Source organism: Monodon monoceros, unplaced genomic scaffold (genome assembly GCF_005190385.1).
Source record: "Monodon monoceros isolate NGI ecotype Baffin Bay Population unplaced genomic scaffold, NGI_Narwhal_1 Contig5769_ctg1, whole genome shotgun sequence".
Taxonomy (NCBI): Eukaryota; Metazoa; Chordata; class Mammalia; order Artiodactyla; family Monodontidae; genus Monodon; species Monodon monoceros.
The window spans coordinates 1,918-64,634 of record NW_021701559.1 but is presented as its reverse complement, the minus strand read 5'-3'; the positions used below and the strand labels follow the sequence as shown (position 1 = coordinate 64,634).

General features: G+C 41.4%; 1 protein-coding gene across 1 annotated transcript; it reads left to right on the top strand.

Annotated features, from left to right (window-relative positions):
* The first annotated feature begins 2,057 nt into the window (after nucleotides 1-2,057).
* LOC114890474 (immunoglobulin-binding protein 1-like) lies at nucleotides 2,058-37,945 on the top strand. The gene is given in 7 exon segments (XM_029213964.1): nucleotides 2,058-2,124; nucleotides 2,127-2,340; nucleotides 2,729-3,022; nucleotides 11,821-12,016; nucleotides 13,582-13,661; nucleotides 14,350-14,462; nucleotides 37,662-37,945. Coding segments are annotated over 7 exon segments (1,104 nt in total). The 3' UTR covers nucleotides 37,802-37,945.
* Nucleotides 37,946-62,717: the final 24,772 nt, after the last annotated feature.

Below are 62,717 nucleotides of genomic sequence, written 5' to 3'. Positions count from 1 at the left end.
GGCAGACAAGGGAGAGAAGGACATTGCAGGCAGAAGGCACGACCCGTGTAAATGCATGAAGGCCTAAGAGGACATGATAGTTTGGAGAACTAGGAGAGTCAGCTACAGGTGGAACTTAGGATCCATGGGTGAACAGAATGAAAAGGATGTCAGCAGCAGGTCAAAAGGATCAGAAAGTCAGGTATGGAGTTTGACCTTTAACAGAATGCCCCCCTCAGGGCTAAAGTTATTCCCTCCATTCTTACCAAATTCCTATTTGATTATTTGTTTACTGGTCTTTCCCATTGAACTATGGGCCCCTTAAGGTCTCAAACCCAGTGTCCTGTTCTTTAAATTTCCAGTGCCTAGGATTTAGGTAGCACATAACTAATGTGGAAAGGAAGGAACTTCTGTAAGGTCACACAGCTACTCAGTAGCAGACATAGGACTCAAATATCAGTCTCCAGAGTGTAACTGTTTTACCACATTCCTCAGAGTTGGATATAAAAGGAATTTAAATCTTTCATTTAATTCAGTCTTCATTGTACTGGAGTTTTTCCTTTCATGGCTTAATGAACTTCTTCATTCTGAAACAGGCTACTAGGGAGGCAAATTCAAATCTCAGAAATACTTAGTGAAGATAGTTTGAACACTAGGGATTAAGTCATTATTCCATATATAATTTTTGGCAAGTTACAGCCTGCTCTTGGCTCTACACTGTGCACAGTATGACCTCATCTAGTGTTATTGCTGGCATTACAGGTACAAATATCAGTACAACATTACTCGCTCAAGACAAAACAGCAGTAGACCAAAGAAGGTCTAAATTGCCAAGTGCCTCAATTCAGACAGGCAAGAAAAGGTCTACTATACCATTTCTCTCATGACTCACAAAATTAATCTAAGAGAACAAATCTATGTTGGTCCAAACATGACAAATGAACATCATTTCGATCAGAGAAGCACAACAGGAAATACTTGAAAGGTCATCTCATTTCTGTAGTTATGCATAGATTACTTAAAATTCTTTCTACTATTTTCCTGGACTTTAGTTTCTCCCCATTTCGACTCACTCTATATACTGTTGACCAGTTAGTCATCCTAGCTCTGCAACTTTGGGCAAGTTACCTAACTTCTCAGGGTCTCAGTTTCTTCATCTGCTAAATGAGGGGGCTGTGCTAGATTAGTGCTTTTTATACTGTGTTACTTAGAGCCCTCGAGTGCTTAGAGCCCTCAGAAGTGCTTTGGTGCCTTGTGTGCCACTGCACAAGTTGGGGAAAAGATGGGCTGAGTTGGCAGGCTTCTGTGTATCTACTTCAAACACAGCAGCCCTTTTAAAAACTATGGGTCTGTCTAAAATTTGGTTTGGAAAAAGAGTTCTGCTACTACAAAAAGTTTAAGTGACATTATACTTACAAGATTTCTAAGGGCCCTTCCGGTTCCCCTAAACTAGGATTTTTTTTAAAATGTCTCATACACAACAGGGATTTAATGTGATAAAGTGTTTACACACAGAAACACAATAAATGACTCATTGTTATTATTACCTTTTTTCTAACCACTTTTTAGTCTTCGTATTATCTCAATAAGATGCAATGTAATACTTAAAATGTTGATGTGAATATACGATATGCACTGTGAAAGTAACTGGCGATTCTCATGAAGACTGTCATTTTGAAAGCCATAGAAAAATGGCTTACAAAGTTCAAGACCAAATTCAAATTCTGCATATTTTTTTTTCTCTTAGGCAACAGTAAAACTATGTCTTAATCCAAGAAAATATGCAGGAACAAATTATCTTTAGTCTCACAAATACTGTTTTAGAAACAGCAGCCTCGTCACACCCGCGCCTCAGAGCGTACGGCACTGCCCAGACCCGGATCGGCAACGAGTAGACACGCGAAAAGCAGCACCTAGGGTTTGCTTGTTTGTTCGCGCGTTGTGTGTCTGTAACAGATGCCTAATACTGGTAATAGACATCCTGGTAAAATGAGTCTACGGAAACGGTTGCTAGGTTTATCTAATAGCCGCTTCTAGCTGTTGTCCGACGCTTAGGTAACAATGGAGCCACTGGACCAATGCTGCGCCCCGTCCGGTTTCGTTGCTGGCAGCCCCGCCCGTTTGTCCCAGGGCCGGAAGTGAGGTCTTTGCTGTTCTTCCCTGCCCCAAGATGGCAACGGCCGAAGACGAGCTACTGCCGCCGCGGCTCCCCGAGCTGTTCGAAACCAGCAAGCAGCTTCTGGACGAAGTGGAAGTCGCGACTGAACCCACCGGCTCCCGCGTCATCCAAGATAAGGTGCTCAAGGGATTGGACCTCCTGAAGAAGGCTGCCGAAATGTTATCAGAGCTCGACTTGTTCAGGTATGGGGAGAGGGAGGGTAGTATGACTGAGAACGTAGGTAATAATAGTTACCAAGGGCGGAACCATTGATCATGGGTGCAGGAGACCTTTAAATCCCGGAGCCTTTCTTTCCTACCTCCCACTGCGACCTTGTGTACATTGTTTACTTTCTCCACCTCTCTTCCGAGATCAGTATCACACGACTCTGCTCCCTAGTGTTGGGTATTTGCATAGGCATTGTGTGTGAGCGCACAGCCACTGCCAGTGAAGAAAACTGGCAGCTGTTCCCGGTGCTTCCTCCCTTTGTCCCACCCCCACCCACACCCCAGCCCTTCCCTCCCCCAGGAAGACAGGGCCACAGTTTTAATGCCCAGCCAGACTTCACAGCCTTCTCTTTGCTCTTTCCAGCCGAAATGAAGATTTGGAAGAGATTGTCTCCAGCGATCTGAAGTACCTGATGGTGCCAGCATTTCAAGGAGCATTCGCCATGAAACAAGTCAACCCCAGCAAGCGTCTAGATAATTTGCAGTGGGCTCGAGAACACTTTTTAAACTACTTAACTCAGTGCCAGTACTATCATGTGGCAGAGTTTGAGCTGCCCAAAACCAAGACCAACTTCACTGAAAATAACACTGCTAATTCCTCCATGGCCTATCCTAGCCTCGTTGCTATGGCATCTCAGAGACAGGCTAAAATAGAGAGGTGGGTCATTTGAGGACTGCCCAATGGCAGTGCTGTTGGCGGGGAGGGGTGCATGTTTGGTTTTTTTTTCTGGGGGTGGGGTGGGAAACAATGGTGTGTGTCACTCTTTGGATTCTTATTTAGCATAGGCCCTGGTGAGAGCAAACTCCTGAGTTTCTCAAGAAGCCACTGCCTTGGTTGAAATGATCATACCTAACTGTCAGATCCCTAGCACCTTATGGTTGCCAACAACAGCAATGTAGTTTAGCAGAGTGTCTCCCAGTCTCTCCCACATCACAGCACAGCAATACTCACATGGTACAGTAAGGTAAGTATCTCTGAAGGGCACAAATATCTTGTACCTATAGTCCATTTATGGTCAGTTGATTGAGAAGCTCTGTTCTAACAATACTGGATGAGGTGTGTAACATCCTGAACTAATATTAGTACTGGCATAGCTTTATTACGTGACCTTGAACACCTTGCTTACTTTCTTAGTTTAGTTTTTTAAAAAGAGTGCTCACAGTGTTTAGGAGCTATGCTAGGCACTGGGGATTCAAACTAAGTATGGGCGTTTGTATGAATATGGGTGGTCTCTGCCTTGGAGGAGCATGCAGTGTGGTGAGGAAAGGAGGCATAGAAACAGTATAAATTATAAAATGATGTGATAGGGAAATGCACAACTTATCGGGAGAGCGGACAGGAGGGGCACCTAACCAAAGAGGGAGCAGGAGAGAGGAGAAGGCTCCCTGGATGAGGTGACTCCTGTGATGAGTTGTTTAAGGATGCATAGGAGTATCATCAAGAGGAAGAAAAAAGGAGGGCTTTAGCCAGCAGAGATAATAGCATTAGTAAAGCTAGAGGGACATTAAAGACCACAGTGCTGGGGTGGGGAACAACCGTAAGCAATTAGGTGTTGCTAGGACACAAAGTGGGTGCTGAAGAAGGGGAAAGAATGATGCTGAAGAATTTGTAGGGTTCACACCAAGGAGAGCTTGGGGTGCGAGGAAGGTGAAAGAACGACCTTGTTCCTGAGAACTTGGGAAGGGGGTTTGAATCCCAGCTCCAAAATTTAATCATTCTGATTTTGGGTAGGTTGCTTAATCCCTCAGTGCCTTAATTTCCCCAGATGTCAATTGGATAATAATAGGTCCTATAAAATAGAAGAGAAAAAGCTCTTACCACATTGTCTGATACGGTAAGCACTCAAAAGTCAGCTATTGTCGTATCTTTGTAACTGAGTACCGGTCGCGGAATGAGAGACCTGGGTTTGAGACCAGCTTTACTTATAAGACATTGAACTTTGGGTAACTTATGTAACCTGTCTGAGCCTCAGGTTTCCTCATATGTGAAGTCTAAGTAACAGTGGTACCTATCTCATAGGGTTAAGAGGCATTAATAAGCCACATAAAACAGCTAGCATAGCATGTGTTACATAGTAAATATTCTATAAATCTTACCTATTATTAGGCTATGCTAAAGAGCTTGAGATTTGTTTGTGACTAGGGATCCACTGGAGGTGTTTTGTTTTTTTTTCTTAAAGAGTAGCAAGGTCATATTTGCATTTTAACTAGCATACTCTGGCAGCAGTTAGGAAGCATTCTGAGGGAGAAGATTAGATTCAGTTAGGTCACAGAGGTGATGAGACCTTACTACTGCAATGGCAGAAGGGATGGAGGGGATATATTTATAGGGTTGAATCTGCAGAAAATGATCAATTGGTTGTGACAGGTAGGGTAGAAGGAAGCAGCAAGGAAGATGTCCATGTTTCTGATGTAGGTGGGTGGCTGTGGAACTCGTTGAGATGGGGGAATAGAAGAGGAAGAACAGATAGGGGAGAGTATGAATTGTATATTGAGACATGTTGCATTTAAGGTGCCTAGGAAACATCCAAGTCAAGGTGTCTGTAGCATGAAGCTCAGAGGAGAGGCCTGGTCTAGAGACTTGAAAATTGATTGATTCAGTTAACATATTTATTGAGGCTTTACTGTGTGCTAAGTAATAGAGACCCAGACAAAGTCCGTGCCCTCATGGAGCTCTTGTTTTGGTGGAGGAGACAGACAGTAAGCTAGTAAATAAAAATGTGATTTTAGGTGGTAAGGGCTTTAAAGAATAATAAAGTGTGGTTAAGAGCTAGTGAGTGACAGAATGATTTTTGAGGAAATGGGATAGACTGATATGAAGTGGAATTCAGTATCATGTCCTTTGTAAGAAGGTAGGAAGCCCATTGGCATATAACAGTAGTTTAAACAGTGAGTTTGGTATCCAAATAATCATAATATAACCCAAAAAAAGACTGTAAATGCACTAGAGAGATACAAATGGTGTTGTGGACAAAGACCAGGGAGTGATCACATCTGGTTGGAGGGTTAAGGGAAAAGTTTCCGAATGTAGGTGCATTTGAGGTGAGACTAGAAGGATGGTTAAAAATGCAAATTACAGGTTAGCCTGAATGTAAAAATAATACTCATTGTAGAAATTTGGAAAACAACATTTTTTTAAATTAAAAATAAATCTTTATCCTAGCATTCAGAGATGATCTTTGTTAACTATCTGATGTATTTCCTTCCAGATATATAGTTATTTTAGTTATTTTAGTTTATTTAAATTTGGAAGAATACCATAAATATAGATTTTTTAATCCTTTTGTTTTTAAACCTAACATCCTGTTTTGGTTTCCCAATGTCTTTTGACGCCGTGGTATTTAATAGTTAAATAGTATTCCAGCTTAACAGTCATATCATAATTATTTAAACTAATCTTTTATTGTCATGCTTAGCCTGTTTATGGGTTGATTTTTTATTTGCTATTCTAAGTAATGTTATGAGGAAACATAACTGCATCTGTCACTGTTCCTGTAGGACAGATTTCTAGAAGGACCAGTGGCTAAATCAAAAGGTTTGAATATTTTGGCTCTTGATGGTAATTATATTGCTTTCCACAATAACAAAGTTTCAAAGTATGTCCCACTGCAACAGTATTGAATGGCAACACTTAGAAAATCCAGATGGGCAAGCAGGAAAGATACCACATTGTTTTGGTTTGCATTTCTTTGGTTAGAAAGCTTGATCTTTGAATTTTTTTTTTTTAATGCCTGACAGACGAGATACCAACACTATCTTTTCGCTAATGGCTCCCATATTTATATCACTAACCCAGACCTCTCCTGACTTTGAACACCATACCATATGTGGATGTTTCACAGACATCTTAAACTTAACATGCCCTAAATTGAACTGCTGGCTTTTTAATCCCCACATGTGCCCTCACACTCATGTCTTTACCATCTCAATAAACAGACCACCACTCACCCAGGTTTTAAGCCAGAAACGTGGGAGTTAGCTTCAGTTCCTCCCTTCTGAATTGCCACATCCTGTCCATCAACAAGGCCTGCAAGTTCTAGCTACAAAATGTACCTTATGTCCTTCTGTTTCTCTCTTTCTCCACTATCATACCTTCATCTAGGCCACCAGCATCTCTCACTTGAAATATCCAAAAAGACCTGGATGATCTGGCACCTGCCTCTCTCCAATCTCGTCATATATCATACTCCCCTTGTTCACTAGACTGCTGCCGTAATAGCCTTCTTTCATTTCCGAACAGATCCATTTCTTTCCTTCTACAGAGTCTTTGTACATGTTGTTCTCTTTGCATGGAATGCTCTTTATTTATCTGTCTTTCTGGGCTTTGTCTTTCTCCCCTACTGGAATGTATACTCCACGAGAGCAGTAGCCATTTCTCTCCTGTTCTCTGTGGTATGTCTAGCACAGGGCTTGGTATATAGAAGGTGCTCAAAATATATTTATTCTTGACAAGCAGAGGGGAACAACATGAGCAAAAGCCCAAGGCAGGGTGGTTGGAGGTATGTACAGGAAATGGAGAATAGTCTGATTTGGCAGAAGCTAAGAGTAGTATGGTTGGAGGACTATAAGGAAGTGATGTGTATGGAACATTGAAGGGGAAGAGAGGGGCAGAAAGACAAGTTAACGTGTTATAATAGTATGTCAACTGGGAAGAAGTGATAAAAATGAAGTTACAACTATCAGAGATGTTACTTTTTTTCTTACATCTTTGTTAGAGTATGATTGCTTTACAATGGTGTGTTAGTTTCTACTTCATAACAAAGTGAATCAGTTATACATATACATATGTTCCCATATCTCTTCCCTCTTGCATCTTCCTCCCTCCCACCCTCCCTATCCCACCCCTCTAGGTGGTCACAAAGCACTGAGCTGATCTCCCTGTGCTATGCGGCTGCTTCCCACAAGCTATCTATTTTATGTTTAGTAGTGTATATATGTCCATGCCACTCTCTTACTTTGTCACAGCTCACCCTTCCCCCTCCCTGTGTCCTCAAGTCCATTCTCTAGTAGGTCTGTGTCTTTATTCCTGCCCTACCCCTAGGTTCTTCATGACATTTTTTTTCTTAAATTCCATATATATGTGTTAACATACGGTATTTGTCTTTCTCTTTCTGACTTACTTCACTCTGTATGACAGATGGATAAAGAAGATGTGGCACATATATACAATGGAATATTACTCAGCCATAAAAAGAAACGAAATTGAGCTATTTGTAATGAGGTGGATAGACCTAGAGATATTACTTTTGCAAGAAGCATTTATATGATTAGAAAACAAATTGTTCAAATCCTTATTTAATTTCTGTAAGTCCTCTATCCCCCACCTCATGACTTTACACACTGAGGCCATCCTACATAAAACACCTGAATGGTATGTCCTCTCTCTCCCTCAAAACCTGTTTCTTCACATATCTTCTCTACTCTAATTCCCATCTTTGAGGCATAAGTCTTGATTAACTCTACCTACATTCTTTCAACAGAACTGGAGAAGTAGAAGCTGGGTAAGTAATGAGTTTAGTTTTAGGTTTACTGAATTTAGGTCCTGAAGTGACAACTGGACAGCCATGTCCATAGACAGATGGAAACGTGTAACTAAAACTTATCAGACTGTTTTGCTACTAGTGCTAAAAATTCAGGAGTGTCACTGGGTGTGGATAGTTTGCCAAGAAAAAACATGTAGAGAGAGAAAAAAGTCAAGGATAAAACCTTGGGGCAAATTAAGGGAGAAGGAAGAGGAAAGAAAGAGCAGAGGTAAGAGACTCAACAAGGTACAGGTAAAAGTACTTACAGAAGCATGGGGAAGAGAGAGGACAAATGTCATATCCTCTTTGAAGCTTCTCTCTACCTGTCTCCCCTCCCAAATACTGTAGCACTTAGTTTATGTTACTTACCAGGCCATAACAATCTGTTATTTTCTAGACTTGGAAGTTCTAAAGGTCAGAGACCTTGACTAATTTTATCCTTAGTATCCTAATTATATCATTATATCCTTGGTACTCAACCAGTAGTTGGATCATAGTAGGTATTTGAGGTATCTTTGGGAAGGACAGAGTGGTCATCAGAAAGATGGAAACAATAGAGTATAGCAGAAAAAGCCTGGGCTTTGGAGTCAGGCCTGGGGTGACCAGTCCAATTTCTGTCACCTAGTAGATGGGCATCATCTAGCCTCGCTTAACGTCAGTTTTTCCCATCAGATAACAATATATTGCTGCTTACAAAGCACTTTCATGAATATTGTTCATTTGACCCTCTTAGCAGCCCCATGAAGCAGATATTATCCCATTTTAGAAATAAGGAAATGGGCTCTGAGTACTGACTTGTCCAAAGTTACATGGCTGGTAAGTGACCAGGCTTTTTTTTGTTTTTTTTGTTTTTTTGTGGTACGCGGGCCTCTCACTGTTGTGGCCTCTCCCGTTGCGGAGCACAGGCTCCGGACGCGCAGGCTCAGCGGCCATGGCTCACGGGCCCAGCCGCTCCGCGGCATGTGGGATCTTCCCAGACTGGGGCACGAACCCACGTCCCCTGCATCAGCAGGCGGACTCTCAACCACTGCGCCACCAGGGAAGCCCCGCAGGCTTTAAACTCAGGTCTTCAAATTCCCAGTTCTAGTGCTGTTTAGAAAAGAGAGAAAAGTGGTCATTTGAAAAGGCAGAACATGGATTGAGGGAAGGTGTTTCTAGGATAGGGGAAAGGCACTAGTAGAGTAAATAATTGGAACTGCTAATGACAGGGAGGATGATTGAGTGAGGCTTGGAAGAATGTGGGTGGGGACAGGATTGATAGCCAAAGTGGAATGGTAAAGACATTAGCTGCTTAAAGGCAAGAGGAGAGGAGGAAAGGTGAAGCTATAGAGATTTTAAGGTAAAAAGGGAAATTGAATTTGTACATTGGCTGGCCATCTGATGAGCATGATGGTGGCATGGAATCCACAAAAAAATGAGCAAAAAGATAGCTGAACAAGAGTGACCGTTCCACTGAGGTTTGATCATATGAATTTGTAGTTGACTCATTTGACACAAATTTGTAATTCGTTACCCCTCTTCAGCACCTTGGGAACAGAAAAGGGGTATGAATGATGAAAGTTGCCCAGAGTCAGAAGGGTGACATGCAGTGTGGAATTCTAGGGTGATAGGGAGTGTTTGCATGCAGTGGCTCACCATAGGAAATCTAGAACAGTGACAAAGGTCTAGGACAATGGTTTGCAATCTGTTCCTTCGAGCCCTAAGATTCCACCACAGTGCCTGGGTAGGGGGCATGTTGGGAGCCCTCCTCTGATTTAACCAAGGTGGATTTTATCTTTTATTACTTTTTGGAGGTCCAAATAAGCTCTTATAAGAAGAAAGCGTTCTTCTGCTAAGACAGAAAGGTTTAAAAAACACTGGCCCCAAAGAATAGGAGTTCAGGAGTCCCAAAGATGACTAGGAGCAAAGTCATAGAAGCAAAGGAAGTAAAGAAGGAAAGACCAGAGAATGTGACTAGACCACATGCATGCAGAGGATAGGAAAGGAAGCACAGGAACCTTATTCAAAGGCCCAGTAGACTAACCAAGAATATACCCTGGATTACATACATTCTAAGGCCCTGATATATATGTGTGTGTGTGTGTGTGTGTGTGTATTTTTTTTCCTGACTTAGGTACATCCAGGAAAGAGGATGGGGATAGGAGTGGCACCAGAGTTAAATGTTCTCAAGTGATATCTGTAATAGAATTCATGAACTAGGAACTGACCTGTGTAGTGTTTGACTCAGAAGGCCACCTATGATGGTGCTGTGACAGTTATTTGTAACATTACATAAAGTGCCCACTTGTTGATTAAAAGGAGCAGAAGAGCCTAAAATTTTTTGTAATAAAGAATGTTTCCAGAGGGGAGGTTCTTGACTTTTTGTGGGTCGTGGACCTCCTTAACCTCTTCCCAGGAAAAAAAAAAAAAAAGCATACACGTAGAATTCTATACAAAATTTCGGGGAGTTCAAGAACATCCCTCCCTCCAAACTGTCCGTGGACCTCAAGTTAAGAACTCCAGATATGGGTGAACACCCACAGAGGAGTGTCTTGATTCTGGAGGTCTAAGAGTGGGGTTCCAGACATAGATATTTCAAGATACTTCTCTTGGAAGTCGTGGAGTTTTCCCTTGACTCCTGTCTTTGCCTCAAGACCTTACATCCAATAAATCAACAAATACTGTTATATTTTAATTACGTCCACATCTCACCACCTCCCTATTTCAAGTCACTGTCTCTCACCTGGATTGTGGCAATATCCTCTTATAGATTTTCCTGCTCCACCCTTGCCTCCCCCCATTGCCCACAGTCTACACACAACAGAGTAGTCCATTAAAAAAAAGTTCATTTCATGTATTCTACTTTAAAGCTTCCAGTGGCTTTCTCTTCTCAAAATATCATGACATTTGATATTTCATGTCTTCTTGGCCTACAGGTTCTACAAATTATGGTCCTGGCTATCTCTCTGACCTCACTTCCTATTATTCTTCACGCCATGCCAGCCACACTGACCTCCTTGCTATTTCTCAAACATGTCAGGCCAGCACTCTCCCACCCCAGGCGCTTCATATTTGCTTTTCCCCCTTAGAACACTGTTTCATATACTGGCATGGCTTCCATCCTTATTTCCTTGAAGTCTTTCTTCAAATGTCATCTCTTCAAAGAAGTCTCTCACGCCTACTTTCACACCATCACTCTATCCACTTTACCTTGCTTTTTTTGCTTCTTCAGAGCACTTCCACCACCTGACTCATCTATTTCTTTTTGTCTGTCTTCTCACTAGAATGAAAGCTTTAAGAGAACAAGGACTTTCTTGTATGCACTGTTGTGTCTCAAGCACTGAGAACAGTACCTGTCACACAATAGGTACTCAGTAAATAGTTGTCCAGTGAGTGACAGATGACGTACTAGAAGGCATCTTGAAAAAGGCAGGCAGGGTGGATATGAGTCTTCAAATTATACTAGGATGAGTTAGAGGAGCTGGAAATGTTTTGCCCATAAGAAAAGAAGAGATGACCATTTTTTAGGCTGTTCACAAGGAATTCCAGCATCAGTGGCAGGTAAATGACCCCTAAGATTCTATGACTATTTGAATCTGTAATTCCCAAATGGACATTGTATATACTAAGCACCCAACCTAGTAAAGGTTGATGTCATAAAGTTACTAAGGCACTCCCATCTCAAAATATGATGGGAAGAGTTGCTCAGATCAGGTTACTTCGATATTTTTCTGGTTTCAGAATGTATTTCTCAGCTTCTGCTGATCGGTTCATTGCCTTGTAGTCTTGAGAGAACTGCCTTGGTGGCAAATTCTGAGATATAGGATCTGTATTTTTGCCTAAATGGAAATCGGTGTACCTGGTCATTTGTAAAGGTAAAATTGTATTGTGGCCTTCTTTTGAAGGAACACCTCTTTATTTTTAAGTTCATGGCTAATGTGTTTCTGTGGAACAGATACAAGCAGAAGAAGGAGGTGGAGAATAGGTTGTCTGCAATGAAATCTGCTATGGAAAGTGGTCAGGCAGATGACGAGCATGTTCATGAATATTACCTCCTTCACCTTCGAAGGTGGATTGGTATCAGCCTAGAAGAGATTGAGAGCATTGACCAGGAGATAAAGATCTTGAGAGGAAAAGACTCTTCAAAAGAGGTAAGCCTGGTTGCTGTCTATATCGCTAAAAAGCTACTGTCACAGATTTGAATCTTCTACAGGAGAGTAATTGAATTAAAATCCTTTTAAGTCTCCATAAAATCATTGTTCTTATTAAGATTAGTGGAGGAAGGCTGAAGGTTCACTAGGATAGCTTTCTTTCTAGCTTATAGTATTGTTCCCCAGTGTTTTCTAACCTGTAACACACTTCCAGTCTTTTGTAATTTTGTGACATGCTAGGAGGGAAAGAGGCTTCTCTGAAGTGAAAATTGGTTTGGGCTGTGAGCAGTCATGACTGCTGAAGGAAGGCATAGGGAGGTGGGCCTTGAAAACCTATGCTTGACTGTAATAAACAGGAAGAGGGATAGGATGGGAATGAAGAAGAAGTGTGTAACTGGAGAAAGAGAAAAGAGTAAAAAGGAGATAAAGCAAAAGACATGGAATGTGTTTAGATTGGGGAGAAACCAGGATTTAACCTTACACAATGATACACTCTCACACCTTAGGTCATCCAAGTATGAAACACAGCAAGGACATCTCTGTGCACAAAATATTGGGCATATTGGTAAAGAAGATTTGTTGTAACCCCACTTTAGCTGCCTCTGAAGATCATAACCGTGTTTTGGAGCTGCTACTTCAAAATATTAGGCTCTGCTGCCACTTATTTTTTGGTTCAGAATATAACATGAATTGAGTTTATCAGCTAGTTGCAGGCATTTAAGTCCTCAGAGAAACCTCTTGCTAATTTGGTTTGCACTAATTAGCTCAGGAGCTTTTGCCTCAGGGTAACATCAACCTAGTTTCTCCTATGAAAGGATCAAAGAATGAACAATTAGTATTCTAAAACCTTAAGGCCCCTTGGGCATATCTAGATGAGTGGTTTACAAGCATCCTGAGGCTGGACTCTTCTGGATCCTCCCATCTCCTTAGTTTTTTGTTTTTATGCCCTCTCATTTGGTATTGGGATTGGCTCTGGAAGTGATGGAGTTTAGAACCAAGTGAACATCTTTTCTTTGATCTTTTCTTTGGTGTGCCCCTGGACAGCCAAGTTTCCTTGAAACATTTCTATACACCTATATATGAAAGATACTAACCCATTCTTCACCCCCTTGCATTTAGGAACATCTACTTCTAAAACACCCTAGGGAGCTCATGACAGTTAATAGCAAAATTACATTGGACAGGGTTTTAGCAGAAGGGTCTTCATAATTCAGCTTTAGCACTGAAGGCCAGGCTAAGGAAAGGGGCTTCAAATTCAGCTCAAGGGTTTTAGATGGAACATGGAAGAAGGCTTTGGAATCTTCCTCTTTGGAGGGGAGTATTTTAAAGTCAAGTAATTTTTCACTTGTGGTGAAATGATTCCTGGGAGACCTTTCTCTTCCTCCCTTTCCAGCAAGATACTTGGGCCACCTCAGGAGAGCTAACCAACCTCCACCATTAGTATTCTGTAGATATATCTTAGAGACTGATAAGTAGGGCTCTTCAAGCACCTAAACACATAAGAGCCTGCATAGTGGGGTGGGCAGAATGACAAGTACACTTCTGATAATTAATTTCCTTTTTAGGTATCAACTTCTCACTCATCTCATCAGGACAGGCCTCCAATGAAACTGTTTGTTCCCACTCGGAACATGGTCCAAACCAAGTAGGTAGTATTAAAAAGTGGGTTGCCTTTGCAAGCCCCCTGCTTTTATGGTTCATTTACAGTGCATGAATAACAGAAGGTAATGGCTTCACCTGGGGAGGCTGTTCTTTCATCAGAGGGATATTATCTCCTCTGATAGTTTCTCTGTCTTCATCAGACATTTCCCTCACAAACTTGAGCTTAAAAATAGGCTAGAAAGGAAACCAACAAAAATTAATTAACTAATTAAAAACAGAAAAAAGAAAAGAATCTAAGGGAGAATTGTAGACCTTAAAATTGTTTCCCACTGTTTCCTTGAGCTACAGTTCTCAAAAGGACATGTTTGCCTATCTAGGTTTTAATTCTGAGTTTTGGGATGCTTTTCCATAGGGTGACAGAAGAGTCTTCTTCCTCTGTGTATCTTTTATACCCTCCGAGTATAAATACTCCTTCCCTCGTATCATCACTCCTCTATGGGGTGTTAGCCTCCAGGATTGCTTACTGGGAGATGATTCTGGGCTTTGTATCTTTTCATGAAAGCTCTTGCCTTTAATTCTCCTTTTTTACATATCCTAACAGGAGTTTGCACAAATCCTCAGAAGGTAGGGGAGCAAGGATGAAACAGACACAGGCTTTATCACTAAAGAGAAGAGGCTTTTTAATAGAGCTATTTATGTTTACTTTTCTAAGTGCAGTGTGATTCTTGCAGAGTATTTGGAGCTGGTTATCCAGGTCTGGCATCTATGACAGTGAATGACTGGTATGACCAGCATCAGAAATTTGGAGCATTACCCAATCAGGGTATAGCCAAGAAAACATCAGGTATGGAGGGGTGGGAGGAGAGTAGTTATACTACTTCACTACTGGTCCCTAACTCTGGAGCAATTAAATTCAGACCAAGTATTGTTGCCCTTTAAAAGCAAAAGAAATCTGGACAAAGATTCTGAGTAATAGAACGGGTGGTTGCCACAGGAGAGGGAGGTTGGAGAAGGGAAATAGGTGAAGGGGATTAAGAGCTATAAACCTCTAGTTATAAAATAAAGCCATGGGGGTGTAATATACAGCATAAGCAATGTGGTCAATAATATTATGATAACTTTGTGTAGGGACAGTTAACAGATTTATGGTGGTGATCATTTCATAATATATGCAAATGTCAAACCACTGTAATGCACCTGAAACTAACATATTGTACATCAACTATATTTCGATTTTTTTAAAATTGGTTGAGATTAATAGATTGGCAATGACAGGAGAAAGGGTTGGTTAACTTGAAATAAGCCAATCTGGAAAAAAAAAAAAGATTGGTAAAAAATGAAGAGCCTCAATGACCTGTGGAACAATGTAAAAAGGTCTACCATACGTACAATTGGAATACCAGTAGGAAAGAAGAAAGAGAGAGAAGGGGCCATTAAAAAAAATTGAAGAAATGATGGCTGAAATATTCCCCAAATCTGTGAAACACAAATTTTCAAATTTAGAAATATCAGTAAGCCCTAACTAAGCAGGTTTTAAATACAGTGAAAACCAAGCATAGGCATGTCGTAGTCAAACTGCCAAAAACAAAAGAAAAAGAGAATCTTGAAAGCAGCCAGAGATAAAGTACATATTACACACAGAAGAACAATGATATGAATTGTTGTCACCTTCCCATTTGAAACAGTGAGTCCCAGAGATAGTAAAGCAATGCCTCAATTAAACACCCCAGTTTTATTTATTTATTTATTTATTTAATTTTTCATTACGTTGGGTCTTCATTGCTGTGCGCGGGCTTTCTGTAGTTGCATTGAGCGGGGGCTGCTCTTTGTTGCGGTGTGTGGGCTTCTCGTTGCGGTGGCTTCTCGTTGCGGACCACAGGCTCTAGGTGCTTGGGCTTCAGTATTTGTGGCACGCGGGCTCCGTAGTTGTGGCACAGGGGCTTAGTTGCTCTGTGGCACGTGATATCTTCCCGAACCAGGGCTCAAACCCATGTCCCCTGTGTTGACAGGCAGATTCTTAACCACTGCGCCACCAGGGAAGTCCCTAAACACCCCAATTTAAAAATGAGTAAAAGACCTTAGACACCTCACTGAAGAAGATTATATAGATGGGAAATAAGCATATGAAGAGATGCCCAACATCATGTGTCATTAGGGAATTGCAAATTAAAACAACAGTGATCCCACTACACCCCTATAAGAATGGCCAAAATCCAAAATACTGACAACACCAAATGCTAGCATGGATAATGGAGCAACAGGAACTGTCATTCATTGTTGGTGGGAATATAAAATGGTACAGACAGTTTGTCAGAATTAAACATTCTCTTACCATACTATCAAGCAGTCATGCTCCTTGGTATTTACCAAAATGAGCTGAAGTTAGGTCCACACAAAAATTGCACACAAATGTTTATAGCAGCTTTATTCATAATTGCCAACATTTTGAAGCAACCAAGATGCCCTCAGTAGGCAAATGGATAAACTGTGGTACATACAGACAATGGAATAATATTCATTGCTAAAAACGAATGAGCTATCAAGACATAAAAAGACATGGAGGAACCTTAACTGCATATTACTAAGTGAAAGAAGCTAATCTGAAAAGGCTACCTACTGTGTGATTCCAGCTACATGACGTTCTGGAAAAGGCAAAACTATGGAGAGAGTAAAAGGGTCAGTGGTTGCCAGGGATTAGAGGAAAAGGAAGGATGAATAGGCAAAACCCAGAGGATTTTGGGGGCAGGTAGACTATTCAGTATGATGAATATATGTCATTATACATTTGCCCAAATCCATAGAATGTACAACACCAAGACTGAACCCTAATGTAAACTGTGGACTTTGCATGATGATGATGCATCAATTTAGGTTCATTGATTATAACAAATGTACCACTGTGGCTCAATGTTGTTAGTCGGGGGAGGCTGTGTCGGTGTGGGGCAGGAGTATATAGGAATGCTATGTACTTTTCATTCAGTTTTACTGTATATCTAAAATTCCTCTAAAACTAAGGCCTTTTTAAAAAAATAATGTAAAGAGAGAAAGCTATAAAGTCAATGGAGAAATTAAAAGGGAGAAAGGCAAGAAAGAATGGAGAAACAAAAAACAGATGAGATAAACAGAAAACCAATAGCAGAATGGTAAATCCCAATTCAGCCATGTCAGTAATTATGTTAAATATAAATGGAGTAAACCTTCAAATTAGAAATCAGAGATTGATTACCAGACTCAACCACATGCTGTCTATAAGAGGTGCATTTTATTTGTTTTTTAATTAAAGTATAGTTGATTTACAATATTAGTTTCAGGCATACAGCAAAATGATTCAGTATTTTTGTAAATTATGCTCCATTATAAGTTATTACAAGATAATGAGTATCATTCCCTGTGCTATACAATATATCCTTGTTGATTATCTATATTATACATAGTAGTTTGTATCTGTTAATCCCATACCCCTAATTTGTCCCTCCCCACTTTCCTTTGCCCCCTTAGGTAGCCGCAAGTTTGTTTTCTATATCTGTGAGTCTACTTCTGTTTTTCATATCCGTTCATTTGTATTACTTTTTAGATTCCACATATACATAATATCATACAGTATTTGTCTTTCTCTGTCTGACTTATTTCACTAAGCATAATACCCTCTAGGTCCATCCATGTTGCTGCAAATTGCAGAATTTCATTCTTTTTTATGGCTGGGTAATAGTCCATTCTCTGTGTGTATGTATGTGTACATATACATGTATACCACATTGTCTTTATCCATTCATCTGTTGATGGGCACTTGGGTTGCTTCCATCTCTTGGCTATTGTAAATAGTGCTGCTATAAACATCAGGATGCATGTGTCTTTTCAAATTAGTGTTTTCATTTTTTCTAGATATATACCTAGGAATGGAATTGCTGGATGATATGGTAGTTCTATTTGTAGGTTTTTGAGGAAACTCCATACTGTTTTCCATAGTGGCTGCACCAATTTACATTTTTACCAACAGTGTATGAGGGTTCCCTTTTCTTCACATCCTCTCCAGCATTTGTTATTTGTAGACTTTTTGATGATAGCCATTCTGACAGGTGTGAGGTAATACTTAATGGTGGTTTTGATTTGCATTTTTTCTAATAATTAGTGATGTTGCGCATCCTTTCACATGCCTGTTAGCCATCTGTATGTCTTTGGAAAACTGTCTCTTCAGGTCTTCTGCCCATTTATTGGGTTGTTTGTTTTTTTGATGATGAATTGTATGAGCTGTTCATAATATTTGGGGTAGTAATCCCTTATGTGTCACATCAGTTGTAAATATTTGCTCCCAGTGTATAAGTTTAATTATGTCCCATTTGTTTAGTTTTGCTTTTACTTCTTTTGCCCTAGGAGAGAGAGCCAAAAAAAATATTGCTACGATTATGTCAGAGTGTTCTGCCTATATTCTCTTCTAGGAGTTTTATGGTTTTAGGTCTTATATTTAGGTCTCCTAATCCATTTTGAGTTCATTTTTGTATATGGTGTGAGGGAATGTTCTAATCTCATTGTTTTACATGTAGCTGTCCAATTTTCCCAGCACCATTTATCAAAGAGACTGTCTTTTCTTCATTATATATTCTTGCCTCTTTTTTCATAGATTACTTGACCATAGCCTATTTCTGGGCTCTCTATTCTGTTCCATTAGTCTGTGTGTCTGTTTTCGAGCCAGTACCATGCTGTTTTGATTACTGTAGCTTTGTAGTATAGTCTGAAGTCTGGGAGCATTATACCTCTGGCTTTGCTCTTTTTCCTCAAGATTGCTTTGGCAATTCAGGATCTTTTGTGGTTCCATATGAATTTTAGGGTTATTTGTTCTAGGCCTGTGAAAAAATATCATGCATATTTTGATAGGTATTGCATTAAATCTGTAGATTGCTTTGGACAGCATGGCCATTTTAATAACATTAATTCTTCTAATCCAAGAGCACAGGATATCTTTCCATTTCTTTGTATCATCTTTAGTTTCCTTCATAAATGTTTTATCGTTTTAGAGTATAGGTCTTTCACCTTAGTTAAGTTTATTCCTAGGTATTGTATTCTTTTTGATGCAGTTTTAAGCAGGATATTTTTTTACTTTCTGATATTTTATTGTTAGTGTATAGAAATGCAACAGATTTCTGTATATTGATCTTGTATCCTGCAACCTTGCTGAATTCATTTATTCTAATAGTTTTTGGGTGGAGACTTTAGGGTTTTCTGGATATAGTACCACGTCATCTGCAAATAATGACAGTTTTACCTCTTCCCTTCTGATTTGGATGCCTTTTATTTCTTTCTTATCTGATTGCTGTGACTAGGACTTCTAATACTGTGTTGAATAGAAGTGGCGAGAATGGGCATCGTTGTCTTGTTCCAGAATTTAGCAGGAAGGCTTTCAGCTTTTCACCATTAAGTATGACATTGGCTGTGGGTTTGTCCTAATTGGCCTTTATTATGTTGAGATATGTTTCCTCGATACCCACTTCCAGAGTTTTTATTATTAATGGATGTTGAATTTTGTCACATTGGTTTTTCTGCATCTGTTGAGACGATCATGTGATTTTTATCCTTCCGTTTGATAATGTGGTGTATCACACTGATTAATTTGCATATATTGAATCACCCTTGTGACCCTAGAATAAATTCAGCTTGATCATGGTGTATGATCCTTTTTATATATTTTTAGATTTGGTTTGCTAATATTTTGTTGAAGATTTTTGCATTTATATTCATCAAATATACTGGCCTGTAATTTCCTTTTTTTGTAGTGCCACACTGTGTCATGGAGTGAGCAGGGCCAGAACATTCAGCTTGGGCTGGGGTACACATGCAGCAAAGCAGCTGTGGGAGACCCAGCAGCTCTGCTGCCATAAGAAGTCTGGGCTGCTTCTGGGGTCCCTCTTGAGTAAATTCCAGCAATGGTCACCACTGCTGCTGCACCTGGGCTACACCCCAGGGCCAGGTCACCTCTCCATCTCAAGGTCAAGTCTTTTCCCAGGTCCTGGCCACCCTAGATCCAGTGCCATGCATGTGGCATGAAGTGAGCAGGGCTAGAACATTCTTTAAGCTCTGGCTGGAGAGCACAGCATGGCTGTTGCATGAAACCAGTAGCCTAGGGCAGCAGGCTACTGGTTTCTCTACCCTACCTGGGGGCAGTCTACCCACGCAGTACTCATGAGTGGAGCCCAGGCTTCTCTATGGACTTCTGTGTATCTTTCTTACAGCCTTGGTTGTACAGGAGTCTTTCTGCCAATTTCCAGTTCGTTTTCAGTGAGAATTGTTCCACACATTGATATATTTTTGATGTGTTCGTGGGGAGAGGTGAACTCCACCGCTTCTTACACCACCCTCTTGATCTCCTGTCAAGAGATGCATTTAAATATAAAGGTACAGATTGGTGGAACGTAGAAAGATTTTCTAAGTATACCATGCTAACAGTAAACATAAGAAAGCTGCAGTAGCTATATAATGTCAGATAAAGTAGACTTCAAGACAAAAGGTGTTACTGGACTTTCAAAAGGACTTTTAGTGCTGATAAAAAGGGCAATTTATCTGGAAGACATACCAATCATAAACATGTTTGTGACTAATAACAACCTTCAAATCACATGAAGAAAAAATTGACAGAATTAAATGGAGAAATAGACAAATCTACAGCCATAGTTAGAGATTTTCATACTTCTCTTTCAGAAGTATGAAGAATTTCTGGACAGAAAATCAGTAAGGACATAAAAGATCTGGAGAAAATTCACAGCCACCTTAACCTGTTTGACATTTACAGAAAAATATATCCAATGGCTGCAAAATACACCTTTTTTCAAATGCACATTGTACGTTCACTAACTTAGACCATATCTGGGCCACCAAATAAGTGTCCATAAACTTTCTTTTTTTAATTAAGTAATTCATTTTTAAAATTAATTAATTAATTTGGCTGCATTGGGTCTTAGTTGTGGCACATGGGATCTTCATCGTGGCACGTGAGATCTTTCGTTGCGGCCTGTGGGCCCTTCATTGCAGTGTGTGGGTTTCTCTCTAGTTGTGGCGCATGGGCACTACAGCGCACAGGCTCAGGAGTTGTGGCACACAGGCTTAGTTGCCCCATGGCAGGTGGGTTCTTATTTCCCCAACCAGGGATCGAACTCTTGTCCTCTGCATTGGAAGGCAGATTCTTAACCACTGGACCACCAGGGAAGTCCCTCCATAAACTTTGAAAGATTGAAATTGCACTATGCTCTCTGACCACAATCTAATTCAGTTAGCAGTCAATGACATATAGGAAGTCACTAAATATTTTAAAATTAAACAACATACTTATAAATAACCCATCAGTCAAAGAAGAAATCACAAAGAAAATTAAGAAGTATTTTTAACTGAATAATAATGAAATACATTAAAACTTGTGGGATACAACTAAAGCAGTGCTGAGAGGGAAATGTATAACTTTCAGTAGTTATATTAGAAAAAAGAAAGGTAAAATCAGTTACTAAGGTACTAACTTAAGACGTTGGAGAAAGCAAGAACAAAATAAGCTTAAAGTATATGGAAGAAAGGAAACAATAAAGATTGAGAACCTTGGCGGTGGGGGGTTTGGTGGTCGTAGTATTGCACAAGAGTCAAACATAATGTATACCCTCAGGACCTGGCAGTTTCACTCCCAGGTATGTACCTAAGGGGAATGAGACCATATTTCCTCAAAGGCCTTGTACAAGAATGCTCATAGCAGCATTATTTGTAATACCCCAAACTGAACACTACTTAAATGCCCATACATAGTAGAATGGATAAATACATTTTGGCATATTCACACAGTGAAATACTATTTAGCAATAAGGTTAAAAAGACTATAGTTCTTTACTTATAAGTAACAAATATAGCTAAATTTTACAAACATAATTTGAGTAAAAAAAGTCAGGCACAAAAGAGCATAAAGTTCAGACATGGCTGAAACTTGTATATGCTGATTAAAAGCCAGTGTGGTGCTCACCCTTAGTGGGAGATCATGAATGGAACTGGATCTGAGGGGGACTTCTGAAGAGTTAGTAATGTTTTGTATCTTAATCTGGGTACTGATTACATGGATGTGTTCAGATGTGAAAATTGATTGAGCTATACTGTGTGTATTTTTCTGCGTGTATGTTATATTTCAGTAAAAAGACAAAAGAAAAAATTCATGGGTAATATTTACAGCAAAACTAAGTGACAGTGTATCCCCATGAAACTCAAAATAAAAACAGTTAAGGGCAAATCATTCATAGCCACAAGATCAACAAGGAATGGACATCTGTGTAGGAGAAAGCACAAGGAGTTGACAGACCATGTGAAAGACCTGACAAATGGGAGAATTCCAAAACAGCAAACAGGTATTCACTAAAAAGCGTGGCATTCTGACAAGTGTGAGGTGGTATCTCATTGCATTTGAGGTGGTTTTGATTTACATTTCCCTTATGATTAGTGATGTTGAGTACCTTTTCATGTGCCTGTTGGCCATCTCTATGTCTTCTTTGGAAAAATGTCTATTCAAGTCTTCTGCCCATTTCTTATTCAGATTGTTTGTACTGAGTTGTATGAGTTCTTTATGTATTTTGGATATTAACCCCTTAACAGACATGTTATTTGCAAATATCTTCTCCCATTCAGTTAAGTTGCCTTTTTGTTTTGCTGATGGTTCCCTTTGCTGTGCAAAAGTTTTTTAGCTTCATATGATTCCATTTGTTTATTTTTGGTTTTGTTGTTGCCTGAGGAGACAGATGAAAAAAAATATTGCTAAGACCAATTTCAAAGAGCATACTGCCTGTGTTTTCTTCTAGAAGTTTTATGGTTTCAGGTCTTACATTTAAGTCTTTAATTATTTTGAGTTTATTTTTGTAAATGATGTGAGAAAATGGTCTAGTTGCATTCTTTTACTTGTAGCTATCCAGTTTTCCCAACACCACTAAGCCATTAAAAAGAATGAAATCTTGCAATCTGTGACAGCATGGATGGACCTGGAGGGTATTATGCTAAGTGAATAAGTCAGACAGAGAAAGATAAAACAAATGAGTCCTGAAAAACCCAGAAACAGACTCATAGATACAGAGAACAAATTAGTGGTTGAGAGAATGGGAGGATGGGTGAAATAGGTGAAGGGGATTAAGAGATACAAATTACCAGTTATAAAATAAATAAGTCACAGGGATGTAATGCAGAGCACAGGGAATTAATCGATAATATTATAATAACTTTGTATGGCACATAATTGACACAAATATAGAATCACTATTTTGTACATCTGAAACAAATATTATATTGTAAGTCAACTATACTTCAGTTAAACATTTTTAATGAAAAAAAGAAAAGTGTGGCAGTTCCGTATAAGCACATTAGTTGAAATGGGAGGGGTTTTGCCTTCCAATAAAAACTGAATGAATACAAGGAACCTGTGGTCAGAAGGTCTGAAAGGGATGGAGCAGGCTAACCCTTAATGAACTCTTGAAAATGAGCCACCAGATCTCCTGACTCATAACCGTCCCACACTGAGGAGAAATTGCTGATAATAGAATTCAGATTGAGCAGAACAGGGACAATAAAGAATAAGGAAAGAAAAGGTCTAGATAAGAATGGGAGACAGGACCAGAGCCAAGAACTCTAATCAAGCAAGTCATCGTATTCCTTTAACATACATAAAAACAGTAGAAAGGGAGCCTCTGTGAAGTTAGAAAAGCCACCCTGAACCATACTTTCTAAAAGTTCAGGAAAGCTTAGCACACATAAGAATGAGCAACAGATTGTGATGATGGTTCCACAGTTCTGAATATACTAAAAACTACTGAATTGTACATTTTAAATGGGTGAATTTTATGGTATGTGAAAAATATCTCAATAAAGCTGTGAGAAAAATGAATGGAAAATTAATCAAGTTCAGATCCCACACAAAATTATTATAAGGAGAAAAAGAAGAGAATCAAAAGCATTCCATGTTGCTTATCTATTTTATGTATAGTAGTTTGTTAATCCCATACTCCTAATTTGTCCCTCCCTCCCTCCCTCCCTCCCTCTCTCTCTGCTTTGGTAATGATAAATTTGTTTTCTATGTCTGTGGGTCAGTTTCTGTTTTGTATATAGATTCATTTGTATTATTTTTTAGATTCCACATGTAAGTGATATAAAGGATATAAACTGAAAAAACAAATATATATAACTGAATCACTTTGCTGTACACCTGAAACTAACACAGTATTGTAAATCAACTATACTTCAACTAAAAAAAAAGAGAAAAAGGCGGGGGGGGGGTGGAAATTCCAGAAAGACACACTCAAAAAACAACAAATTTAAAATATACTGTTTAAAAATGAATTGGAAGACATTAAGAAAATTAAATAAGACATGGAAGAACAATACAAAGCAGGATTAGAAAAACTCTGAAATGTAGTGACAACTTGGGGGAAGTAAGTAGAAAGAATCACTTGAGAAATGAAGGCTGAGGGACTTCCCTAGTGGTCAGTGGTTAAGAATCTGCCTTCCAATGCAGGGGATGAGAGTTCAATCCCTGGTCAGGGAACTAAGATCCCATATGCCATGCGGCAACTAAGCCCATGCACTCTAGAGCCCATGAGCCACAACTAGAGAGCCCATGTGCCGCAACAGAGAGTCTGCATGCCACAACTAAAATCCAATGCAGCCAAGTAAATTAGAAAAGAAGAGAAAGGACTTCCCTGGTGGTCCAGTGGTTAAGACTCCATGCTTCCATTGCAGGGAGCGCAGGTTCGATCCCTGGTTAGGGAATTAAGAGCCCACATGCCATGTGGTATGGCCAAAAAATAAAAATATAAAAAAAAATAGAGATGAAGCCTGAGGCAGAACACTCTTTGACATAAATCGTAGCAATATTTTTATGGATCTGTCTCCTGAGACAGAGGAAACAAAAGCAAAAATAACAAATGGGACCTAATTAAACTTAAAACTTTTGCACAGCAAAGGAAACCAACAACAAAATGAAGAGACAACCTACAGAGTGGGAGAAAATATTTTGCAAATTATACGCCCAATAAGGGGTTAATATCCAAAGTATATAGATAGCTCATATAACTCAATATAAAAAAAACTTAAAAATGGGCAGACGACCTGAGTAGACATCTTTCCAAAGAAGATATACAGATGGCCAACAGGAACATGAAAATATGCTACTCATCAACATTGCTAATGATCAGAGAAATGCAAATCAAAACCATGATGAGATATCACCTCACACACGTCAGAATGGCTATCATCAAGAAGTCTACAAATAACAAATGTTGGCAAGGATGTATAGAAATGGGAACTACTATGCTGTTGGTGGGAATATAAATTGGTGTAGCTACTATGGAAGGCAGTGTGGCAGTTTGTCAAAAAACTAAAATAGAACTACCATATGATCCAGCAATTCTACCCCTGGGTTTTTATCCAAAGATAATGGAAACATTAACTAAAAAAGATACTGCACCCCAATGTTCATAGCAGCATTGTTTACATTAGCCAGTATATGGAAGCAACCAAAGGTGTCCATCAGTAGATGAATAGGTATGGAAGATGTGGTGTGTGTGTGTATATACACACACACACACACACACACACACACAGAGTGGAGTATTAACCCTAAAAAGAGTGAAACTCTGCCATTTTCAACAACATGGATGGCCCCTAGAGGGTATTAATGCTTAATGAAATAAGTCAGAGAAAGATAAATACTGTATGATATCACTTATATGTGGAATCTAAAAAATAATCTAATAAAAAATATAACAAAACAGAACCAGACTCACAGATATAGAGAACAACCTAGTGGATACCAGTGAGGAGAGAAAAGGGAGGGAAGGACAAGATGGTAGGGGATTAAGAGGTACCAGCTACTATGTATAAAATGAATAAGCTACAAAGATACATTGTACAGCACAGGGAATATAGCCAATTTTTTTAAACATCTTTATTGGAGTATAATTGCTTTACAATGGAGTATTAGTTTCTGCTTTATAACAAAGTGAATCAGCTATACATATACATATATCCCCATATCTCTTACCTCTTGCATATCCCTCCCTCCCACCCTCCCTATCCCTTCCCACTAGCTACTGGTTTTACATTTGGTAGTGTATATATGTCCATGCCACTCTCACTTTGTCCCAGCTTACCCTTCCCCCTCCCCATGTCCTCAAGTCCATTCTCTAGTAGGTCTGTATCTTTATTGCCATCCTGCCCCTAGGTTCATCATGACCTTTTTTTTTTTTTTTTTTTAGATTCCATATATATGTGTTAATGTACGGTATTTGTTTTTCTTTTTCTGACTTACTTCACTCTGTATGACAGACTCTAGGTCCATCCACCTCACTACAAATAACTCAATTCCCTTTCTTTTTATGGCTGAGTAATATTCCATTGTATAGATATACCACATCTTCTTTATATATTCGCCTGTCAATGGGCATTTAGGTTGCTTCCATAACCTGGCTGTTGTAAATAGAGCTGCAATGAACACTGTGGAACGTGACTCTTTGAATTATGGTTTTCTCACGGTATATGCCCAGTAGTGGGATTGCTGGTCGTATGGTAGTTCTATTTTTAGTTTTTTAAGGAACCTCCATACTGTTCTCCAGAGTGGCTGTATCAATTTATATTCCCACCAGTAGTGCAAGAGGGTTCCCTTTTCTCCACACCCTCTCCAGCATTTGTTGTTTGTAGATTTTCTGATGATGCCCACTGTAACTGGTGGGAGGTGATACCTCACTGTAGTTTTGATTTGCATTTCTCTAATGATTAGTGATGTTGAGCAGCTTTTCATGTGATTCTTGGCCATCTGTATGTCTTCTTTGGAGAAATGTCTATTTAGGTCTTCTGCTGATTTTTGGATTGGGTTGTTTGTTTTTTAATATTGAGCTGCATGAGCTGTTTATATATTTTGGAAATTAATCCTTTGTCCATTGATTCGTTTGCAAATATTTTCTTCCATTCTGAGGGTTGTCTTTTCATCTTGTTTGTAGTTTCCTTTGCTGTGCAAAAGCTTTGAAGTTTCATTAGGTCCCATTTGTTTGTTTTTATTTCCATTTCTCTAGGAGGTGGGTTAAAAAGGATCTTGCTGGGATTTATGTCATAGAGTATTCTGCCTATGCTTTCCTCTAAGAGTTTTACAGTGTCTGGCCTTAAATATAGGTCTTTAATCCATTTTGAGTTTATTTTTTTGTATGGTGTTAGGGAGTGTTCTAATTTCATTCTTTTATACGTAGCTGTCCAGTTTTTCCAGCACCACTTATTGAAGAGGCTGTCTTTTCTCCATTGTGTATTCTTGCCTCCTTTATCAAAAATAAGGTCACCTGTGTGCATGGCTTTATCTCTGCGCTTTCTATTCTGTTCCATTGATCTGTATTTCTGTGTTTGTGCCAGTACCATACTGTCTTGATTACTGTAGCTTTGTAGTCTAAACTGAAGTCCAGGAGCCTGATTCTTCCAGCTCCGTTTTTCTTTCTCAAGATTGCTTTGGTTATTCGGGGTCTTTTGTGTTTCCATACAGATTGTAAAATTTTTTGTTGTAGTTCTGTGAAAAATGCCAGTGGTAGTTTGATAGGGATTGCATTGAATCTGTAGATTGCTTTGGGTAGTAGAGTCATTTTCACAATGTTGATTCTTTCAATCCAAGAACATGGTATATCTCTCCATCTAGTAGTATCATCTTTAATTTCTTTCATCATTGTCTTATAATTTTCTGCATACAGGTCTTTTGTGTCCTTAGGTAGGTTTATTCCTAGGTGTTTTATTATTTTTGTTGCAATGGTAAATAGGAGTGTTTCCTTAATTTCACTTTCTCATTTTTCATTGTTAGTGTATAGGAATGCAAGAGATTTCTGTGCATTAATTTTGTATCCTGCTACTTTACCAGATTCATTGATTAGCTCTAGTAGTTTTCTGGTATCATCTTTAGGATTCTCTGTGTATAGTGTCATATCATCTGCAGTGACAGCTTTACTTCTTTTCTCATTTGGATTCCTTTTATTTCTTTCTGTTCTCTGATTGCTGTGCCTAAAACTTCCAAAACTATGTTGAATAATAGTGGTGCAAGTGGGCAACCTTGTCTTGTTCCTGATCTTAGTGGAAATGGTTTCAGTTTTTCACCATTGAGGACGATGTTCGCTGTGGGTTTGTCACATATGGTCTTTATTATGTTGAGGTAAGTTCCCTCTGTGCCTACTTTCTGGAGGGTTTTTATCATAAATGGGTGTAGAATTTTGTTGAAAGCTTTTCCTGCATCTACTGAGATGATCATATGTTTTTTATTCAATTTGTTAATATGGTTTATCACATTGATTGATTTGCATATATTGAATAATCCTTGCATTCCTGGGACAAACCCCACTTTATCATGGTGAATGATCCTTTTAACGTGCTGTTGGATTCTATCTGCTAGTATTTTGTTGAGGATTTTTGCATCTATGTTCGTCAGTGATATTGGCGTGTAGTTTTCTTTCTTTGTGACATCTTTGTCTGGTTTTGGTATCAGCATGATGGTGGACTCATAGAATGAGTTTGGGAGTGTTCCTCCCTCTGCTATATTTTGGAAGAGTTTGAAGAGGATTGGTGTTAGCTCTTCTGTAAATGTGTGTCGGAATTTGCCTGTGAAGCCATCTGGTCCTGGGCTATTGTTTGTTTGTAGGTTTTTAATCACAGTTTCAATTTCAGTGCTTGGAATTGGTCTGTTTATGTTTTCTGTTTCTTCCTGGTTCAGTCTCGGAAGGTTGTGCTTTTCTAAGAATTTGTCCATTTCTTCCAGGTTGTCCATTTTATTGGCATATGGTTGCTTATAGTAATTTCTCATGATCCTTTGTATTTCTGCAGTGTCAGTTTTTTCTCCTTTTTCATTTCTAATTCTATTGATCTGAGTCTTCTCCCTTTTTTTCTTTATGAGTCTGGCTGATGGTTTATCAATTTTGTTTATCTTCTCAGAGAACCAGCTTTTAGTTTTATTGGTCTTTGCTATTGTTTCCTTCATTTCTTTTTCATTTATTTCTGATCTGATTTTTATGATTTCTTTCCTTCTGCTAACTTTGAGGGTTTTTTTGTTCTTCTTTCTCTGATTGCTTTAGGTGTAAGTTTAGATTGTTTATTTGAGATGTTTCTTGTTTCTTAAGGTAGGACTGTACTGCAGAAACTTCCCTCTTAGAACTGATTTTGCTTCATCCCATAGGTTTTGGGTCATCGTGTTTTCATTTTCATTTGTCTCTAGGTATTTTTTGATTTCCTCTTTGATTTCTTCAGTGATCTCTTGGTTATTAAGTAGTGTATCATTTAGCCTCCACATGTTTGTATTTTTTACAGTTTTTTTTCCTGTAATTGATACCTAGTTTCATAGTGTTGTGGTCGGAAACCATACTTGTTTTTATTTTTCGTTTTTTTTTGTTTGTTTTTTTGCGGTACGCAGGCCTCTCACTGTTGTGGCCTCTCCCGTTGCAGAGCACAGACTCTGGACACGCAGGCTTAGCGGCCATGGCTCACAGACCCAGCTGCTCCGCGGCATGTGGGATCCTCCCGGACTGGGACACGAACCCATGTCCCCCGCATCAGCAGGTGGACTCTCAACCACTGTGCCACCGGGGAAGCCCCAGAAACCATACTTGATACGATTTCAATTTTCTTAAATTTACCATATCTTAATTTGTGACCCAAGATCTGATTTCTCCTGGAGAATGTTCCTTGAGCACTTGAGAAGAAAGTGTATTCTGTTGTTGTTGGACAGAATGTCCTATAAATGTCAATTAAGGCCATCTTGTTTAACGTATCATTTAAACCTTGTGTTTTCCTTATTTATTTTCATTTTGGATGATCTGTCCATTGGTGAAAGTGGGGTGTTAAAGTCCCCTACTATGATTGTGTTACTGTCTATTTCCCCTTTATGGCTGTTAGTATTTGCCTTATGTATCAAAGTGCTCCTATGTTGGGTGCATAAATATTTACAGTTGTTATATCTTCTTCTTGGATTGATCGTTATGTAGTCTCGTTCTTTGTCTCTTGTTATAGTGTTTGTTTTAAAGTCTATTTTGTCTGATATGAGAATCGCTACACCAACTATCTTTTGATTTTCATTTGGATGGAATATCACTTTCCATCCCCTCGCTTTCAGTCTGTATGTGTCCCTAGGTCTGAAGGGGGTCTCTTGTAGACAGCATATATATGGGTCTTGTTTTTTTATCCATTCTGCCAGTCTATGTCTTTTGGTTGCAGCATATAATCCATTTACATTTAAGGTAATTATTGATATGTATTTTCCTATTACCATTTTCTTAATTGTTTTGTGTTTGTTATTGTAGGTCTTTTCCTTCTCTTGTGTTTCCTGCCTAATGAAGTCCCTTTAGCATTTGTTGTAAAGCTGGTTTGGTGGTGCTGAACTCTCTTAGCTTTTGCTTGTCTGTAAAAGTTTTAATTCCTTTGTCGAATCTGAATGAGATCCTTACTGGGTAGAGTAATCTTGGGTGTAGGTTTCTCCCTTTCATCACTTTAAATATGTCCTGCCAGTCCCTTCTGGCTTACAGAGTTTCTGCTGAAAGATCACCTGTAACCTTATGGGGATTCCCTTGTATGTTATTTGTTGTTTTGCCCTTGCTGCTTTTAATATGTTTTCTTTGTACTTAATTTTTGATAGTTTGATTAATATGTGTCTTGGTGTGTTTCTCCTTGGATTTATCCTGTATGGGACTCTCTGCTTCCTGGACTTGATTTACTATTTCTTTTCCCATATTAGAGAAGTTTTCAACTACAATGTCTTCAAATATTTTCTCAGTCCCTTTCTCTTTCTCTTCTTCTTCTGGGACCCTTATCATTCTGTTGTTGGTGTGTTAAATGTTGTCCCAGAGGTCTCTGAGACTGTCCTCAATTCTTTTCATTCTTTTTTCTTTATCCTGCTCTGCAGTAGCTATTTCCACTATTTTATCTTCCAGGTCACTTCTCCGTTCTTCTGCCTCAGTTATTCTGCTATTGATTCCTTCTAGAGAATTTTCAGTTTCATTTATTGTGTTGTTCATCATTGTTTGCTTGCACTTTAGTTCTCCAAGGTCCTTGTTAAAGGTTTCTTGTATTTTCTCAATTCTATTTCCAAGATCTTGGATCGTCTTTACTGTCATTACTCTGAATTCTTTGTCAGGTTGACTGCCTATTCCCTCTTCATTTGTTTGGTCTGGTGGGGTTTTACTTTGCTCCTTCATCTGCTGTGTATATCTCTGTCTTCTCATTTTGCTTATCTTACTGTGTTTGGGGTCTCCTTTTCACAGCCTGCAGGTTTAGTTCCCGTTGTTTTTGGTGTTTGCTCCCAGTGGGTAAGGTTGGTTCAGTGGGTTGTGTAGGCTTCCTGGTGGAGGGGACTCTTGCCTCTCTTCTGGTGGATGAGGCTGGATCTTGTATTTTCTGGTGGGCAGGACCTTGTCCGGTGGTGTGTTTTGGGGTGTCTGTGACCTTATTATGATTTTAGGCAGCCTTTCTGCTAATGGGTGGGGTTGTGTTCTTGTCTTGCTAGTTGTTTGGCATAGGATGCCCAACACTGTAGCTTTCTGGTTGTTGAGTGAAGCTGGGTGTTGGTGTTGAGATGGAGATCTCTGGGAGATTTTCACTGTTTGATATTATATGGAGCTGGGAGGTCTCTGTTGGACCAGTGTCCTGAACTTGGCTCTCCCACTTCAGAGGCACAGCACTTACTCCTGGCTGGAGCACCAAAAGCCTTTCATCCACACGGCTCAGAATAAAAGGGAGAAAAAGTAGAAAGAAAGAAAAAATAAAATAAAATAAAGTTATTAAAATAAAAAATAATTATTAAGTTTTTATTCACTTAAAAAGTAGTTAAAAAAAAAGAAAAAAGAGGGCTACCAAACAAAACAAATCCACCAATCATATCAAGTGCTAAAAGCTATACTAAAAAAAAAACCCAAAAAACGGACAGACAAAACCCTAGGACAAATGGTAAAAGCAAATCTTTACAGACAAAATCACACACAGAAGCATACACATACACAGTCACAAAAAGAGAAAAAGGAAAACAATATATATATAATTGCTCCCAAAGTTCACCTCCTCAATTTGGGATGATTTGTTGCCTATTCAGGTATTCCACAGATGCAGGGTGCATCAAGTTGATGGTGGAGATTTAATCCGCTGCTCCTGAGGCTACTGGGAGAGATTTCCCTTTCTCTTCTTTGTTCACACAGCTGCCAGGGTTCCGCTTTGGATTTGGACCCGCCTCTGCGTGTAGGTCGCCGGAGGGCGTCTGTTCTTCGCTCAGACAGGACAGAGTTAAAGGAGCAGCTGATTCGGGGGCTCTGGCTCACTCAGGCCAGTGGGGAGAGGAAGGGGTACGGATGCGGGGCGACCCTGCGGAGGCAGAGGCCGGCGTGACGTTGCACCAGTCTGAGGCGCGCCGTGCATTCTCCCGGGGAAGTTGTCCCTGGATCCCGGGACCCCGGCAGTGGCGGGCTGCACAGGCTCCCGGGAGGGGCGGTGTGGATAGTGACCTGTGCTTGCACACAGGCTTCTTGGTGGCTGTAACAGCAGCCTTAGCGTCTCATGCCTGTCTCTGGGGTCCGCGCTGATAGCCGCAGCTTGCACCCGTCTCTGGAGCTCCTTTAAGCTGCGCTCTTAATCCCCTCTCCTCACGCACCGCGAAACAAAGAGGCAAGAAAAAGTCTCTTGCCTCTTCGGCAGTTCTAGACTTTTTCCCGGACTCCCTCCGGCTGGCTGTGACGCACCAGCTCCCTTCAGGCTGTGTTCACGCAGCTAACTCCAGTCCTTTTCCTGGGGTCTGACTTCTGAAGCCCGAGCCTCAGCTCCCAGCCCCGCCCGCCCTGGCGGGTGAGCAGACAAGCCTCTTGGACTGGTGAGTGCTGGTCGGCACCGATCGTCTGTGCCTGAATCTCTCTGCTTTGTCCTCTGCACCCCTGTGGCTGTGCTCTCCTCCGTGGCTCCAAAGTCTCCCCCACCTCCACCCCTGTCTCTGACAGTGGAGGGTTTTCCTAGTGTGTGGAAACCTTTCCTCCTCCACAGCTCCCTCCCACTGGCGGGTCCCATCCCTATTCTTTTGTCTCTGTTTTTTCTTTTTTCTCTTGCCCTACCCAGGTATGTGGGGAGTTTCTTGCCTTTTGAGAGGTCTGAGGTCTTCTGCCAGCGTTCAGTAGGTGTTCTGTAGGAGTTGTTCCAAGTGTAAATGTATTCCTGTTGTGTTTGTGGGGAGGAAGGTAATCTCCACTTCTTACTCTTCCACCGTCTTCCCAATATTTTATAATAACTCTAAATGGAATATAATATATAAAATATTAAATCAACATGTTGTACACCTGAAACTAATATTGTAAATCAATTAGACTTCAATTTGAATGAAAGAAATGAAGGCTAAACTAGAAGAAAACAAGAATGAGTCAATATAACAGAAAATGCCTTTCTAAAGTAGAAAGGAAAATGTTTTAAATCAAAAAGCGGCAAAGATGAACAGATTTCTAGAAAAAGTGGCAAATATGAAAGATAGCAAAGAAGACCTGACATATAGATAATAAGATTATCTGAAGAAGAATACCAAAGCAAGGAAAAAGAAAAAAATGCTTAAAACTAATATTGGATGGTTGTAGAGATTGTCATACAGAGTGAAGTCAGTCAGAAAGAGAAAAACAAATACCATATGCTAACGCACATGTATGGAATCTGAAAAAACGGTACTGATGAACCTAGTGGCAGGGCAGGAATAAAGACGCAGATGTAGAGAATAGACTTGTGGACACGGGGAGAGGGAAGGGTAAGCTGGGACAAAGTGAGAGAGTGGTAGTGTATATATGGACATATATACGCTAACAAATGTAAAACAGATAGCTAGTGGGAAGCAGCCGCATAGCACAGGGAGGTCAGCTTAGTGCTTTGTGACCACCTAGAGGGGTGGGATAGGGAGGGTGGGCGGGAGATGCAAGAGGGAGGGGATATGGGGATATATGTATACATGTAGCTGATTCACTTTGTTGTACAGCAGAAACTAACACAACATTGTAAAGCAGTTATACTCCAATAAAGATACATTTTTAAAAAAAAACTAATATTGAGGAAACTTTAGGTTTGCTTTTAAAAAGCACACCGTGTACCTAAGAATTTTGCTCCAGAATGACCAACAGCAAGACACGTTCTAATAAAATTACTAGACTTTTTTTTTTTAAAAAAAGAAATGCCTTGGATACTTCAGGAAAAACAGCAGGTGGATGGTAAAGGAAGGAAAATTAGATCATCTTCAAACTTTTTGACACCAACACTTTATGCCAGAACAAATGGAGTAACATTTAAGATACTCAAGGGGAAAACAATGTGAGCCAAGAACATTATATCTGGTAAAACTGACTTTTAGGTATAAAGGGTACAGGTATTTATCAACATACAGGAACTCAGGAAATATTGGTCCCATGATCCCTTTCTGAGAAATTTGCTAGAGAATGAGCTTAAGACAACCAAAGTGATGAGAGAGACATTGATATAAGTACTATCAGTCAGCATTAAATATATAGTTACTTGTAGAACTAAGACTAAATGAGATTTGAAAGAGAGAAAGTATTAATGCCTGTATGCCCAGTGCTCTGGTAATATAGATATAATGTAACTTTTAATGGGGAAAGAATTTGCAAAAAAAGAACTGTTCTCAGCAATTATATTGGTAACAGTATTAGTGTTATTCCAGGACTGTGTAATGTGAGATAATATTAACTGAGTAATTATGAGATACTCTAATTCCCTCATCCTCTGTCTTTGAGAGCCAAGACTATTAGTGTGGAAGAATACAGATGTAATTCAAAAGAATTTGAGTTAGAAACAAAACACCCCTTTAGTCCTGAATATGAACTCATGAGAAATTTTACTGAAAAGTACACACACACACACTTTTGCTTTATCCACTGAAAAGGCTTAGAAACAATGACCAGCCCAGAAGCAATGAGCTCACCTAGTAACCCAGGTTCTGTTCTTGAAATACCATTCCCATTAAAAGAAATCAGGATTTCTTAGACAAATAGCTAATTCCAAGTTTGCAGCTGGAAATAAATAACATGAGCTTGGAACATCTTTTCATAAAGGATAGGAAAGAAGCTTTCAAAGACTACTATGGTCATATCAAAAGGACTCAGAAGCCACTGGAGACGTTTGCACTGGCCAGAGACAGTTTGGCTTGAAAAGGGATAATTGCCAGTAGCAACGAGCACATCTAGTGCCCAAATCTTGGTGTCTAATACTATTCTCCAATTAAAGGGCTCCTTAGAGAAATGGATAATTCTAGGGCTGGACAGGGAATATACAAGATGAATCTGAAATATCTTGTAGTACTAGAAAATAAAGGAGCACTCAAAAAACAACAGCAAACAAACTATTGAGGTATGTTAATGTGACACAGGGCCTTCTGAAAGAACTGTGGCCAAAACTGGAAGAATGTGAGCAGGAAAATAACAGTATTGGATTATAACACAAGGAATAAAATGTGTCCGTGAGTCTATAGTGATAGAAATAAATGATTAAATAAATAGATGGGGGTGAAGAGACCAATCTCCCCTACAGAAAAATTATAAATAATTTGTGTATATACACCTGTCTCAAGGAGGTGCAGCATAACTCCTCACCCCTTAAGTGTAGGCTGTGTTTAGTTACTTGCTTCCAAAGACTATAGTATAGAAGGAGGGGGGAGCAGTTGGGAACCCTACAAACACTACCTGAAGTGATCCCAGTTAACATCAGCAGTGATAAGTCATGTTGGTGGTGTGTAGCCTTGGTTTGATGTGATAAGGAGGAGACTTCACTGTGTTATTCTCTTCCAAAAATCATAACCCTAGTCTAATTATGAGAAAAATATGAGACAACCCCAGGTTGAGGGACATTCTGCAAAATACCTGATGAGTACCCCTTAAAACTGTCCAGGTCATCAAAAACAAGGAAAGTGAGAAATTCTCACAGCCAAGAGGAGATGAAGGAGACAGAGGACTAATGTAATATGGAATATTTGATGGGATCCTGGAACCAAAAAAAAAGAACATTATGTAAAACCTAAGGAAATCTGAATAAAGTATGAACTTTAGTTGTTAGTTATGTATGTATCAGTATTGGTTTATTAGTTATGACACACAAACCATAGTAATGTAAGATGTTAACAATAAGGGAAATTGGGTATGGATGTATAAGAACTCTGTACTATCTTCTCAGTTTTTCTGTAAATTAAAACTAAAATTAGCTTATTTGAATATTTTTTAGAGTTCATTGCAATTCATTGAAACCCATCAAATGTGTTTAAATCCATGAGTTCATAACTATAGTTAAAACAGAAATTGTTCAATTTCAGAGGATGATAAGGAACCAATTTAATAACTTGAGAAATTGTTCAATTTCAGAGGATGATAAGGAACCAATTTAATAACTTGAGAAATGGTAAATTAAAGCAGAAGAATCAAGCATTAATCTTGTTTTCTTTTCCTGGGTGACTAAATAGTAGTAGATGAGGGAAAGCCTCTCTTTATAAAAAGCATTCTACTTAATAAAAAAAGAAATGTTAAAGAGTATCACCATTTTGAAGCCCTGGGAAAATTAACGAATCTAGGCATTGAGCGTCAACAGCTGCTAACATCACAACATAGGAGACACAGATACTATGTGCCACCTGCTGGGGGAGGACAGCACCACCTGTATTCATGCGAAGGGATCAACCCTAAGTCATATCAAGCTCTGTGTCCAGTTGCCAATCTGCAGAAATACAGAAGAACGTGTTGGACTCCATCGTGACTATGCGGTCGGCAAAAACCAGATTTGGGGAAACTACAGGTCAAATGCCCCAGCCTCTTCAATAGAGAACTTGTAAGGAAGGAAAGGGATGGAAGAAGAAACCTGTAGATTAAAAATATATCAAAATATTTGAAAATGGGTAAGACTAACCTCAAAAGCATTATGCTAAGTGAAAGAAGTCAGACACAAAAGACCACATGTTACTTGATTCCATTTATGTGAAATGTTCAGAATAGCAACTCTATCGAGATAGAAGGTAGATTGGTGATTTCCTGGGAGGGAATGAATGGGAATTAACTGCCAGTGAGCACAGGGTGTCATTTGGTAGATGCTCATGGAGAAGCTTTGGGGATGGGTACAGAAAATGTATATCTTGACCCAAGTGAAGGCTATAAAGGTATAGCCTCCTTATCAAATTTTAAGTTATATATATTTTTGTGTGATTTCCAGTATCTTTTACTTTACAATAAAAGGGTTAAAAGAAAAGCAGAACACAAGATTCCTAAGCTGTAAGGAGAGATCAGATTCCCCACATATTTCATTCTTTATCATGGTGATGAGAGTATTTCTCGTGAGCAAATTCAAGGTAGCTAGGAAATGTTCCTTTACCTCAAAAAGGAAAGAAAAAAATAGTGCAGAAGAGACGTAGTATTTGGTACACTGCATGACAAGTGCGATGTGGACCCCAGACCCTGTTCCAAACGTGCAAAATAAGACACATTCTTTTCTGGTAGGTTCAGCTGCCCCCTGATTTCCAATTTTATACACACACAGAATTGTAGAACTGTAATAAAGGAAATGGATGAAGGAGGAGAAGTCACCTATAGTCCCACCTCCCTGGCAAGTCACAAATCATAAAATCATAAATATTTTTTACTTTAGTGTTTTTGTCAGGCGAGTGTGATAACCACTATACTATGGAAACACTTCACTGTTTTTGGTTTGCTGAGGTTCTGTTGGTCAGTTGGTGTTTTTGTTTTCTGTTGTGAAGGGTTGGCCTTTTTAGCAAGAATTCTTTTCCAAAATAGAATTCATTTTGAGGGGCAACTTTGTTTTTGCCTTCTCGTGAAAACCACTTAGAGGATCCTGTATTACTATTATTTAACATGTCACCTGTGAAGTAATAGTAAGTACTCTCCGCAGTTCTGCTGGCCCCAGGGTAGGCAGCTAGGTATATATTCCTTGTTCTCTTGTTATGTGGTCGTATTCAGAGTGGAGCTGGGGCCCATGACAGTCGCTCTTTCCTTCACCCTGCTTTCTCATTTTTCCACTTGGGCAGAGTTCAGAACAGCAGCTCAGCAACAAGATCAGGAACAGGAGGAAGAGGATGATGAACAGGCAGTCCACAGAGCTCGGGAGTGGGATGACTGGAGCGACACCCATCCTATGGGCTATGGCAACCGACAGAACATGGGTTAGTCTCCCCACAGCAAGACAGGACTACAGGGGCTTCTGTCTTCCCCACCAAGGAAAGCTGTGCAGTCTTCCCCTCCCTGGGCTCCTGCTTCAGCCGTGTACAACGAAGGCAGAGATGCTTAATCTTGCCTTGCGTTCATTAAAATGTCAAACAATTAAGTGTGTATTTCTGCCCTAGATGATGAGCCAGCAATCTTGTCTTGGAATTACAATCCTCGTCATGGTATATTCCATTTTTCTTAAGTGGAAAGGAAAGAGTACTGAGAAATGGTTGTGTATAATCAATGGCTCTATGAATTCTCTTTGAAAAAGAAAAGTCCCCTCTATCATGTGAGCCTGTGCAGAAATATGAATATCAGCTGCTTTCTTCCAGGGCGTGAAGGGAGGGGGTCAGCTGTGGTTCCCTGGGCTTATGGAGAGATCCTAGTCATCTCCCTTTGATGTGGGCAGTGAGTTACCCAGCATCAGAGCTGCCCAGACTGGCTGGAGCTTGCTTTCTCCTTTCTACCCCAGTGCTGTTAACTAACCCAACACTTGCTTTACAAGGGACAAGCACAAAAGCCGGGACTTGCCCTGCCACACAGCTCTCTTTTCAGGAATTACAGCTGTCAATGAACAGAACATAACAATCCTATCTACCCAATCTTCCTTGCTTCAGCCATGAGAAATGAGGAAGCCGAAAAGGCACTATGAGAACCATCCTTGTGTGAGCATCTGAGGCCAGGGTCTTTACTCTGGAACTATCTAGAACCCTGAGGGTAAGAGCAGCTCAGGCCGTAGCCTAGCTCTTAAGTGGGCTGCTGGAAGACCACTTTGGCCCTCTTTGCCTGTTCTGTGCCATACCTGGCACAGTCCCAAGCGGTCAGTGTGCTGTGGCAGTCATTTTGCTAGTTAATAAGGTACCTGCAGTCATGCCTATAACTGGGAGTGGAGGAGGGGGGACCACACAGATGACAAGGAAAGGTACCTACTTTCTGCGGTAAAGAGAAGACACGTCCTCAGCTCCCGGGTTGATACCCTAGAAAAGAAGCCATGTGTGAAAACAGATGATCTCTGTAGAAAACATACTTTTGTTCTATGTGGCTTTGGTACACTTCGTCTTCTTTTAAGAAGATGACTCAGCCTTCCTATTCCAGCTTCTGCAGTCTAGCTTAGGACAGGGGTTTGAAAAGGAGATCCCTCTGCTTTGTAGGGTGGTAAATGGAGGGCTGTCAGACGATGAGAAGGACGTTATGTTTAGCGGGAGATGACAGAAGACTACCAATACTATATTTATTGCTAAATATATACTGCTTAATAAAGGATTAATGTCCTTTATTAATCCTTAATAAAGGATTCATGTTACCCTCACAACATAAGCTCCTGAAACTGGTAGAGCACAGATTAACTTCCCCACTGATTTGGGAAGCAAGCATTAATTTGTAGTTCTCTTCCAGTTATTGCCAGGTTGCCTCTAGCAATAGCCTGTTTCGTGCCCTTGAAACTCCACCCTGAGCTCATTCCCAAAATGGGCCAGGTTGGGGTTATCCCCTTGGTCTGAGTCTATTTAAAGATGGTCCTTCTAGAAGATCCAGCCTGATGAAACCCCCTCACATTCTGATATCTAAGAGGCAAACTAGACAAAGTGGGTTTGAATCCTGGCTTTAAAAGTTGAAAGCTGTGTGACCTTGGGCAATATAACTTCTCTGAACTGCTCCTCTGTTTTCTCTATGTTTATAGATGAGCTGTTTCATAGGGTTGTTTTGAGAATTAAATGAATAATGGCAGCCATTATAATAGGCTGAAGAATAAGTGTTTTCATTTGAGCTCAGTGACTATGGTCTGTCCACTAGGAAGGGAAAGGAAATGGACAGGTAGGTGTTGGAAACTCTGTTCTGTGCCAGGCACCAGACCCAACACTTTCACATGCTATTAATACTCAAAATGACCCTGCAAAATAGGTAGCGTTGTCCCCATTTTACAGATGAGAAAATAGGCCCAGAAAAGCTGAGTGCTTTCTTCAAGTTCACATTAGTAACAAGCTGTGCTTCTGTCATTTTCCATGTCCTTCCTAATTGCGTGTGCTTTTAGTTCTGTATCTTAAAGCAGCTTAAAAAGAGGGAGCAGCTTGAAAAATCCAAACCCAAACCACCACTTATACATTATTGGAGCTCTAGAAATTCCTTTTTAACTGACTCACCGAAGAAAAGGTTATGCCAGCCTGCTTCCCCGCTGCCATTTCCCCCTCAGCTGGGGGATAAGAAGACAGAGGCTGTGAGCAAACCCATCTTCCTCCATTTTCCTCCCCAGTTCAGTCTGCCTGCCTGGTGGCTAGAGAAAACAAAAATAGAACCACCTTCTCTACTCCCACCAGAACAAGGCGTTTCAGGGTCCTAGAGTGAGCTGGGTGTGGTGGACTGCAGCAAGCGAGGACTCAAAGCATTCTACGGATAACAGTACTGCCTCATCGTTTGCACTATGCTTATTTCACGTATGCTGCATATTTCATTCTCACAACCTGTCAGGCAGGAGGTGATGCCTTTGTTTTACAGGGAAGGAAACTGGCTTGGGGAAATACAGTGAGTGACTTAACTTCAGCACACAGCTAATACATAGACCGTGCAAACATATCAGTGTAGCGAAAATATTTGCCCTCTGTAGCTCTCACATGGAGGCCAATTAGTTATTTGGAAGAGGTGAACGCTGTGCACTACTTTTAATGCCATCATGCGGTGATTTGTCCTTTCCACTCTTGTTCTTTTCAACACCCCTGTAAGACAGGGCAGGGGACTGAATGAGCTGATTTCAAGCCCAAGAAGTTGGAGTTAAGGATTCTGAATTGAGTCTCAATCCTCAGTGCTCTGTCCCTCCGTAGCCGGGTGACCCAGGGCCACCCAGGTCACCGGGGTCCCTGCTGTCATTTAAAACAACGTGCAAAGGATAAAACTTTTGAACCTAAATCCACCTCTCTATGTTAACTGAATTCCGAAGTCCTCCTCTCCTTACTGTGGGCCTCTGGTTTGCTCATCAGCACAACAGATACACTGCCACCCAGCTCTTTCAGACACCCAACAACAAGAGGGCACTGTGACCTTTGTCTCCTTGCAAAACAGCTCCCTCCAACACCTGCACATCATTTCCTCACAGAGCTCCCTCCAACACCTGCACATCATTTCCTCACAGATTGCTTTTCACCCATTCATCCAAGGTTTAACCTGGCTCAGTTCACTCAACGCTGCATAGCAAGGAGGTATGGGTTCTAATACAAGCTCTCTCAGTTTTAGCCCCTCCCAGACGCTGACAACATCTGGCCTACTTACCTCACAGTTCAGAGTAAGGAGCAAATGAAATAAAATATGGAAAAGCACTTTGAACAATTAGAAAACATGGCACAAATGTTTGTAAGTTTGGCGGCCAGAGGAGCGGATGCATTGTTTTTTAAATTCAGTATTTCACAACTTATTTTAACCCCTGCTCCCCTATTGCTTTCTCAGTCTTCTATATATATCACCACCAGCGAAAAGGTTTGTGAACATGCTTTCCTTTGTGTGCTGGAGAAGACCAGCATAGGAGAGAATTGTTACATGCAGTGGAAATTGAGAACTGGTTTTTACTTATCTGCCCACCAGGCCACCTTTGACGAATGTATATGAAAAGATGGTAAACAAAAGATTTCAGTTTCTTGTCCCAACTGGCAATAAGTCCCTCCAAGAGAGTACAACTCAGCAAAGACTTAGGCCATCCTATTCTCATGTGGTAGCAAAAATAAGAAGAATTCGTGTATTGAGCACCTACTGTATACTAGGAGTTGACTATATCTAATCCTCACAACAACGTCCCAAGGTAGATATTATTATTGCCTCAATTTGTAAATGAGGAACTTGAGGGCCAGAGAAGGGACTTCCCAAAGATCACTCAGCCCTAAGTGTAGAGCTGGGCCTGGATTCCAGGTGGGCCTGATTCCACAGACCACGTCCTTCCAGTCTGCCACACTCCGCAGGAAGCACAAAGCACGGGAGACATATGAAGGTGGGCAAGATACCCCACTGGTGCAGTGCTCTGGGAATCACCCCTCCCCTTTCTCTGTCTACATTTTGAGCAATGATTCTATCAGGTTTGCCAGATAGGCCCTTTAAGGGCACATCTGAGACCTGCTCACTAGGAGAATACCCTGGACTCAGAAGTCTCCCCTTCCTGGGGCCCTACATCCCTTAACTGTAGAACATTCCTGCTCCCAGTGCCAGGCCCACCTGTTTCCTGCCCTATCCGATCTTGGTACAAGTAAATCTTTTAAACCCTGTCTCTATTCCACCCTCTCACTTAAGGGTTCCTACACATTTTCTGAGCCTGCCAAAGCCCCCCCTCTTGATCTACCAGGCCCTCCTGGACGACTAAGACAAGACCCAGGTTGTGAGCGCATGAGACTTGGCAGCCAGGGGCTGGGAGAGAGGATTTCTGCCTGAACTCTAAGGCCCTCCCACACTTAGAGACAGATACCACCTCTGCTACCCTGGTGCCCTTGTCCCCGGCTCAGAGACATTGATTGGCAGAAAGACCCCTCACCCACTTTATGGAACCTGTCTTCTCCTTTCCTTGTCTACCTTCTGCCTGGGTGAGCTCACCCCACCTCCGGCTTCCATGACTCACCACATGTATACTGATGGCCAGTGCTAGCCCTGACCTTTCTGCTGAGCTCCCTGCAGATAGTTACCGGAAAAAGGAATCCACAGGCTTGGGACCTGGAGACAATCTTTAATTTTGAAAAGGCTGGTGTGCAGAAGCAAGCCTTTTAGCCTGAAACATAATAGATGTTCAGTAGACATTCATTTAATTGAACAATGAATAATAATAGGAAACACAGTAATACCTCCTGTGTGCCAGGCCCTTTGCTAAGTGCTTTACATTCACTCACTCAATCCTCAACAACCCTATGAAGCAGGTGCTATTATTATCCCCATTTTACAGTTGGGGAAACCAAGGCACAGAGGTCTGCCAACTTGTAAGTGGCAGAGCTGAGATCTGAACCCCAGCTATCTGGCTCTAAAGTCCGTGCCTTTAGCCGCTAGAATGCCTCCCGACAACAGATCTAGAGAGACGGAATGATTCCCCCACAGCATCTGGGGAGGAACTTGGCAGAGCCAGGACCGAAAGCCAGGTCTGCTCTCCGTGCAGTGCTTCTCCCACTGGCCACTGGTACAGAACGCCTGGAAACGGAGGCACAAGGAGGGATCTGAGAAGTCTAGATATTCATGCAATAAAAGGCTCTAGTCGACTAGGTGGCTCCCAGCAGAAGACAGGAGGAGTCAGAGCATCCACCAGGGCAGACTGCTTTTCAGAGATCCTATTTGAGGCCTAAGCTATTCCCTTTTCCTGCATTAATTTATCAGGGACCCCTCCTCCCCCACCCCACCCCTCACACACAGCTAGAACCAGCCCGAGGCAATTGAGCATCTGTGGGGAAAGGATGCATATTAGAGAGATTAGAAAGTATGATCTAAAGCCTGGTGTGTGTGTAGGAAGTTGAGTTGGGGAGAGAACAGGGAAGACTGGAGAAAAGGTTAGGTCAAGGCTAAAACCTCCAGCAGATAAAGGGACTCAGTGATGAGATTAAGGCAAAGCACCTGCAATCAGCTCAGCTTTGGAGGCACCAGCCTTCTTACCACAACAGAACAGCACCGTGGCCATGGCCTTCCTCTCCCACCTGGATCTTCAGGAAAGCCTCCAAACACTCTCTGTTTTACAGTGGATCCCAGTCTATGTTATTTTAGGTGAGTGAACCCCAGGGGTTGGAGAGCACAAGGGAACAGATGAAGAAAGAGACCAGGAATCTCCAGATGAGGAGGGCTCCAAAGAAATCATTTGGTTGGTCACTCTCTCTGGGAAGGACTGTGCCTCTCCACCCAGAGAGATTGCTACTGTTGAGTTCATTAGATTTCTCACCTCCCATCTGAGGGGCATGAAGGCCATGAGTGAGGCTGCAGGTTTCCTGGTTTAAAGATAACCCCAGCCTTCTCTCAGGACTGCCCCCTGTGAACTAGCTGAAAAGAGTCCTATTCGGGGGCAGGGGCAGTGTTGGTGTTACTGCATAGACGTAAGGTGATTTTCCAGTATAAGACTATGAGAGAATTATGGAAAATCTGTGGGTTGCGTGAGTGACACATTAGATAGAATTTTGAGAAAGGGCCAGCTCTTCAATGCACTCAGAGAATGACAGCCATCGGTGCTGGGCAAATGGGCTGAGAGCTCGAAGCTTTTCTCAGTCAGAAACCAGGGCTTTGTGAGCAGCCAATTACAGGGGCAAGTTTGGAAACTGGAAGAAATGTCATCCTGAAGGATGAGACAGGTTAGGAGGCTGCCAAGTCCAATCTGTGGGAGGCTATATGACCCCGTAGAGCAGTGGTTCTTAACTAGGGACCTATAGACCTAGAATGAGGCAGGGAGGGACAACGTTGAATTTGGATGGAAAAAATTACCTGTTTATTTTCACTAATCTCATATTGAAATGATGAATGTAGTCAGCAAACCACAGAAATACCTGTGAATTTGTCGGTAATAGACATAACAGAGATTTACATTTCACATGCCCGTTGTTGCAGTAATCTCAAAAGTTCATTTATGCTCGTTACCACTTCCAAATTCCAACAGTTATTGGAACTACCATTAGGTGTGGTTATGTAATGCATAAATCAAGAAGCTCATGTTACTGTATGACATTTTTGGCAATATTTTGATAACGGTGTTTTACTATGATGAGTTTCCTTTGTAAGTCTGTGTATTTTATTTTGTGCATTTAAAAATACTGTTCAGAAAAGGGCTTCACCAGACTGCCAAAGGGGTTCATGGCTAAATGCTCCTTACAGAAAAGTGTCCTTCCTCCCTTCCTCCCTCCCTTCCTCCTTCCTAATTCCTTTCTTCCTTCTTTTTCTTACCCTCCTTCCTTCATTCTTTCTATCTTGCTCAGAGCCTCCCTCAGCACTTCTCCTCCTTCCTATATGATATTCAGAATCATGGCTGATTACTGAGCACTACTGGGAGTGATGGGGGAAAAAGTAGGGAAGGGGGGGAGAGAAAAGGCAGAGGGACAAGAAAGAGGAAAGAAGCTAGGAGAGAAGAATGAAGAGATGGTTTGGGGGAGATGTGGAATATAAATATTCATGACCCTTGGAATTAGGCAATGGTCCTGAGAGCCCCTCTGAGGCCCAGCTTCCAGTTAAAGGATGGTTCTCCATCTGTCTAAAGGATGGCTCTCCATCTGTCTCTTCTTTTCTGGGCTTGTTTTGCCATCTATCTAAACTGTTGCAATATCCTCTTTCCTGGCCTTCTATTCTCCACCTTCTCCCATATATTCCACTGCCTACAGCCAGAAGAGTCTTTCAAATGCATCTTTGATTACAGCCCTCTGATGCTCAAAAATAGTCAGCAGTTTTCCCTTGCCTACTTGAAGTACAAATGTGTTATCCTGGGCATTCAAGGCCCTGCTCCACTCTGCCTCAAACTCTTTACCAGCTCATCCCCCTACTCTTCCCCTAGGTGACTCTCGTATTCCAGGCAATCTATTCACAGAACAAATGCGAAGGGTACTTACTCTCTCACTCCTTCACTTCTGCTCTATTTCCTCCACTCGAAAGATTCCCTGATTACCCTTCCTGTACTATCCCTGGACAACCCCTCCTTTGAAATATTGCTCAAGTCATACCTTCTCTGGAACATTTTCCTGGCAACCTGAGACTCCATTACCTCCGAAAGTCCAGAGCATTTTGGAAAAATTGGTTGCATAGCAGCCTTTATGCCCTTTGCCTCCTCTACCCAATAAGCTCCATGAAAACAGGAGCCACGTCTTGTCATTGTTATATTTCTTGCAAGACCAGGCTTGACACTGTTGATTCTTCCAGATTTCTTCCCCTCAGTAAAGACCTTTAAGTCCACCTCTTGTTCTTTTTTCTGTCTCATGGACTTTTTTTTTTTTTTTTTTTGTGGGTCTGCCTCCTCTCTCTGGTTGCTGATAATACAAAAAATAGAACATGCACTTGAGAGTCAGACAGACAAGGTCTGCCATTTACTTGTTATGTGAGCTTGTGCAAGTAAGTCATTCACCCTCTATCATTGTAGAACAGAGCTCTCAAGACCATTCTGATAATCAAAGAGGAAAGAAAACCCTCAGTAGATGTTCATTTTCTTTCTGTTATAGAAAATGACATTGGAGCCCAACTACCCCACCTCAGAAGACGTTTGATCAACAGAATTAATGCCTTAACCACTGCGCCACCAGGGAAACCCTAGACAGTAAGCTTCTTGAAAACAGCCTTCAGCACAGTGCCAAGCACAGGAGGATGATTCAGGATAAATATATTTGTTACATTCAGTTGTAGCACAGGGAAGTTTGATTTCAAAATTCTCCAAGTGGCAGGTGAATGTTAACAGGGAAAGAAACACCAATGCCCTTATTCCAAATAAAGAAAGGCCTTCTGAAGTTCCAGGGTGTGCCTGAGTGTGTAAAGCTATGGGCAGCCAGTCATTTCTAGTGTAAAGCAAAAACCCAGCGTCTTAATCAGTTGGCTCAAAGCCTTCAGAAATCCAAGAATGTGGCTGGTTATGGGTTGCCCTGGTGGCGCAGTGGTTGAGAGTCCGCCTGCCGATGCAGGGGACATTGGTTCGTGCCCCAGTCAGGGAAGATCCCACATGCCATGGAGCCACTAAGCCCATGTGCCACAACTACTGAGCCTGCGTTCTAGAGCCCGTGAGCCATAACTAAGCCCACGTGCCACAACTACTGAAGCCCGCGTGCCTAGAGCCCATGCTCCGCAACAAGAGAAGCCACCTCAGTGAGAAGCTCATGCACTGCAACAAAGACCCAATGCAGCCAAAAACAAATAAATTTATTAAAAAGCAAAAAGAAGCTTACTGTCTAAAAGGCAAAGGGCCAGACATGTAAGGTGCTAACTACACAAGCAGCAAAATGAAATCAGGCCAAATAGATGCAGAAGTAATGTGCTGTGGGTGTGTAGAGGAGGGAATTCTTCATTCTGACCAGAGATAAGCGAAGATATCATCCAGGAGGTATCATTTGAGCTAAGCCTTGATGGCTGAGAGAATTTTGATATAGACAGAAAGTTGGAGAGAGGGTAGTCAGAATAAGGGAACAGCATCACCAAAGGCATGGAGAGGTGAAATTGCATGGTGGGTCGAAAGAATGGGGAGTAGACTAAGGTGGTTGGACCCCCATTTCCCATTCTTCAGCCATTTGCATCCCACTTTCTGGTTCTTTCCACAGCTGAGTACCACCTATGCTATTATTACTTAACATTTTTTCCCCAAATTGACTCATTCCTGTAACCTAAATTAATATATTCTAACAGGAAACTTTACATTATCACCATGAATTCACTTTTATTCACTACACATTAAAATAACTTTCCATCCATGAGCCACTTCAGATCACCCTGTGTCCTTACAGTGGTGTGGATATGATCACTTCATGCTAGATCATAAGGGGTGTGAGTACCGCTACTGAGAGATGAGGCCAAGAAGGTGTGTGGAGCCAGCCCATGGAGGGCCTTAAACACCAGGCTAAGGTGTTTGGACTTTATCCTGTCAGCAGTGGGAAAATACTGAAGGCTTCAGAGGAGGCAAACAACATTATGACTGTGCTTTAAAAATATATCTGCGGGGCTTCCCTGGTGGAGCAGTGGTTGAGAGTCCGCCTGCCGATTCAGGAGACACGGGGTCGTGCCCCGGTCCGGGAAGATCCCACATGCCGCGGAGCGGCTGGGCCCGTGAGCCATGGCCGCTGAGCCTGCGCGTCCGGAGCCTGTGCTCCACAACGGGAGAGGCCACAACAGTGAGAGGCCACAACAGTGAGAGGCCTGCGTACCGCAAAAAAAAAAAAAAAAAAAATCTGCGGCATGGAAAATAGACTGGAGGGGAAGAGACCAGCAGGCAAGAATAGACAAAAGGCTGCAGTCTGGACCAGAGGAGATCAAGTTCTGGACCACAGCAGTGGCAATGGAGACAGAGGCAGGAGGATGAATGGGAGAGAGTTTATTTTGGAAAGGGAGAGAAGTTAAAGATAGCTCCAAAATGTTGAAAACTGTGACATTTATCCTGAGGCCTGAAATATGAATAGGAGCTAGCCAGGCAACGAGCTGAAGAAAGAGACTTCCAGGCAAAAGGGACAACATGCACAGAATCCCAGAGGCCGGGGAACAGAATGAGTTGAAGAAACTGACAGAAGAACAGTATGGTGGCATGCAGAGAACCAGGGGATGGCCAGGGTCTCCATCAAGGAGGATCTTGAGAACCAAGGTTATGAGACTGGACTGGATCCTAAGAGTCATAGGAAGCCATGTGAGTTGTTGAATTACTGAATTACCATTAACCCCCTTAGGTTCTTATATTTATCATTAATTTTGATCCATTAAGTAATCACAGAGCCACAGAAATGTCTCTTTGACAAACCAACCATGTTTTTGGTTATATGCTATAGAAGGACAGAGATTTGCATTTAGCATGCTGGCTGCATCATGGCTCAAGTCGAAGCAGGTAACCTGTTGAGAAGACATTGGCAGTTGGCTTAGAGAGAGATAATGGTGGCTTGGACCGGATGGTAGCATGGAGGTGGAGAATAGAATAATTTGGAAGATGTTTGGAGGACAGAACTGATGGGAATTAATAATTGACTAAAGGAAAGCAATAATTAGAGCTCAGTGGCAAAGAGTACAGTCTCTGGAGGAAGAGTGTGAGTTCTCAACTCTGGCTCACCCACTAGCTGGCTTTGTGACCTTAAGTGGTTATTTAACTTCTCTGAACCTGGGTTCCTCATTCACAAAATGAGAATGCTTATTGTCCTAATGGGGGCTTTATGAAGATTAAATAAAATACGCATGTAAAATACTTAGTTTTACATGATGAGTGTACAGTAAATGTTGGCTATTACTATATGGGGAAAGTGAGCAAGCAAGATGAATCAGAAATAAGTTGAAGAAAGGACCCACTTAGATTCATATTGATACCATCTTTAACTTAAGCTAGTAATCGTTAGTAATTTGAGGGTGTACAGGTTTCAATTTATTTTTTTAGGTCAAGACCAAGGGTGTAAAAGGATATTACATAATGGTAAAAGGGTCAATTCACCAAGAAGACATAACTATCCTAAATTTCTATGCACCTAGCAATAGAGCTTTAAAATATATGAAGTGAAACCTGACAGAACTGGAAAAAAAATAGACAATTATATTTGAAGACTTCCTTGAAAACCACAAACAACCGAAACTCACCCAAAATGAAACAGATAACTTGTAACTATTAATTAAATTAAATTTTAATTTTGGAAGGTTATAAACCTTCCAAAACAGAAATCTGCAGACCCAGTTGGTTTCAACGGCATATTCTTCCAAACATTTTAAAGATGATATATCACAAATCCTACACAATCTTTTTCAGAAAATAGAAGAGGAAGGAACCCTTGCCAACTCATTTATGAGGCCAGACCCTGATACCAAAACCAGACAAAACAGTACAAAAAAGAAAACTACAGTCCAATATCCCTCATGAATATAAATGCAAAAATCCTCAAAAAAAAACTATCAAATCAAACAAAGATTAATATACCATGACCAAGTAGGCTCTATCCCAGAATGCAAGTGTAAATACTTGAAAATCAATCAATGTAGCCTAACATATTAACCACTTAAGGGAGAAAAAGCACACACCATTATATCAGTTGATGTAGAAAAAGCATTTGACAAACTTTAATCCATGATAAAATCTCTCAGCAAACTAGGAATAGAAGGCAATTTTCTCAACTTGATAAAGAGCATCTGTAAAAAAAAAAAAAAAACAACCTGCAGGTAGTATCGTACTTAACGGTGAAAGACTGAAAGCTTTCTCCCTAAGATGGGGAGCAAAGCAAGGATGTTCACTCTCACCATTTGTATCCAACATCATACTAAAAGTCCTAGCAAGTGCAATAAAGCAAGAGGAAAAAAAGAGAAAGAAAAGCATACAGATTGAAAAGTAAGAAATACAACTATCGTGATTCACAGATGACATGATCACCTGTGTAGAAAATTCCATTAAATTAAATACTTTTAAAATCTACTAAAAAAAAAATCCATTTAAGGGTGTGGAGAAAAGGGAACCCTCTTGCACTGTTGGTGGGAATGTAAATTGATACAGCCACTGTGGAGAACAGTATGGAGGTTCCTTAAAAAACTAAAAATAGAACTACCATACAACCCAGAAATCCCACTACTGGGCATATACCCTGAGAAAACCATAATTCAAAAGGACACATGCACCCCAATGTTCATTGCAGCACTATTTACAATAGGCAGGACATGGAAGCAACCTAAGTGTTCATCGACAGATTAATGGATAAAGAGGATGTGTCACATGTATACAATGGAATATTACTCAGCCATAAAAAGGAACGAAACTGAGTCATTTGTAGTGACGTGGATTAATCTAGAGTCTGTCATACAGAGTGAAGTAAGTCAGAAAGAGAAAAACAAATACTGTATGCAAACACATATATATGGAACCTAAAAAAGAAAAAAAAAAGATGGTTCTGAAGAACCTAGGGGCAGGATGCGAATAAAGATGCAGACCTACTAGAGAATGGACTTGAGGACATGGGAGGGGGAAGGGTAAGCTGGGACAAAGTGAGAGAGTGGCATGGACATATATACACTACCAAATGTAAAATAGATATCTAGTGGGAAGCAGCCACATAGCACAGGGAGATCAGCTCGGCGCTTTGTGACCACCTGGAGGGGTGGGATAGGGAGACGCAAGAGGGAGGGGATATGGGGATATATGTATAGCTGATTCACTTTGTTATAAAGCAGAAAGTAACACACCATTGTAAAGCAATTATACACCAATAAAGAAGTTGAAAAAAATTAATAATGATTCATATTTAACATTATCTGAGTTTTCTTCTGAGGATTACCCAGCAAATTTACCCTCATCTTTTATGAGGGTCAGAGGTAGCAAGATTTGTATCCATGGCAATCTTCCCATAAAATTCCTCCCCCTGCTATTTCCTATTTAATTAGTATGCTTACAACAACCACTTCAGCCAGCTCTTCTAAGGGGAATTCAGCCTATCACTAAGGTTTCTTCTACTTCATAAGACAAAAATTTTTTTTAATGCCCATTCCATCTTTTTCCTGTTATTTTCATCTAAGCCCAAAATGCGAGAGACAAACCTGCTGGCAGGTAACTCTTGAGTTTCTTCCCCTTCTCTGAAACTTTTATCTACTATGATGTTATCTGGTCAAAGAAGTCATTCCTTTAGCTGGGTATTTTTTAATTCACAATATGTGTACTGAGCCCCTCTTTCTCATGAATGCAGGTTTTTAAATGGAATTCAACTCCCACTGTTGCAACATGTATCACGTCTGCATTTCACAGCCTGCTGTGACCCTTTGCTAACAGAGATGATTTTTCCCCCTTCTGAACTTTTGAGACATTTTGAATGGGACAAAATCGAACAAAGTAAAGCAGTTTCTAATATGTGTTTTCTTCTCAGCATCAAACAGCCCATACACTGCAGGCCGCCCCTCTCCACTGGAATGTGCTGAAAGAGCAGTTGCACAAAGGAAGGAGGGTCGAGCTTTCAGAAAGGACTTTCAGAGGTCTCAGAATGCGGATGTAAGTCACCGTTCCAAGATGCTGTTTCCTTTCAGTTGCCAAGTAGTGCTGTCCTTTGACCCCAGCTGAGGACCTACTCTGAGAACATCATGGTTCTGCTGTTTCCTCAGTTAAGATATCAGCCATCAAGGGGACCCAGATCCAGGGACTCAGAGGTCATCCCAGACCAGAGCAGAGCTAGGAGGGGGGTAGGGAGTTGTGGGAGGATGAGGAGAGAAGAGTCTCACACCGGCCTTGACCTGCTCCTTCACTACAGAGCAGAGGTCAGTGTTATGAGAGGTGTATTAAACTTGAAGGGAACTGAAGGGCACGAACACTTTGTGTCCCCTCAGGAGCTATTCCTATTCTTCTTATACTCTACTTTCTGGTGTTCACTAAGTTCGGGATGCTGTCCATGCTTGCCTTAGCCTGTCGCCTATGACTGGAACACCCACAATCAAAGTAAGAAACAGGGGAAGAGTGGTAGTCCCTGTCTGTACCAAGGATACAACCACAGGCCTGGAGTGGGTGTGGAAGGAGAGAGTGGGAGAGACAGAAGGAGAAGAGGTGGGGAGAGGAAAGAAGAGGAAAGGTCAGTGAGGCAAAGCAAGTGAGAGAGGGAGAGGAGTACAGGAAGGTAGAGGGAAGGGGAGGGAGAGAGGAGGGCAAAGCTCAGCAAGGAACAGAGGTCTCTGCCAGGCTGCCCAGGAAGAATTGAGACTGGTTTCTGGGTGGGTGCTCCCAGCATCCTACTACTTCCCTCCCACCTTTCTGACTGCTCCAGAGGAGCAGGGGCTTCCTGTGTCTCCTTGGAGGTTGGATTCAGGGACAGTACCTATAGCTCTGTGCCCAAGATATGGAAATGTGAGAAGGAGGCCCCTCTAGTGACCTGAAGATTTTAGGAAGAACCCTCCACCTCCGGGAGAAGTAGAGAGATTGGCAAGATCTCACCCAGTCTTTCCTTCCTTTCTGTACCTGCAGGTGGTAAGCATTCAACTTGGGTATGAAACTGGGCCCTCTGGAATTATTTCCAAATTACTTCCCAGTAAAGGTGACTACGCTGCCTCTGGGTGCCCTCAGTCCCTGTTGCCCAGATTCTTCCTCCCCATTCAGCCCCATGTTTTCAAAGGCTTTGGTGGCCAGAAGTGGACGTTAAGGCCCAGAGGCATAATGCAGAGTAGGGACCCAAGATGGATGGGCAGGTGGGGAGACAAATGGATAACACCTTGCCTCAGAGTGGCAGACCCAGGTCAGCCTCTCTGAGCATCATAACCCCTGGCAATCCTGTGACAGTGAAGATATCCCAGTGAAGAGGGATTTGGGGCTCCCCAAGGGAAACACAGGCTACCTTCTGGGATCTGAGTCCACATGTCCTCTCTTCCTTCTATCCACTAATCTGATTCAATCTCCCCCTAACAGCTGGTGAGGACTCATGACCTCTGTCCCAGTTTCATATAACTACTAAATTTTGAAGCTTAGATTATTTTTTGTCTGCCTGACTTTGTATCATATTAAGTTACCATATACATTTTATCTTGTAGACATTCATGTTTCTGTTTAAAATTATTTTAACAGTTCCACTAAAAAATAAGGTAAGTAGCATATTTGCATAGCAAGCAAAATGCTTCATGATCTGGTCCTCCCCATTTTTCATCTATCAAAACATCTCTGAACTCTCCCTACTGATTATATGGAAATTCACATTATTCCCCCAAATTGCCTTTTACTTTTTTTTTTTTTCCTGTGGTACACGGGGTCTGTTGAGTCTGTCTCTCCTGAGCAGGGCTTGGAGGGTCTGGTCTGTGGTCTCCCGAATTTGTTCTGGTATCCCATATGCTAAACGTGGGTCGGTTAAGGTGTGGCTTATTCAGGTATGAGTCGAGTCCTAGTCCATCAGGTGGTTCTTCTGTGAGGGGAATTGGCCCCTTCTTTAGGGCTGTGACTCACTGAATTTGGCCTGGGATTCCCTGTATTGTTGACTGCGATCCCTTGAACTGAATACGAATCTTCTGAGGAGTGCCTGAGTTCTCCTGTGTTGAGTATGGGCCCACTGGTATATTGTTTGGGGGTGCCTGACCTGAGTCTGTGCTGAGTCTGTGTGTCTCCTTAGGTGGGACTGGGATCCATTGTGGGCCTTGAGCTTCTACATCTGGGCTTGGGGCTGCGTAGAATTTGTCTGGGTCCGTTCGGCATGATGTCTAGAATTCTGTTAGTTGAAACAGTGTCCTCTCTGAGGATAGCTGGACCCTCTGAGGTGGGTCCTGGTGGGGATGGCTGAACAAATTTGAGATGCTCAAGTGGTTGTAGGGTCGGCTCTCCAACGTCTCAGTCTGGTTAGCTTAGACTGGAGTTCTTTAGGAGTGTCTAGGTTCCCTGAAGTATGTTTCAAGTGTAGGAAATGCCTGAGTGGCATTCTTGTGAGGTTCTGAGACCAGTAGGGTATTGTTTAGGAATACTTGAGCTGAGTCTGGACCCTCTAAGATAGCATTCAGGCCCAGAAACTGAGTCTGGGTCATCGGAGTTGGGTCTGGGGCACCCAGAGATTTGTTTATATTCTCCTAGGTGAGTCTGGGTCTCATGGAGATAGGTCACAGTTCCTGGTAGTCTATTAGGTATCGCTAGAGTTGGGTGTTTCTCACCTGAATGAAGTCTGGGTGGATCTTGTCATGGGTCTGAGCCCTCTGTGGTTTGTTCTGTTCAATATCTTGTATATTGGTACCTGAACTGACTCTGGGTGTCCTTAGGTATGTCAGAGGTTCCTGAGTTGGAACTGGAATTCCCAAGGGTACCTGGCTCTCCCTGAGTTGTGTCTTAGATTCACTGAGGTGGATCTGGGGTCCTCTGAGGGGAATATTTGCACCTCAGTGTTATTTGTGTATGGCTTACCTGTTATTTCCTCACTTGAACGGTGTCTGGTTTCTCCTATGGGGGGGGGGTGGGTCTGTGCCTCCAGAAGTGAATCTGGATCCTCTAATGTGTTTCTGTGTTTTTTTGAGTTTTTTGTGGATGCCCCCGTGTTGGATCTGGAATATCCTTAGCTGTGCTGATTCTAGACTCTCTGAGGTAGGTCTAAGACCCCTTACTCCTAGTGTGGATTTTTCAGGGTATTGGTGGTGGTTGCCCGAAGTGAGTCTTAGTGAGTGAGTCTTAGTCCTCTCAATTTGTGATTTTCTGTGGGAGGACTTGGCCCTTTCTTTGGGTCCTGAACTCAGTGAGTTTCTCTGGAGTCACCTGCTGTTTCTCAGGGCCTCCAGAAATGAGTATGGGACATGTGAGACATGCCTAGGGTTCCCTCACCTGCATCTGGGGACCCTTTGGGTGGTCTGAGTTCCTTTCTGTTGAAGGTTGACTTGGTGGGGTGTCATGTGGGGATGCGTGAGTTAGGTTGAGTCCCCTGTACTTAGTATGTATCACTTTGGGTGCATCTGGGATCCCATGTGGTGGGGTCCTTAGCTCCTTCATTTAGGTCTGAGACTCCCTGACTTGGTTTTGAGGCTACCTGGCATATTGTCTGTTGCACCCTGAACAAAGTCTGCATCTCTTGAGGAGTACTGAGTCCCTGCAGTGGGTGGGCTTTATCTGGAGATGCCTGAACAGAGTTGAGTGCCCTAAGTGGTGTGAGGTTTACTGTAGTAGGTCTTGCATCTCCTGAGCTTAGTCTTCTATGGTATTGTCCCTTGTTCCTTGAACTGAGTCTGCTTACCCTCAGGAATGTGTAGATCTCCTGAGCTGAGTCTGGACCTCTGAGGAGGGTCTGTGTCACCTAGGGTGGACCTAGGTTTCCTTGTGTTGAGTGTGAACATGTTCAGGTATTGTTTGGAGATAACTGAGCTGAGCTGATTGGGTCCCTGTGCTAAGTCTAAATGTCTTATGTGGATTTGTCATCTTCTGTGTTAGTTTTTCGTGCATCTTTATGTGGATGGAAGATCCATAATTTGAGCTTGGAGCCACCTACCATGAAATTTCAGGTCCTCGATCTAAGTGTGGGTATCCTGAGAATATCTGGTTTACCTGCGGTTTTTAATGGGCCCAATAGGTTTTGATTCCCTGTTATGGGTATGGGTATACTGTGGTGGGACTGGGTCTTCATATAAGGGTCTAAGACCCCTGTGATGTGGCCTGGGCATGCCTTAACTGAATTGGGGTCTCATAAGGTGGGTGTGGGATCTGTTAACATACATCACTGGCCCCCAAACTGATTCTGGGTCACCTGACTTGCATCTGCAGTAACTACAGGTGCATTTGTGTTCTCTGATTGTGGCTTGGGATCTCTTGAGCTTACCTGGGGTATCTGAAGCTGTCTGTAGTCCCCTGAGGTGGGTATGTGATCCCTGAACTGAGTATGCACCCCCCTGATGTGGATCTGGGGATTGTGTGAGTATCTGAGTCTCTCTGGTGTTTTTTTGAGGATTTCTGTGCCTTACTGATATCGCTGTGAGACACTTAGATGTGAAAGTGGACTCTATGGTGATATGACTCTGCATACCTTGAATTTGGCCTGTATTTTCTGAAGTGTACCTGGGTCTTTGGAAATGATTGTGTTCTATGATATGGGACTGTGCTCTTTTGAGGTGACTCTGCCCCGCTCTGGTTTGGGTTGGAGATCTCCATAGGTGGAATCTGAGTCCCCTCAACTGAATCTAGGACTCTAGAGTGAGACTGGATCCCACACGTGGGTCTGAGGATCCTATGTTGAGTGTGGAGCCATTGGTGTATTCTTTGCAGATGCCTGACTTGAGTCAATATATCCATAGGTTGATCTGGCATCCACTGTTTGTGGTTTTGGCTCCTTCATTTGAGTCTGGACCCAGTATAGTCTGGGACTACCTGGTGATTCTTCCCCCTCTCAGCTGAGTCTAATCTAAGATAAATTTAGGTCCCTTGTGAGTCTAAAGTCCCTTAAGGTGGGTCTGACATATGTTTTGAGTGTGGGGTATTGGTGTGTTGTTTGGGGATGCCTCTGAAGAGTTGACATCCCCTATACTGGGTCTGTGTCCCATTAATTGTGTATGGGATCCCTTTAGTGGTATTGGTCCTTTCAGTTTGGTCTGAAACTCTGAGTTTGATCTGTATCCACCTGGCATGTTGTCTGAACTCCCTTAGCTGAATCTGAGTTCCTGAGAAGGTCTGAGTTTCCTATAGTGTCCATGGCTCCTTGGGTTTTAGCTGGGGATGACTGAACAGAGTTGGGTGTCCTAATATGGGAGTGGTTCCACTGTGGCTGGCCTGGTTCTTTCTATGAGATTGTAAAACCCTGGTAATGTTGTCTTGGGTACCTTAGCCGAGTCTGGGTGTAATGACAATTATCAGCACTCTCCTGTTGGTTGTATGGTCCATGATGTATGTCTGGGTCCCCGGAGGCATGTTTCAGCCTTACTGAAGTATGTTTGGGCCCTTTTCTGGTATATTTATACACCCCAAGTGATGTCAGTGAATGCTGTATCTGAGTTTGTGTACCTGAATTTGGTCTGAGTTTTCCTGTGTGGAACTTGGGAAATGAATCTGAACTTTCTAATGGGAATCTGTCTTTCTTCCTGCTTGGTGTGCCCTCCTCTGAGATGGATTTGGATACCGTTATGGTTTGGGGTAGCATCCGGATTACCTTAGGTGGATCTGTGGTCCCTTGAGGCAAACCTGAGCACCCCTGTACTGGGTGTGGCATTATTGGAGTGTTGTTTTCACGTACCTGAATTGAGACTTTATCCCCTTGGGTTGGTCTGAAATCCTTGTATTGCTTTTTAGGACCCTTTATTTAGATCTGACACATCCTCGTTTCTGCCTTGAACCTCATATTTTTCAGATTTCTCTGAACTTAATGTCCCGTCAGCTGAATTTAGGTCTCCTGAACTGAGTCTGTATATCCTTAGGTGGGTGTGGGTTCCCTGTGGTGGGTGGTATGTCCTTCCTCTTAGACTGGAGTTGCAGTTTGAGTCTGACATTGTCTTTGGTCCTCTGAGCTGAATCTGGGTTCCCTGAGTTCCCAAACATCCCTGAAGATATTTGAGTCTCCTGATGTTTGGGTTATTGCCCCTCTGGATACCCAGGGATGCCCGGGGAAAGCTAAGTCCACCGTGATGGTTGCAGGTGTAGGGGGATCAGGTGTCTCCTGAGATTAGTCTGAGTTGCCTCTAGAGATCTGAATTACCTAGAGTCACGGGCTGCCTCAACTGTTGGGTGGGCACACCTGACAGATCTTGAACCGTCTTGTGTCTTTTAGTAGATCTGGGTCTGCTTGTATCTGAATCCCCTGGAGATTTATGAAGTACCTGAGCTGAGTATTGGTCCTATACAATACTGGTTCTATAGAGTGCTAGGCCTGGGGCCTAAAACTGAATCCTTGTCACCTGACAAATGTGTACCTGTGTACCTGCCATGTGCATTTTATTTCTCTAATGTGGGCCTAGTGTCTCTAGAACTGAGCCGGGGTACTCTGAAGTTGATCTTGTTTCACTGAGGTGGATCTGGCCTCTCCATGGTGGGTCTGCAGTATTCAAATGAGTCTGCTCGGTTTGAACTGAGTATTGGGTCTAGGTGTGCAGAGGTGCATCTGCATGTCTTGAGCCTATTTTATGCCACTGTGGGGTTTTGAGGACAATTATGTTGTCTGCAGAAGCCCACCATAAGTGTGAAGTTGGTTAGAGTTTTCTGATAGTGTCTGGTGTACCTATGGTATGTTTGGGGTCTCTTGGAATATTACTTGGGGATGTGTCTATATATACTGTGTCTGGTGTCCATGAGGTGACCTCCTGATTTGAGCCTGGGTCCTATGGGACCTGAGTCTAGATACTTCGGGGTAATGTCGGTGGATATTTGGGGCCATGCTAGAGGATCTGGATTCCATTATGTAGGTCTTGGATCGCTGGGGTGGGTCTGGGCCTCTTGAGTGGATGTCTGGGCATGTGTGAGTTGAATATGGGAACCCCAGAAGAGAGTTTGGGTGCTTGATGTGATTCTGTGTTCCCTGAGTCGAGTCTGTTTCCCCTGACCTGAGTGAGGTTCCTTGAGGATGGTTCAGTCCGATTAGGTAGGTTGTGGGCCCCATGTATTTTACCCTGAGTTGGGACTTAGACCCCTATGGTGTATTTTGAGTTCCCAAGTATATTGCCTGGGGTGCTTGAGGTGAGTCTGAATTCATGAAGTGGATGTTATTGCCCTTAAAGAGGTTTGCGTATCTGAGGTGATTCTAGGCTACCTGTTGTGGGTTCCCAGAACTGTGTGTAGGCCTGCCTGAGTGCTATGTTTGTATGAAACAAACATACTCTGAAACACGTCTTGGACCTGTAGGTGGCTCTGAGTGTTCTTTTGCGTATCTGAGGACACTGCTGTTGTCTGGAGATGCCTGAGCTTAACCTAACTCATTCCTATGAATTAGGTTTAGGATCCCTGAGGTGTATGTATGGCAATGAATATGGGTCACCTGAGATTATTCTGTGATACCCCCGGATGCATTTGGTTTGTCTGAAGTGTGTCTGGGTCTCCAGAGCTGAGCCAAGTTCCTTTGAAACTGATCTGCAGTCTGCTGAGGTGGTTCTGGCAATTCTGAGGTGGATTTTGGGACGATTCAAACTGAATCTGCCTCTCTAGCTTGGGCCTGGGATTTCCAAAGGTGAGCCTGAATGTTCTGAGTTGACTTTGGATCAACTGAGGTGTTTCTAGGCTTTTAATATGTTGTCTGTGGAAGTCTGTGTCATTGAGATGGATTAGGACTGGCCAATATCAGTTTGGGGTTCCTGAGGTGTGTCTGGGGTCCTCTGGAGTATTTTCTGGGGATGCATGTACTAAGTTTGGTGCCCATGAACTGATGTCAGCTTTTCTAATCAGAGTCTGGGTCCTGTGGACAGAGCCTGGGTTGAATTTGGGTCTGTTTGAGGTGAGTCTGTGTTTAGCCATATATGTCTTAGTGCTCCTAGGGTGGGTCTGGGGACCTCATAGATTGATATCTGGGAGTGTGTGAATTGAATCTTGGTCCCTTGATGTAATCTGGGGTCTCTAGACGTGTGTTAGGATACTTGAGAAACCTCTGGTTTCCTTGAGTTGAATCTATGTCCTCCAAACTGAGTTTTGGTATCCTGAGGATGGCTTGATTCCTTTAAGCAGGTTGTGAGCCCCATATCTTTTACCCTGTGAACTTGCAGTATGTTTCTGTTCTCCAGGTCTGTTGCTGAGGAATGCCTAAACTGAGTCTGGATTCCTGAAGTTAGTCTTCTTTGCTCTGAAGTGGATCTGGATCTGAGGTACTTCTTCTGGATTTAGAGCCACTTGATTATGGGTCACTTGAAATAGATTTGGTTTCTCCTAGCGGGATCCGATGTCTGCAGAACTGGGCCAGTGTACCTTGAAGTGGGTTTGAAGTTCCCCTACGTGTCATAACATAAATATATATAGTATAAATAATAAAATATATATGTGTATAATTATATATAAAATTATGTAATTATCTGTGAAACATATATTTTTATATAAACCTTATGATAACCATAAAGCAAACATCTACAGTAGATACACAAAAGATAAAGAATGGAATCAGAGCACACTAATACAGAAAATCATCAATTTACAAAGGAAAGCAGCAAGAGAGGAAGAAAGGAACAGTGAAAGTACAAAACAGCCAGAAAATAATAGGACAGCATTGGTAAGTCTTTACCTATCAGTAATTAATCTGAGTGTAAATGGATTGGATCATCCAGCGAAAAGACATAGAGTGGCTGGTTGGATAATAAAACAACCAACTACATGCTGCCTACAGGAGACTCACTTTACCTGTAAGGACACACATAGGCTCAAAGTAAAAGTATAGAAAAAGACATTCAATGGACACCAAATGAAAATAGGGTAGCTATAGTTATATCAGACAACATCCACTTTAGCCAAAGCATTAATGAAACAAGGATGATCATAATTTAGCCCGGCGGTCCCCAACCTTTTTGGCAGCAGGGACTGGTTTCATGGAAGACAATTTTTCCATGGACTGGGAAAAATTGCGGGGGGTGGGGGTGGGGGCGGGTTGGAGGGGATGGTTCAGGCTGTAATGCGTGCGATGGGGAACAACGGGGAGCGGCAGACGAGGCTTAATTCCCTCACCTGCCGCTCGCCTCCTGCTGCGCAGCCCAGTTCCTAGCAGTACTGGTCCGTGGCCCAGGGGTTGGGGACCCCTGCCTTAGACCACCTGAATATATCCAGTAAGTAGTAACAGACCTGAAGGGAGAAAAACACATATTACAGTGATAGTAGGGGACTCCAGTACCTCATTTTCAACAGTAATAGATCATCCAGGCAGAAATTCAACAGCGAAACATTGGATTTGAGCTATACCTCAAACAAATGGACCTAACAGACATTTTCCAGAACATTCCATCCAACAACAGCAGAATACACATTCTTCTCCAGCACACACAGAACATCCTCCAGGATAGACCATGTGATGGGCAACAAAACAAGTTTTAACAAATGTAAGAAGATTAATATCATACCAAGAATCTTTTCTGACCATAATGGTATGAAACTAGAAATGAATAACGAAGAAAAGTTTGAAAATTCACAAACATGTGGAAATGAAGCAACACATTTCTGAACAAACAGGGAGTCACAGAAGAAATTTAAATATCTTGAAACAAATGAAAATGGAAACATATATCAAAACCGATGGGGTACTGAAAAAGCGGCTCTAAGAGGCAAGTTTATTGCAATAAATGCCAACATTATGAAAAAAGAAAGATCTCAAATAAACAAACACCTCAAGGAAATAAGACCAAAATTTCTTAAAAAGGAAGGATATAACAAAGAGTAGAAATAAATGAAATAGAGACCAGAAAAAAAAAGAAAAGATCAAAGAAACTAACAGCTAGATTTTAAAAACGATAAACAAAATTGAGAGGCCTTTAGCTGGGCTAACTAAGAATAAAACAGAAAAGACTCAAATAAATAAAATCGGAAAAGAGAAAACATTACAACTGATACCACAGAAATACAAAGATCCTAAGAGACTAATGTGAACAATTTTATGACAACAAATTGATAAATTCTGAGAACATACAACCTACCAAGGCTGAATAATGAAGAAATAGAATATCTGAACAGACGAATAACAGGCAAGGAGATTGAATCAGTAATCAAAAACCTCCTAACGCAAAAAAGCCCAGGGCCACATGGTTTCACTGATAAATTCTACTAGATATTTAAAGAATTAATGCCAGTCCTTTTCAAACTCATTCCAGAAATTGAAGAACAAGAAGTACTCCTAAACTCATCTCATGAGGCTACTACTCTGATACCAAAGCCAGATAAGGACACTACAAACAAAAGAATACTATAGACCCATATACCTGATGAAGATAGATGCAAAATTTCTCCAAATATTAACAAATGGAATTCAATAGCTCATTAAAAGGATCATTCACCACCATCAGGTGGAAATTATCCCTGGGATGCAAGGATGCTTCAAAACATACAAATCAGGAAGTAGGACACACCGCATTATTAATGAAAGATAAAAGTAATGTAATCATCTCAACAGATGGAGAAAAAGCACTTGACAAAATATAATGTCTTTTCATGATAAACATACCTAATAAACCGGGTATAGAAGGTATATTCTTCAACACAATAAAGACCATATACAAACCCAGAGATAACATCATACTCTAAGCAGAAAGGGTAAAATCTCACCACTCCTATTCAACATTGTACATCAAGTCCTAGCTAGGACAGGTGGGCAAGAAAAAGGAATTAAAGGCATCCAATTTAAAAGGAAGAAGTAAAATTATCTTTGTTTGCAGGTGATTTGATATTATATGTAGAAAACCCTGTGGAGTCCACCACCAATTGCTAAAACTAATCAACAAGTTCATTAAAGTTGCAAGATACAAAATTTACATATAATTGCATATTTGTACACTAACAACAAAACATCTGAAAAAAATAACATAGTCCAATTACAAAAAGCATCAAAATAATAAAACACTCAGAAATAAATTTCATGCAGGAGGTGAAAGATCTGTACATTAAAACAAAAAGGCTTTGATCAAGTTAGGAAAAACATGGAAAAATATCCCATATTCTTAGATCAGAATAATTAATTGAATTTCCCATACTATCCAAAGCCATTTATAGACTGAATGAAACCCCTATCAAATTTCCAATGGCTTTAAAATTTTTTTTTGCCACGCCATGCGGTGTGCGGGAGCTTATTTCCCCGACCAGGGATTGAACCTGTGCCCCCCTGCAGTGGAAGTACGGAGTCTTAACCACTGGACCGCCAGGGAGGTTCCTCTGGTGTCTTTTATTATAGAAATAGAAAAAGAAATTCTAA